The 72089-nt window shown below is 45.8% G+C and overlaps 1 protein-coding gene and 1 non-coding gene across 2 annotated transcripts; both read right to left on the bottom strand.

Moving 5' to 3' along the window:
• Positions 1-39540: 39540 nt before the first annotated feature.
• Positions 39541-44547, bottom strand: Klf4 (Kruppel like factor 4). Its single transcript, XM_032903884.1, has 5 exons — positions 43943-44547; positions 43705-43825; positions 42090-43071; positions 41816-41980; positions 39541-40699 (listed from the first exon to the last, which is right to left on the bottom strand). The coding sequence occupies exons 1-5, from the start codon at positions 43945-43947 to the stop codon at positions 40524-40526; spliced, it is 1449 nt and encodes a 482-aa protein (XP_032759775.1). The 5' UTR covers positions 43948-44547; the 3' UTR covers positions 39541-40523.
• A 24803-nt stretch (positions 44548-69350) lies between these two features.
• On the bottom strand, positions 69351-69482 carry LOC116890530. Its single transcript, XR_004386711.1, has one exon. It is a non-coding gene; the product is annotated as a small nucleolar RNA SNORA17 (small nucleolar RNA).
• Between the last annotated feature and the right edge of the window lie 2607 nt (positions 69483-72089).

The raw sequence follows: 72089 nt of genomic DNA, 5'->3' as shown, positions 1-72089 counted from the left end.
AGTCAGAAGCACAGGTAGGACCTAAGAACTAAGAATGGGGGCCGCAGAGAGAGCCGTCCAGGAATGAGAGAGGGAGAGTGGCAGAGGGAAGGACATCTACTTGCAGTCAGAAAAGGTAGGGTCAAGAGTTTAATCAGCCACTTGCTGCTGGGTGACTTGGGACAAATGTCCCTTCTTGGGGAGGCAGTTTCCTTAACCAGTAAGATGGGATGGGTCATCCCTAAGTTCTCTTCCAGCCTTGACATCCTACGCTTTTCCTTTTAGAGGTACTCAGGTGCAACGTTCCCAGGGAGTTGTACGAGTTTTCAAAGGGCAAGCATTTGTATGTTTTCGGGCATTTTTGTTGTGCTTCAGCCAGTGTTGTCTACGATCATGTTCAGGGGATTTTCTATGATGTCTGCATTTTCTAATTTCTCCAGATTTCCTTGTTTGTGTAGGTTGACTGTTGCAGAAATGAGGCTCTGTTGTTTTAGGCAAATAAGGAGGCCCATGCCAACAGGAATATCCTGTTGACAGGGGCCTCTTCTCACAAGGTACCAGCTGTTTGAAAACATTTGTCTATTGCCCCATCAGAATGGGTCTTCTGATAAGCAGCTGGTATTTTTTTTTCTTTCCCTTTTAGCGATATTAATTTCTTGTAGGTAATTATATAGGGCTCTTTGGAAAGTAAATATTGAAGGTGATTATCACGTTAGCTTGGTTTTCTTCCCTGTGTTAGTTCTCTGGAGCTGATATGACAAATATTTACAGGGTGCCTTAAACAGAAGGGGTGCATGGGTCTGGAGGCTGGAGGCTTGGTCAAGGTGCCAGGAAAGTTGGTTCCCACTAAAAGCATGAGGAAGCCTGTTGCACGCTCCTCCCCAGGTATAATTTTACTGATGAATTTTGGTTTTCTGTGGCTTAGAGAAAACACCCTAGTCTCTGCCTTCATCTTTGTAGGGCACTCTGTCTATCTGTATCCAAATTTCTTTATTGCACCCACAGCAGCCAAGGGGATAGGGAGATGAATCAGTGAATACGGTACACATGGTGCAGGCATGAGGACCAGGGTTTGGCTCTGCAGTACTCATATAAAAGCTGGTCACAGAGGCATGTGTCTATAACACCGACATTGGGGAATGGGAGAATTTTGAGGGTTTGATGGCCAGCCAGTCTAACTAAACCAGGCTGACTGAGAGACCCTATCTCTATTCTTAATTTATGCATATTTCCTGTCCTGAGATGAACAGCAGCTTCCCCTGTCCCCTGCCTCCAAGATGGGGCAGCTGGGGAAAGGATGACAGAATGCCTGAGCGTGGTAGTCTGAGAGGCCTGGATTGGCCCCCAAAACTGGTACGCTGTGAGCTTGGCTTTAATAGTCAAGCTCAAAGAAGGCTGAGGCCTCCCCAGGTTTTTGAGCAAAGAAGACAGCTAGTTGGTTAGAGCTAGACTGTAGTCAAGAGCCTTCTTGAGCAAGCCTGTGAACATGCTTGCCCCCTGAAGCAGACAGTGGTGCATGATTAGAGGATGGGCCAGGGAGGGGGGGGTGTCACATGTGTGCTTTTAGGGCTATGGGGTTTACCTTTCTCTCCTTGTGTGAAGATATTCAAGGGAAATCTAGAAACCGTGATTTCATTTATTCATTTTATACATTATTGCTGGGTACCTGCAGGACCAAATGTATTTTGCTCACAAAAAGAATGAACCCATGAAACACAGGGGTGGTGCTGTATACCTGTAGTTCCGTCATTTGGGAGATGGAAGGAAGTTCCGGAGTTCAAGGGCAGCCTCAGAGAGAGAGAGAGAGAGAGAGAGAGAGAGAGAGAGAGAGAGAGAGACAGAGACAGAGACAGAGACAGAGACAGAGAGAGACAGAAAGAGAGATGGAGACACAGACACAGACACACAAACAAACAAACACACAGAGAGAGAGAGAGAGAGAGAGAGAGACAGAAAGAGAGATGGAGACACAGACACAGACACAGACACACACACACACACACACACAGAGAGAGAGAGAGAGAGAGAGAGAGAGAGAGAGAGAGAGAGAGAGAGAGAGAGAGAGAGAGAGAGAGAGAGAATATGACTCAGGACTTAGGCCAAGTCATAGACTTCCTTCCAATGATGAAGACAGAGACTGTAATGTACCAGGTGACTGATCTGAAACCTACTCCATGATCTCACAGTTCAGCTTTCCCCCGACTCCCTTCCCATTGGCTGAGGACAGTGAACACCCAGGCAGTTATGTTACCAGGACCCACAACACACACAGTCTCTGAGATTAGCCATATTGGCTTGAGAACCACATTCCCCAAACTGTCTGAAACTTCTTTAGACAGTGTAGCAGACTCAAGAAAAATGCTTCTGCCCAGGCTTCCTTCTTTGTCTTCTTCACTCAGGCCAGACTTGCATATTCCTCAGTCTAGTTCTTTCTTGTTGTTAAATTTTATATTGTTGTTGTCACAGGCATGTGTGTGTGTGCGTGTGTGTGTGTGTGTGTGTGTGTGTGTGTGTGTGTGTATGCATGCTTGTGCTTATGTGCTATGGTATGCATGTAGAAGACAAAGACGACATTAGGAGTTAGTTCTCTCCTACTTCCTTGAAGCAGCGACTCTTATTGTTTCTGCCAAGCTGGGGACTCCAGGGTAGCTGACCTGTAAGCTTCCAGGAGATTCTCCTGTCTCCACCTTGCATCTCACTTTAGGAATACAAGGATTACAGGTCCTTGCCTCTCCATCTGGCTGTTTCCTGTGGGTTTCAGAGATTGAATGCGGATTGAATGTGGGTGGTAAGTGATTTGGGGAGCCACCTTGATGGCCTCTTTGACACTTTATAGATAACTTCAGCTCCTTTCCAATTCCTGGAACTCCCCCTGGTTCTTTCAGCCCTTTCTGGTTTGCTCTCTCTCACACATGTTGTTAGTCATAGCATCCTTTTGTGGTTAGTTCTGTGTTAGCACCGACTTCTCAGGGGAGCTGGACTGTTACAAGAGGTCACGGAGACTTCGTGCTTCCAAACCACAGTAGAAGTTGGATGGAAATGCCTCTCCTCTCAGCTACAGAGGAGCTCAAGGCAGAAAGGGCACTTGAGCCCAACAGTCTGACAACAGTTTGGGCAACACAGTGAAGGTCTGACTAAAAAAATCCCACTACAGAACAAAACCCAAAACAGAAAAACAGCCAAAAACCAAAAAACAAATTAAACAAACAGACACACATATTTTAGCAATAAAGCTCTTTCCTCCTGGAATGTGGTGAAGCTAGAATTGGGGATGTAAAGTTACTATGCAGACATTCTTGGACATGGGGCGGAGTGTAAGAATTGGAGACTCTCCAGGCCAAGGAATGCCTCCTGTGGCAGTCTCATCTATCCCTGCCTACACCCCTCTGGAACAAGGAGCTCCCTCCTGTTCCTCAGCCACCTAATGGAGCTCTCTCATTAGCTCTTTTTGGTACACACCTCAAACTACATCCCTAGTCCTTGGTCTTTTTCTTTGGGTGACACCAAACAGTTAGCCCTGCTCTCCTGGTCCCTCTCTATGTGCATGCTGATATGTACACCCTTGCCTATCCTGTGCTGAAAGAATATCATTTACAAAGTGACCAAGATGCTGCTTGGATCCCACATAGGGAGCTCCTTTAGAACTCTCTTGAGACCAACCTATAAGCATACAGGAGCCACACGCCATTCTTATTAAACAATGCGTGAGGGAAGAGGTGTATGGGCTGTCCATATAAAAATGCCAGAAAGGCTCAGGATGGGAGGTCATGCATTGAAAGATTCAAATAGTCCACATAGTCTTAACCTTCCTAATGTGATTTTAACACAGTTCCTCATGCTGTGGTGACTCCTAACCATTAAATTATTTCGTTGCTCCTTTATAACTGTAATTTTGCTACTGCTATGAATCTGATACTATAATAATATTATAATATAAGTATCTGATGTGCAGGATATCTCATATGTGATTTTTGCGACTCATAGGTTGAGAACTACTGGTCTCAATGTTTCTGTTTGCCATCTGACCAAGTTAAACCTAATCTTTTCACTATCAAGATGCCCTCAACACCACAGGCTAAGGAATTTCACAATCCACCAGAGAGCGGGAGAAGACAGGAATCCGTGCCTGGGCTTGGCTCATTCATATACTGTGTTGTAGGTGATAGAAAGACAGCTCCTGGCAACAAGATTTACATGAAACAAAAGATTTTCACCAAACAAATGCATCTTTTGCCTACACTCTACCACCAAGGCAGTAAGGCTACAGACACCCATTCTTTTCATCCGGGAATTTCTGTTTGTAGAAACAAAATACACACTTAAGCACAAGCCAAATCACTGGTGTCTGGGTCAGGCAGACAATCAACATGGTTGTACTATGTTCACTAGGAGTTCGATCTTGGCAGGACCCAGGGCTTCCCCTTCCACTGGTGCTCTTACTAGGCTATTCATTGCTACCTATGAGGTCAGAGTCCAGGGTCAGTCCATGTATAGTCTTTAGGTAGTGGCTTAGTTCCTGGAAGCTCTGGTTGCTTGGCATTGTTGTTCATATGGGGTCTCGAACCACTTTCTGAGGCTCACATTTTCTTTTTGTCCTCTCATTTTCAAACTTAGTTTAAAACACCACCACCACCACCAACAACAACAAAACAAACAAACAAACAAAACCCAGAGGCTTGAGCTTGTCAGGAACTAGGTTTTGACCAAATGCCTTTGGCAAGGTATATAATTGCTTGCTGTCTCAGTTTCTTTGTCTGTAAATTGATGTTTTAAGGAGTGATATAGTTCACTTGGTAAAGTGCTTGTCACTCAAGGATGAAACTCTGAATTTGATCCCCCAGATCTGGTGTTAAAAACAGCAGGTACATCAAGAAGGATGACCAAAATGCGAATGCTTCACTCCTTCTTTAAAAGGGGGACAAGAATACCCTTGGCAGGGAATAGGGAGGCAAAGTTTAGAACAGAGGCAGAAGGGAACACCCATTCAGAGCCTGCCCCACATGTGGCCCATACATATACAGCCATCCAATTAGATAAGATGGATGAAGCAAAGAAGTGCAGGCTGACAGGAACCGGATATAGATCTCTCCTGAGAGACACACCCAGAATACAGCAAATACATAGGCGAATGCCAGCAGCAAACTACTGAACTGAGAACGGGACATTGAAGGAATCAGAGAAAGGACTGGAAGAGCTTGAAGTGGCTCGAGACCCCATATGAACAACAATGCCAACCAACCAGAGCTTCCAGGGACTAAGCCACAACCCAAAGACTGTACATGGACTGACCCTGGGCTCCAACCTCATAGGTAGCAATGAATAGCCTAGTAAGAGCACCAGTGGAAGGGGAAGCCCTTGGTCCTGCCAAGACTGAACCCCCAGTGAACGTGATTGTTGGGGGGAGGGCGGTAATGGGAGGAGGATGTGGAGGGGAAGCCCATATAGAAGGGGAGGGGAAGGGATTAGGGGGATGTTGGCCCGGAAAGTGGGAAGGGGAATAACAATCGAAATGTAAATAAGAAATATTCAAGTTAATAAAGATAAACAAAACAAAACCAAACAAAAAAACAAAAAAAACAGCAGGTACAGGAAGATGTGTTTAAAGGCTCAATGGTGGCATGGCTGGTACAGGGTAGCTAACCACTTTCTGATTGGATGTGAGGTCTGCTCCAAGGGGGAATTTCATGCCTGGTTACTCTAATCACAGTCAAAAGCTCATGGCTGGGGAGGTTATGGCTCTAGGATAGAAGCTGTTATTTATTATCTTGCCGAATAGCCATTCTATCAAATTGCCTTGTAAATATTTATGCTTTAACGGGACTGCTCTCAACCTTGGCCAGAGAAGCTTTGTTTCATTGTGGACAGCAGTCAGTCCACAAAAAGAAGAGACGATCACTCATCCTTAATGGGACATCTTTATCAATACCTCCCCTCCCTCACCAAGGCTTGGGAAATGTTGTGGAAGAGAAGGCAGAAAGAATGTGAGAACTGGAGGGGGAAGGGTGCTGTAAAATGCTGTTATCTGGATAGTGTGCTCGAGAACTCTGTACAGGATCTATGGTGATCCTCACAGAATCTATGGCAACCTGCACAAAATGAAGCTGAAATTCCGGCCTAGGTGGGGGAAGGTGCTTTCTAGTCCCACCCCTTAGGAGAAGCTATTGGCAATTGAGATGTTGGATGGAGGGAGAATTATTCTCTTTCGAGAATGTTCCCATCGAGGAGTTTCCCATTCTCCAGTGGGTCACCCCGCACACCCAAGCACCCACTTATTAGACTTAATGGATTATCAAAAGAGAGAGAAAAAAAACAAGACATGAAGATGTCAGTGTGATGTTGGGGGAGAAAGATGGGGAGGAGTTGGAGAAGGAAAGTGGGCCATGATATTATTATAGCTCACTGTACACATGTACAAACGTCTCAAGAATAAAAAATAACACTTTTAAATGATTTTTTATATTTTTAGTTTATGTGTACAGGTATTTTACCTGCATATATATCTGTGCACCACGTTCATGCAATGCCCATAGAGGTCAGAAGAAGGAACTGGATCTTCCAAGAGCCACAGTTACTGACAGTTCTCTACCATGTGGGTGCTGAGATTCAAACCCAGGGCCTCTGGAAGAGTAATCAGTACTCTTATCTGCAGAGCCATCTCTCAGGCCCCAGTAATAATTAAAACAAAACAAAACATAAAACCAAATCATGTTCGGTGTCATGTGATTATAATCTCAGCACTGGGGAGGCAGAGGCAGGGTGCTCTCTGAGGTTTGCTTGGCAGCTGCTCCAGCTTAATTGGTGATCCCCAGGTCCCTTTGTGACCTTGTCTTACAAAACAAGATATATGAGTCCTGAAGAATGCTACTCAAGGTTCATCTCTGGCCTCCACCATATGTATATGTGCATAAGCACCTGCATGCACATGAATACACACACATACAGAGGGAGAGGGGGGAGGGAGGGGGAGAGAGGAGAGAGAGAAAGAGAGAGAGAGAGAGAGAGAGAGAGAGAGAGAGAGAGAGAGAGAGAGATTCCTGCTCACAGGTGTGTATCTAATATCTAGAAATCCCTGGGGATCTTCTGTGTACAGCCTGTGTTAAGTCTTGATTATCCATTTCGTCATGTAACCCTCCCTTATGGGATGATGTCATTCCAAAGTTCACCATTCCAATCTTGATATGACATTGCATTTTATTAGTTTCAGAATGTTGTAGAATGACCCAGGAAGTTGGGTCATTTCCACTCAGTGTTAATGCTGGTGATCTAGGATCAGAGAGCTGAAGAACTCTAAAATCACAAAACCAGGGGGTGACAGATCCAGTGCTTATCTGCATGTGTCCTTTGCAAATTCGAAGCCCAAAGGTACAGAAGAACTGGTGATTCCGTAGGGAGGTGAGGCTTTGAGTCTGGCTTTCACAAAGGAGAAGAGAAATAAAAAGCACAACAACTCAGAGACCTGTGGAGGAAACCAAAGCTCTAGACATGGTAGCATGCACAAGGCCAGTTGGCATCTGGAACAGTGCACAGAGAAGTGCCTCGGTGGGAACTGTGGAGCAAGGCTGGGAGCATTCTGAACCATGTATGTCACAGGCAATGATGAATGACAAACCAACAACGTGCCTCACTCACTACCTTAGAAGTCGGCTATGACCATCCTACCGTATACTTACATTAAGCCTGGGGGACACAAGAATACTCAGAGAAGCTCTGCAGTCAATAGCACAACACTGGAAATTAAGTACAATGTCTAGTGACAAGCAAAAACATAACAGCTATGTTCTGTTCACACAATAGTGTCATCTACTGAGGTATATGAATGGATTAATGATACATGCAAAGACGTGGAATTAATGCATAAAAAGTCTATGGGATACATATAATATCTACGAGTCTTACAAAAGAAAGGCCATTTGTGGTGTAATCCTAGCACTCAAGAGGCTGAGTCAGGAGGATTGTGAGGTCAAGGCCAGCCTGGGCTACACAGAGAGTCCCTGATAAGAAAAGAACAAGGAGAGAGAAAAAGAGACACTATCATTAGCAATAATGGGGATAAACCTGGAAGACATTAGGTTTAGTGAACTAAACCAGATACAGAAAAGCAAATCCACTCACTCAGAGCACCTAAAAGAGCCGGATTCATAAAAAGCACAGGATAGAATGGTGGCTGCTGGGGGTGGGGGAGGGAGGATTTGTCACTTGGTATATATCAAGTTTCACTGCATGAGATGAATGATTGTTAAAGAGCTTCTGTGTACCATAAAGCCCATAGGCAGCTGTGCGGGATTGTGTGCCTTGAAGTGTGTTACAGCCAGGGGCTGGTGCAATGCTTCAGGGCTAAAAGTACTTGCTGTTCGTAACTTGAGTTCTCTCCCTTCCTTCCTTCCTTCCTTCCTTCCTTCCTTCCTTCCTTCCTTCCTTCCTTCTCTTTTATTTATATGAGCACACTGTAGCTGTCTTCAGACACACCAGAATAAGGCATCAGATCCCATTACACATGGTTGTGAGCCACCACGTAGTTGCTGGGATTTGAACTCAGGACCCCTGGAAGAGCATTCAGTGCTCTTAACCACTGAGCCATCTCTCTTGCCCTTGAGTTCAATTTCTAAAAAAATATGTTAAGGCTAGGTCTGGTGGAGAGCCTAACTGCAGTTCTAGTTAGTGCCCAGGAGGCTGAGGCAGGAGGATCATAAATTTGAGGCCAACTTAAAATACATTAGTGAAATCTTGGTTAAACACACACACACACACACACACACACACACAAACACACACAGAGACAGAGAGAGAGAGAGAGAGAGAGAGAGAGAGAGAGAGAGAGAGAGAGAGAGAGAGAGAGAGTGTTAAATGTTAAATACGTAAACAAGAAAAATGACACAAGGAAAGACTTGCTAGGTACCAGAACTGTGGTATCAATACCATGGGTCATTTCCCTATGTCCAAACTCATCAATGTGGATACACTAAATATGTGTAGTTTTTAACCATTTTGTAGAGTTCAAAAGTAAGAAGTACTATCATGTAGGAAACCATAAACAATGTTAGAAATACAGATCAGAAGCTTCTGGATGGTGGCCAGGGTAGGGTCCCTGACAGTTGCTACAGGATGAGTTAGGAGGGCTCACAAGGTGGCTTCCACTATACTGCATGTGTTTAAATGTACATAGTTCATATATCCTTTTGCTCTCCTGCTCTGAGCTGAGGCTTGACAGTTCAGCTAGGCTAGCTAGTCGGTGAGCCACAGGGATCTTTCTGTTTCTGCCTCCCAGCATTGGGATTACAAGAGCGTACCACCACACCCAGCTTTTTCACAAGGCTGCTGGGGCCTGAAAGCAGGTCCTGACATTATTGGCAGCTCCCTCTTCCAACTCTTTCTTTGTAGTTTTCTTCAACTTTGACCACCGTGCAAAGCGTGGTGCTCCCCACTAGGAATAAGGCTGAGAAGACTCAGAGCCCCACATGAGAAGGGAGCTCACGATGTAGCCAATCCAATGGCTCCTCCAACTTCTAGGCCTTCTGAAAAAACAAACAAACAAACAAACCCTGGAATAAAGACATCATGTTCTTCATATGGATTATGTATAGGATAATACGCAGTCCCATTTCAACAGTTTGATCTCTAAACAGCCTACATCTCATATGTCTTGTGTGAGCTTGTCTCCCCGGGGTTCAGCGGTTGCCGTAGGCTTTTACATCATCCAGTGTGTCACGGATTGCTGCTCTTCTTGCTTTACATACAATAGTTTATCCACAGTAGGCTGTCCCTGTTCAAACGAATGCCTGCGACATCTCGTGTTGCTAGGGCCTAGCCCAGGGGAGCCACTCATGGAAGCACTGTGCAATGTCTCCAGACAGGAAACACTTCCTGGATTCGGACCCTGTATATCTCTCTTCTCAAGCCTCTTTTAAACCCGAAGAGGCCCAACACCCTCTCTTGGTTGTTTTTGTGTATCATCTCTCAGAGTATCTCGGGTAGGCCCCAAAGACACATTCTCCAGTCAGGGCGTGTGCGCGTGAGCGTGCGCGTGCACGCATGTGTAGAGGCATAACATGCGATCTGGTTATTCTGGTTACACTGCATCGCACTGGAAACCCCAGAGCACCAGGCTGTCCTCATTTAGTTTAAAAACAACAGTCTCTTCCACTCCTTCAGAAGCATTTAACGCCTTCCAAAAAGCTTCCACAGCCACTCACGTGGGTGAAACTCCTGGCTGTCTTGAGAACTTGGCGCCTCTCCCCCTTCTTGCTCTTATACATAGGGAGACTGACAGCAGACAGCCACACTGATCTGACCAAACTCAAACTCAGTTCAGGTCTCCCAGGCCAAAAGACGAGACTTGTTGGCACCGAGAAGTAGGTTGGTGCGCAGGGCTGAGTGGGGCTTGGTGCCTGTCCAGGGGGAGGGGAGAGACGAGGCAGAATGGCTCTCATGTCCTGGCCTGCTGTAGAGTCTTGATGTTGGTCAGAAGCTTATGTCCCAGAATGGGCAGGACTGGAAATTAGACTTGATTGTGAAAAGTTCTGCATTGTCTCTCCTTAAGACAATGACAGCGGCTCAGATCCCTACCCTGGCTATCTTCCTGCTCGGCAGTTTCACTTCAGGGGTTAGTTAGCTCTATGTCCTGCTGTTAGAAACTTACTGAGAGCACATTGGTCTAGCCTGGACTAGAAGTGTGTGTGTGTGTGTGTGTGTGTGTGTGTGTGTGTGTGTGTGTGTGTGTGTGTGTGTGTGTGGGGGGGGGGTGAAGGCAGCTTTGGGAGCAAGGAATGTCTGAGCTGGGCAAAGGGTCCAGGGAATGAGGGGACAGAGGCCAATGGGAGGAACAGCATGTAGCCGACAAAGGAGAGTAAGACAAGACACACTTCACGTGTGTGCACACCACCTCCGCCATTCTATCACATATGACTACCACCCACAGGACATTTACATAACATCTTATTGGACTGTTTTTTTTTCTAAAGGCAAATGCATCCCTCCCAATCCCCCAATTTGGAAAGTAGGTCACTTCATTGTACTTTGATTTCACAGTTGAAGGTACCAAAGTGACAAGGTTGATGGTAACATTGTACGACAGTGTGATCTTCGGCAGGGTACTATGTGTCCCACTTGTCAGGTTCATCGTCTATGGAAGATACTGCACTTAGTGGGCAGGCCCACTGGGGACAAGAGAGGCTACCAGCAATTCAGGCTATTTCTAAAACCACCTTTGATAGTCTGCCAGCCTTATGTCTACCTCAGCGTGATTTTAAAGACCCTTCGACCTTTTACATTATACAAATGCTGTCTCTTTAAGGGATATGATGTACCACAGGTTTGCTGGCTACTTGTTTTCTTTCCTCCTACAATTTAAATAAGGACCTAAGAATTCAAATGAGAAACAGTCCTCTCTTCCCCCTGTGAGCTCATCTGGTGGATCCCGGGGAGCAGGGCACCACAGATGGGAGCCAGTGAACAAAGCTCGACTCTTAGGAGGAGGATGGGGCAGGGAGGGGGTGAACTGCCTGTGTGGATGGAGGGTGGACAGGGCCTGAACTTGAAAGGGCTTGCATGCCGGCTCAGATGGGCTGGGATCATCCTGGTGATGGAAACAGAAAACCACGGAGAGGCTGTGCTACGAGCCACTTGCAAGGCAAGAGAAATTCAGTCTCCGGTGGTTCAGGTCGTCTCTTGGAGAGCTTATTTTAGAGGGGCCCGTGAGGGCAGTGGGGTGGGGCTCAGTGGTGGAGTGTTTGCCTAGCATTCATGAGTGTTCAGTCTCTAGTACTGCAGGAGACAATTAAAAATTAAACTAATTTTCAAATTAAAAAAGTAAGGCTGAGGGTTAGCTCAGTTGGGAGAGTACTTGTCTTCAAAGCCCCGGATCTAAGTCCAGCATCACATGCAATCAGGTAGGTTGTGCCTATAGTCCCAGCACTCGGAGGAAGAAACAGCAGGATCAGAGTATTCGAGTTCGTCCTGGATTATATATTCAAAGTTTGAGGCCAGCCTTGTCTGCATTTTGGGACCCTGTCTCAAAATTTAAAAAAAAAAAAAGGTTTAAAATTAAAAAAAAATTAAAGTAACTGTAAATCTTGATCCTCAGAAAATGTTGGGCAGGCAGATCTCCAGCGAAGAGTAGATCTTAGAAAACCATCCTTTTAACAGTTAAGTATCTTTGGGCAAGTCGAATAAATCACCTGTCGCCTCCAGCCTAAGCTAATGGCTTGCCAAATCACCTGAGGTAGAACTGGAAGGTCACAGCCACGAGCCTCCTTGTCCCCTTCCCTCTAGGTCCCCTGACCTCCACTTCGGCGTTGTTGGTGTTTACCGCTGGCCTGCTCTTGGATGCAGTAAGATGCGCTTCTGTGATGGGCCGTGATGTTATGATGGTCAGCTTGTGGCATGTGTCGCACAGTCTCATGCGTTTAGCACTCGGTCTGCAGGAGGCAACACTGTTTGGAGGAGGTTGTGCAGCCTTTAGAAGGTGGGGCCTGGCTGGATAGAGAAGGTCACTAAGGGACAGACCTTAAGGGCTTGTAGACTTGCCTGCTTCTGCCTGAGCAATCGGGTTCCCAGTACAGGGCAATTGTGAAGAGTCCTAGCCTTATGCGCTCACCTCCATGAACTCTGTCATGATGGTTACAATTGTAACAAGATCCAGAATGATACCGGAGTCAAACCTCTGCGCGAGTCTGTCAGGGAGTGTCAAGGTTTGGTTATAGAGGTGGGTCTTTCCTAACTGTGAATGGTGCCAGGGGCTGGGGTCATGGATGGAGGGGAAAAAAATAAACCCAGGGGGTGGAGAGAGGGCTCAGTAGTTAAGAGTGCACACTGCTGTTCCTCCAATTGGAGCTGGTACCCTTCTTCTGGCTTCCCTGGGCACTGCACTCACATGCACGTACCCCTACACAGACACACATGCATACCTACAATGAAGTGATATCTTCATCAACAGCAGCAGCAGCAACAGCAAGTAAAGTGAGCAGAGTTCCAGCATTTCCCTACCTGCTTCCAGACTGTAGACCCACGTGACCAGCCACCCCTTACTCCTGTCGCCTGAGGGTCTGCACCCTCAAACTGGGAGCCAAAGCAACCCCTCTTTCCTTAAATTGCTTCTGTTGGATAGTTTGTCATTCAACGAGGAAAGTAATGAATACGCCCGCCGCGCCTTCCCCTCCCTGTCATAATGCTGTACCTTCTCAGACCATGAGCCACAGTAGTGTCGCCTCCCTTAAGCTTGTTCTGTTGATAGTCTGTCACAGTGAAGTGGAGAGTCACAGACCCTAGGAACACCTCTCAGTCGTGACAAACACAAGTATCTCAGGCATTGCCAAATAAATGTCCCCAGGAGGAAGAGGGGATGACCCAGACCTGTCTTTGGAAGGTGAGAAGGTTCTGGTGGCCTCAGCAGTTTAGGAATCGAGAACTGCATGCAAAGAACCCCATGCCTCCCCCATTTCAGAGTGTGGAAGGGAAGGAGCAGTGGATGGAGGAGTTTTTGTCGTTGTCTCTGTTGTTGTAAGGGTCCCTCATTGGTTCTCCGATACTCATTGACTATTGATTCTTAACTGTATACAGGGACAAATACCCCACAGAAGGTCACATGCTCCCAGCACTCATAGGCATGACTTAATGCTTCCTTGCTTGGACCTGTCTTCCCCAAGGACGCAGCCAAGAGGAGGAGAAAAAGACCATTGTTTTAGTCATGGAACAACTATGGGAATATTCAGCATGACTGCCCAGCATGGCGGTAGACTCACACACAGTTTCCATGTACTAGAACCTGGCCAACCTGTTCCTTGACTCATAAAAATAATTATAGCAAAGCACTACTAAGCACCTACTGTGTACCATTGCACACACTTACCTAATCCTTACAACAATCCATTATCCCTTTTATTACACAAGGAAATTAAAGCACTGTGAGATTGGAACGGCTTTCAAAACACCGTACAGCCATTAAGTAGAAGGTAGCTTGTCAAGACCGTAGACGGCAGACATGAGTTCAGGTCTACTGGACTCCATGTCCTTTGTTGGTTTCCTCGTGTCAGATTCTCCTTCCTGGTGGTGCTGTGAGAAAGGAAGGCTGTCACAGCGCTAGCTTCCAGTGGAGCCAGAGTCAAGTGGCTCCTTTAACCGTGTGAGCAGTCAGCCTCGTACACATAAAACTGGAGAGTGCTACCGTTGATGGTCTTCACCTTGTGAAACAAAGCCCTGGATACAGAAATCCTCCACACAAATAGCTTACTTGATCACTGTGAGAATATCTTCATTAAGAGCTGTCAGACACTCTGAGGCCTCACCCTAGTCACTCAGTGAAAAGCTAACCACCGTACTCGTGCCCACTCACTCTTCATTCATCTTTTGTTGACAGGGTCTTCAGCTCAGGTTGGTCTGGAAGTGTCTGTGTTACAAAGGCTGACCTTGAACTTCTGATCCTCCTCCCATGCCTCCCCCATGCCATTATAGGTGTGTGCCATCATACTGGGTTTAGACCCAACATCTCCTACATAACAAGCTACACCTCCATCTCTCTCCTCTCTCTCGTCCATTTTGCCATTCCATCTCCAGTGCTGAGATCAGCAGTATGTGTGGCCATGCTTGGTTTACCCAGGGCCGGTTATCAAACTCAGGGCCGTGTGCACTCTAAGCAAGCACTCTTCCTTTTCGGCTTTAGCCCCAGCCCAGAGTCTCTATTCCTTGCATTGAGCACCCAAGTAGGTTTATCTAAACCCAGTAAATTTTATTTGTAGATTGATGTTTACACGCAGGTAGGGCAGGCACAAGATAAGGCAAGGCCTGTGATTGGGCAGTGAAAAAGAAAGACGGGGAGAGAGTTTTTGAAAGGCAGGGAAGGAGGAAGAGAAGATGAAGGAAAAGCAAGACCCACCCCTGTGTGGCTTTAATTAGCCACAGGTAGCTATGAATATCTTATAAGGGATGGATTGCTATAGGTCAATTTGTCTTATTTAGATGGGCAGTTTATATCAATATCAATTGGCTCTGAGTGTATCGTGTGGATGTTCTGTGGAGTGAGAATCTACTGATATAAATCTGATTGATAAACTACAAGACTCTAGAGTTTTGATTTTACCAGGATCCTGGGAATTGTGACAATAACTACAAGGGGCAGACGCTGGGTTTGTGAACGGAGTTCAGAGGAGGGAGTTGCAAGAGAGCGAGTGCTGCTGGGGCCAGAGAGAAGCTGAGGCCAGAGAGAAGCTGGAGCTGATGTGGGGCTAGCCCTACGGAGAGGAGGAGAGACTGCAAGGGACAGAGAGTAGCAGGAAATGGCGTGGCACAGTACCTGGTGCCCCGCATCTTTTTCTAATATTTACCACTACATTTATTTTAGAAACTTGATAAACCCCCTAAGTCTGTCTTACCTATAGGTCTTCCCTTCATACTTGTCCAAATATTTCTTACTAATTTTCATTTTAGTTGAATATGTCCAAGGCAATCACATGGTGTTTTAATATGCATCTACACAGGGAAATGATTTTATTATCAGGCAGAATAGTCCAAGGTCATCTTCCCTAGTCTCCCTATTTTAAATGTGATAAGAGGAGTTACTATGGATTCTCTTGGAAGAATTCCAGTGTTTCCTACAAATGCCATTAACTCTGACTTCATATTGTACTAGACTTCTTTTTAACTTCAAAATGGTGAAATTTAATCTCCCCTAATTTCTTTCGCCTTTCTCACAAGTACTGTTTTACTTGTGTTTCTATGTATTTGACTTTTCCAGAGAAGAGTCCCTGTGAGATCGTTGTCTTTGTCCTTTTGTACTTGGCTTATTGACTTGGTTGGCCTCAAGGTTCAACCATGCAGCATTTCCCCTGCAGGCACGTGCCCAAAGAACACAAATTCAGCTCCTCATGGAGGTGTCTCAGGGCCTGCATCATTGAACATCCCAGAGCCGAGATCTGGAAACAACCTACATGTGTGGTAGAAGATGAATGGATAAGAAAATTACATACAGTTGGGAGTGGTGGTATAAACCTTTACTCCCAGCACTCAGAAGGCAGAGGCAAGTGGATCTCTGTGTATTTGAGAACAACTAGGTTTGCACAGGGAGTTCTAGGCCAGTCTCAAAAAAAAGAAAAAGAAAGAAAGAAATTAAGAAATTACAATAGTTCTGACCTTCACACGCATACTTGGCATGTACCCCTGCCATTAAATAAGTAAACTTAATTAAATATATATAAACAAATTACTTCCAGGGTTAGGAAGATAGCTCAGTTGGGCAGGTGCTTGCCATGCAGATACAAGGTTCAGAGAGAGAGGGGGGTGGAGGAAGTGGAAAGGAGGGATGGGAAGAGAGAGGGGAAGGGGGAGAGGGAGAAGAAGGAATTATTTAGGAATTATTATCCTAAATAATTCAGGATATCAATCTATTTAAAGGTCCTGCCATTTGCAGCAGTGTGGATGTATCTGGAAGCCTCATCCAGACACTTACATGTTTTTAACGCCTGCAGAATGACCTTGGAAAAATCTTGCAAGGAGACCTGTCCTCATTTGTAGATTGATTGCCCCGCTGTGCCGTGCTGTCCCACATCTGGATTTGGAAGGGGAAACAGAAGCTGTTCAATACAAGAGATTAATTTCTGAGTCAATGCCTTCGGATTTCCTAGCTTGCCTCACCCCCAGTGCTTCCACTGTGCTTTTGACATCAACTCTGTCCGTTAGACAGACGGCCTCATCCTCTCCTCAGCACAGTCTCTCACATCGCCCGTCTCTCCTCTTCCGATAGTGCAGCTATGGATAGACTGCATCCTATGTCCTTTTCAGAGTCTGCTTTGGGAAAGCAGTTTTGACACTGACTCAAACACTCCGTCTCTTCTCCCTTGGCTCCTGGGCAGCGGCTTAGCCTCTGGAGGACCAGCTCCAGAACGGTAGTCTCAGCATCTATCTTGCATGCACTGGGTCCCGGAGACCCCCTCACCAGCAGCGGGGTTGAGGTACCACATGGCTTTCTCACACAGGCTCCCACACCCCGCCCTGCTGCTGTGTTTGTGTAAAGTGCATGTGTGCGTGGCATTTGTGCCTCTGGATTCAGCCCCCAGTTTGCTATATAACGCTTCTTCCCTTCTTTCAGCAACATCTTTATTTAAATGTTTAAAAATTTGCTCGGTGGTGATGGCACATGTCTTCCCCTTACCTCCACTTTGGCTTTTACAGACAGTGTTTCTCTGTGTAGCCCTGGCTGTCCTGGAACTCTGTGGACCAGGCTGACCTTGAACTCAGAGTTCTTCCTGCTCTCCCATCTTCCCCCCCCTGCTGGGATTAAAGGTATGTGGCACCACCACCCACGGTCCTTAAATATAATTCTTTAAATAAAATGGTTAAGAGCCAAAACCAAAATAAAACTGTATAAGCTATATGTTAATATAAGTATATTGAGCTTTATTGGTATTTTAAAAGTTGATTTATTCCAAGTAAATTTTATAGTAACAGAAAGCTAACTGTCTCCAAGAAGGCCTTTTATATGAAACATTCTTGTTTCTATAGACTTTATGGCTTGAAGTTTGAGAAGTGTCCCCCTTGATAATAGCCTCTGACAGCTTTCCTTTGAGAATGGTTACTGTCACCCTCACAGAACATTCAGAGGCTCAGAGAATGCATGCGTGCCCTTCAGGCATAAATCCTTGAAAATTTGCTCGAACTCTCTTTTTTACAAAAGATTTGCCAAACATGGGGTATATGTGCCTTTTATCCCAGTATTTGGGAGGCAGATGCAAGTGGATCTTTGTGAGTTCAAGGTCACCCTAGTCTATATAACAAGGTCCAGCCAGCCAGAGGTTCATAGTGAAACCTGGCCTCAAAACAAACAGTAACAACAAAATAAAAAAAACAAGAAAAAAATAATTTATACATTCTGGTTTCCATATGTGGCTCTGTCATTTGGGCCATATATTTACTTAATATCTGTCATTAAATAAATTAATGTAATTAAATATATGTATACACACATATTTAAATTATTTCCGGATTAGAAAGATGACTCACTTATTCAAGTGCTTGTCATACAAGTATAAGGACTTGAGTTCAATCCCCGGTTGGGTGTGTGGTGGGATGCACTTATAGCTCTGGGGAACTAATTAACTAAAGAGAAAAAGAAAAGAAAAGAAGGAGCCTGCTGCTCACTGTGAGGTTAGAAGACAGCATTTGAACTTCACTCTCTCCTTGTTATCATAGCACGCAATTGTAATCCGTGCGGGATCCGGGTGTAATAGTTCATGTATCTAATTAATGAACGCCGCTGTGTGCCTACAGTGCCTGCCTCGCGTACACATACCTCGCTGTTTACAAGTGCACGTGCAGCACACAGTATGAATACAAATCCGGGCATTTAAGGATGAGATGCTAACATCTTTCCCTGACTGGGGAGCCATGGGCAAACGAAGATGGCTGCTGTGAGCTGCAGTCTCTTAGTGTGGGCCCTGTCGTCAGGTTATTTTCTGTCCAGCCTGCTTCCTTGACGGGGTCCGAGGCGGTGCGGGAGTCTGTAGAGGAATTCTGCCTATAAACAAATGACAAGAGACACTTGCTACACAAGCCGATGAGCTGAGTTTGATTCCCAGAAGCTACGTAAAAAGCCAGGTGGGGCGGCGCACGTCTGTGGTCCCAGCACGGCATAGGTATTGGCCCTCTTCCTCCATCTTCGTTGAGGTAAGGTTTCTACTGTGTGTGCCCAACTAACTAGACCCCTTTCCAGGTCCCAGGCTTTCTTCTGTCCCCATCTTCTGAGCTGCTGTCAATCGTAGGGATCTCAGCCTCTCGTTACCATGTGTGTCTTTGATGTGGGTTGTGGGGATCCAAACACAGGTCCACACGTTTACATGGCAAGCACTTCACCTGTCAAGTCTTCTCTCTAACCCAAGAAATGGTCTTTCCTTGGCCTTCTGGAGGGCCTAGGAGACAGAATCTTATGGGTTGTAGCAATGGAATCCCGAGTGCAGAGATGTGCTAGAAAGAGGTACAGTTAACGAACACCAGCACTGTCCTTGCCTTCTGCTTCCGTGATTTCTGGAAATCACACACTGCTAATAAAAGATCTGGGCATTTCCTTTTAATTGCGGAGACATTCTCTGCAGTCACGGAGGCCAAAGCTCACAAAGCCAGTTCTGTGGCTGAAACGGACTCCATCTTAATCCTTCTGCAGTGATGTTATTATTTTTACAGCCGTTTCTACAACCCCAAACATGATTTATATACAAGGTCTGATCTCTCTGTCTCTCTGTCTTCTCTGTCTCTCTGTCTCTGTCTGTCTGTCTGTCTGTCTGTCTGTCTCTCTCTCTCTCTCTCTCTGTGTGCGTGTGTGTGCACACGCACGAGCGTATGTATGTATGTATGTATGTATGTATGTATGTATGTATGTATGTATGTATTACTGTGCCCTGGGAGCTGTGAATTCACACAGGGTAGGCACCCATCTTGGAGTGTTGGTGGTGGGAGGTGTGGGAGACAGATTCCTGAACACTGTCTGGGTAGGTTGAGGAAGCCATTTAATGGGTCATCTTAGAACTTTTCACGGCCCAGAGTGAAGACATTGTGTAAAGCCTGCTGAGTGACTGCCTGCGGTCAGGTCTACATACTCCTTAGCCTTGGTATTTTATACTGGAAACCTTTCCTCCAGAGCCTCATCTGTTCAGTTCATAGGGTTCATGTCAGCTAAGGAAAAGTTATAAAGGAAGTTTCAGGCTCCTTGTTTTTTTTTCAATCATTATTTGGAAATAACTTTAAACTTTCAAAAAGTTGAAAAAGTTGGGGTTGTGATCCCAACACTTGGGTTGTGCAGGCAGAAGGACCTCAGCTTCCCCAAAATGGCCAGGGAATGTGAGGCAGTTAGTAATGATAACAATAAAATGATACTTATAAAATTCTTGCCAAGAGGCAGACACTGTTGAAATACCCTATACACAACCCATTTCATTCTTAATGGTAACCTCACTTTTTAACAAGATCTGTTGTGTTCCCATTTTACAGATGATAAAACAGAGGCTTAGCAGAATTAAGGAACCTGCCTAAAGTTCCAAAATAGAAAGTAGATTTATGGGCACATGAGCTTTATAACCACAGCACTATGTGCTTCTGGGACAAGTGCCTGGAGAAGCTGAACAGAGTTCAGTGTGGCTTCTCAAACATGCCGTAAGACTCATATTCACAATAGCCAGATATGAACTGTAGCTAGAGCTCAGGGGTATAGCATTTGTTTAGTATGTTCAAGGCCTTTAGTTTGAGCCCCATTAACATGCACACACACACACACACACACACACACACACACACACACACAGGAACACTGACATACACAAACATGAACAGAACAAAATAGTCAGATGTACAGGGACACTTCCCACCAAATTTTTGTTTTGTCTCTCCAAATTCTGTCACATCCAGTTTTCAAGCAAATGAACATACAGTTCACAGTGGGTAAGTGAATTCTGAAAGGTCCTATGGCTGTCACATGATTGATAGGAGAGTCGGCCTAATTCTTCTATCTTCTTACCACCCACCTAAACAAAAATATGGTACATGTTCAATTATGGAATGTTATATTTAATGTCAATGCTCCAGGTTTTCAAAAAATTAAAAATAGGAATACTTCAAACTATTTTAAAATTTATTTTTGCACATTATTTTATGTAGTCCAGGCTGCCCTAAACTTATAGCTGAGGATGGGCTTAAACTCCTGATTATCCAGCTTTTAGCTCCCATGTGTTAGAGCTATGAGGCCCGTGTCACTGTGTTTGGTTAAACTCATCTCATGGGGCTAGCATTGCTGTGTAACAAATACCAAAGATATTTCAAAACAGAAAATTATAGACCAATATCTTTAATGAACATTTGCAAAAATCAGGGGGCTGGAGAGATGGCTTGGTGGCTAAGAATGCTTGCTAGCTAAGAATGCTTGCTATGCAAACAAGAAAGCCAGCATTTGGATCCCAGTGCCAACATAGCAGGCATGCTACTGGGGATGAGGAGCAGAGACAGGTAGGTCCCTGGAACTTGCTGACTACCAGCCTCCATGAACGTGGGTGTGTGTGGGATCCTCAACAAAGTATTAGTGAACCATGTGGCCATGGTAACTTGTGATCCCAGTACCCTGAAGGCAAAGCAGGAAGATGATTGTCCTTGCTCAAAAAGCCAAACTCAAATAAATAGCAAACCAAATTCAACAGGATTTTCAAAGGACCATACATTACGACTGAATGGAATTTATCTGAGGATACAGTGATGGTTTTACATATGAAAAATAGACTCTGTGGTACACTGTGATGGTTAATTATCAATTTGACTGGGTTTAGAGTCACCATAGAGTTGAAATTTGGGGGCAGAATACTGGGGCCCGATGGAAACAGGACGTATAAAAGGCAAATATGTCTGGAAGGCCGTGGTGAAAGGAGGCCGTTTTTGCCAGCTATCAAATTTGAAGTCTTCAAAACCAAAGAGAACGCAAAATTTTTCTTAAAAATGAAGATATGTATGCCCGTGATGAAACTGAATTTTACTAGGGCAAGAGATGTGCTTACGTGTATGAAGAAAACAAAAACAAAAACAAACCAACCAAAGAGACCAACACAGAAACTCCTGGTGACAAACCAAACCAACCCAACTTAGACTAGACCAGACCAGACCAGACCAGACCAGACCAGACCAGACCAGACCAGACCAGACTAAACCAATTTAAGCCAAATCAAACCAAACCATAGTGATCTGGGGCAAGGTAACCTGGGCCCATGGAAACAGCACCATGGTTTCACATTCAGAATTCAGAAGCAACCTTCCTGCAAATGCTGTTAGACACAAAAACCCACGTGATGCTGTACCTTTCTCAGGTTTAAAGTAATAAAAACACTAAATAAAAGTGGATTTGGTTTTCTTTTAAAGGAAATCTTGTTAGCTGCACCTGTGAAGTTTAACTGAGAAAGACAGAAACATTTTAATCATGGGAGGCCTGGGTTTCTGGACTGAAGAGGAACGAGGAAGCAAGCTGAGCGTCAACACTCGCATGTTTCTTGACTGGGCATGCTACTCGATTAGGTAACTTCAGCCCCTGCAGTCCCACCCTTCCTGTGACTATAGACGGCATGTCCTGACTAAAATAAACCTTTCTCCCTTAAGTTGCGTCTTGTCAGGTATTTGGTCACACACTCATAAAACAAAGGTTAGAAGAATGTGATACCTTAACCCAAAGAGAAAACGGATTGGACAACATCGAACGCACCTTTAAGACAGGCACCATAAACACACGGAACAAAATACAGGCCAGATAGGACAAGCCCATGACATACGCAATGGGGAAAATTAAAGTATTTCCTTTTCTGACAGAAACAAGAGAAGAATGGAGATTCTAACCAACACTGCTGGTGGTACTAGTCAGAGCGATTAGGCAAGAAAAGGAAATTAAAAACACCTGGACCTGAAAGGAAGAAGTGAAATTATCCCTGCTTGCAGATAGTAGAATTTTCTATTTTGAGACAGCATCTTTTGAGGCCCAGCCTGGTTTCAAACTAGCTATGTAGCCCCACCTCCTGAGTCCTGGGGTTATGGGTATGTGCCAGCATGCCAGTTCACATGGAGCTAAAGATTCACCACGGGATCGTTCCCCATTGAGTATGTCATGGGCTTGTCGTATATGGCCTGTATTTTGTTCCGTGTGTTTATGGTGCCTGTCTTAAAGGGGCATTCGATGTTGTCCAATCTGCTTTCTCTTTGGGTTAAGGCTATCACATATCTTTTACCAACTGACCTATAGCTTCAGTGTCAGAGGATGTGACGTTAGGAATGGTAAACACTAGAGATGCTACCAAAAAATTTCCTACTAAATCTGATAAGTGAATTTTCAGTAAACTTAATAGAAGATAAGCACACACCTAATCAGTTGTTTTCCTAGACAGTGACAGCCAACTGTCTTAAAAAGAACCTAAAGAAACAATCAATAAAAACACTTGAGAATTAACCATGAGGTGAGGTACTTATACAGTGAGAGGGGTGGAACGAAGAAGAAATTTAGGAGTACACACACACACACACACACACACACACACACACACACACTGGAAATGTATGTGATGTTCACTGATTGCAAGACTTTATTACTGTCAAAATACTCACATGAGCCTAAGTTTTCCAGCAATGCAGTGCTATCTCTACCAAACCAGAAAGCAACTTCTCACTATGTACCCTAGATAAAAGTCTGCTCGTGGGGGCTGCAGACGTGGCTCAGTGATGAAGAGCATTGGCTGCTCTTTCAAAGGACCGAGGTTCTATTCTCAACATCCAGAGGGTGGCTCACGGCCGTTATAACCCTAGTTCTAAAGGATCTATGCGATCTTCTGGCATCTGCTGGCACCACACGGAGGTGGTGCACAAACATACTCCCAAGCAAAACACTCGTACACATAAAATACAAATAAATCTTAAAAAAAAAAAAAAACCTAAAACACCTCTGCTCCCACACACCAGGAAGTGTACACAAGAATTTTCAAAAGTGCTGCTGTAAATTACCAAACAAAGCCAGAAACAAGCATAATATTCGTTAATAAGGAAATCGATGATTAAGGCCTATTTATTCCGTGGGACACTATTTCAAAGAGAATGGGAATGGATTCCGGTTGAGTGCGGTGGTTCAGTCTGTAACTCCAGCCGTTCGAGAGGCTGAGGTGGGAGGAGGTGAGCTCCGGAAGCTGAGGTCAGATGGATAACACAACGAGACTCCAGAAGCCGAAGTGGAAACTGAAAGCTAGGGACGTGTATCCATGATAGAACGTCATTGACAGGGCCCTAATATGCAGAGGGCCCTGAGTTTGAGGATCGCCACCAATAGATAACTGAATAAAATTTACAGAGGAAGTCCTGCCATTTCCAACAACATGGAGGATTATGCGAAGCAAATAAATCCTGAATGATTCTGGTTCTATTAAATAATCTAAGATAAGCACATAAAAGCAGAGAGTGTATGATGGTTGCCAGAGGCCCGGTGAGGCAAATGGGCAGTGGCTGTGTGTGTGTGTGTGTGTGTGTGTGTGTGTGTGTGTGTGTGTGTGTGTGTGTGTTCAGTTACAAGGCCTAAAGATTTGATATAATACAGGGAGTATACTCGACAGTACAAAAATGTGCACTTTAAAGCTTACTAGGCAGATAGGCATGGTGCACACATCTTTAATTGTAGCACTTAGGAGGCAGAGGCAGACAGATCTCTGCAAGTTCAGGCTAGCCTGGTCTACATGATGAGTTCCAAGACAGCCAAGGGCTATGTAGAGACTTTGTTCAGACACACACACACACACACACACACACACACACACACACACACACTCACTCTCAGAAAGTGTGGGGGGTAGGGAGGGCTGGACAGAGGGAGAGAAAGAAAGAAGGGGAAAAAAACCACTTAATTTTCTACTACTTGGTAGTTTCTAGTTTGAGGAGTAGAGCCAAATTGCCTTCCGCCCAAGGATGACAAGCCTTCTCTTTTTTAGTTTGGCTTCTAAGTGCGGCCATCACCTGATAGTAACTTATTTTTGCTTCCTGTGAGTCAGAGAGGAAAAAGCCCTGTCTCCAAGCCACCAGGACAACTTTCAGACAAATGGCCCATAATGAGTAGTTTTGGTAAAGTAACAGCTGCTGCTTACCTTGTTATAATATGTGAAAGCTCTCTAATTTGTTCAGTGCTCCATATTAATAAAGCACATGTCCTGTCATTTCTAAAGAGTCATGAAGAATGCTTGCTCACAAGGGCAGCGAACCACCCCACACCAGGGCTTGGGAGAGCATCGTGGAGATGAAGCAGAAAGGAAGTGATGACTCTGGGTTGTGAACATCGGCATTGTGTCCAAAACTTCATGTCCTGGCTGGGGTTCATCCAGAGAATGACTAAGTGGATAAGATACTCATGGAAATACTTTGTTGACTACTAAGGACAGGGGAAATAGTGGGCATTTTTATGACATTCTTTGTGCCTTTTTGTTTCTTTGCTAATGAAGGATGTTAGAGAGAGAGAGAGACAGAGGGAGAGAGAGAGGGAGAGAGAAAGGGGGAGAGAGAGAGAGAGAGAGAGAGAGAGAACCATTCAGAAAACAAGCACTATCAAACAAACAAACAAACAAACAAACAAGAAAAAACTCATAACAGATTTCCACGCTGACTCCTTTCGGTTCATGCTGGCTTTCGAATTAGATGTCCCAGAACAGGATCGAAAGAGAGCATGTCCAGGAAGAGCCGTCGCCCTCTCTCTAGGCAAAGTGCCAACCTTTAGCAAGAGCTCCCAAGTGGCAGGTCCCAGGAGGTATTATCCTTTGATAATGCCCGGGAAAGGGTGGGAAGGGAATCCCGCGCCCCCAACCACCAGATCGTCACACTGCTCTGTCCCAGCAGGAACTACTAACTCATCCTGAAAGAGGTGGCTGCTGTACTGGGACCAGGGAAGTTACAGGATAAAGACCTCAAGGAACTGAAAAACTGAAAGTCTGTGTGCACTAACACTTTCTAATACTATCACTTGAGAAAGGATGTGAGATGTGTGTGGGAGAGGTGTTAAGGAGAGATGAGAACACATGGCCCCAGTAGTCAAAGCTTCCTACCTAGGCTGAGCTGTGGTTTAGTGGATAACGACGCTTTCTGCTCGCGTAAGCATCTGAGAACACAGTGGCACACGTCAGAGAATTACACACGCACGCACGTGCATGTGCGCGCACACGCGCCCCCCCACACAAATAAATGGGGAAAATGAAGTTGTACTCTGACCTCAATACATGAGCCCCCCCCAACCCAGTTTGCTACAGTGCAAGCTGCCTGAGCCGACACGAAGAGGTCTATAGACCGCTGAGCATCTGCTATGTGTTGTAAAAAAAAAAAAAAGGCCCTGGATCTGCTGGCTGACTGTGTGAGGGGCAAAGTCTGTCCTTGCACCTGTCGTGTGTGTGTGTGTGTGTGTGTGTGTGTGTGTGTGTGTGTGTGTGTGTGTGTTCATTCTAGGTAGTAATGTTGCTCTTGGGCCCTGCCAGCTGACATCACAGCTAGGGGCTTTGCATTTCTTACTTGCGACACAGATAAGATCATTCCTATTTTGTAATGAGGATATGAGGTTCAGAGAGAAGACAGTTGGGTTCACAGGCACAGGTGACAGTATCCCACCTGGGCAGGCTGGATTCCTTCTCCGTGGGAAGGTAAATGAGAGGGTGTTGTAGCTCTGCTGTCCAAGACCTAACTTAGCATGCACCAGATCCTGGCTTTAATCCTTGGTACTAAAACGATGGAAAAACAAACCCGGAACCCTGTCCTCATCTGCAACCCACCCACTCCTACTCTGAAATGTCCCTGTGACTTTCCAGTATGCATCTACCAAGAAGAGGCCTGGGAATCCAGTTTCAGGAGCCCCAAACCACATCTGAGTGAGAGTCTAAATGAGAGAGTCCAGGGCCTGGGTCTCCGGCTCTCTCGCCCGCGGCCGCGTTGCTACGGAAGGACCGGCGGGGGGCGCTGCAGACCGCGCCGCACCCGCCTCCAGCTCTAGCCCTCAGGCCTCCGGGGCACCGGGGCTGCCTGAGAGTCGGACTCTGGGCGATCGGCTCTTCCGCCAGCCACACCCTGCGATCTTCCTTTCCACTTCTACTTGGAGAGGAATAGGGCGGGACGGAGTTCTGCCGGGCGTGGCAGGAGACCTGGAATATGTCGGTGCGTCTGTCAGAGCGAGAACTGGCCCCAGCGCGGACTCCAGGTAGAGCCCTATGCACACGGGAACGCGCGTGCGCTACTTTCCAGCCCAGTCCAGACCAGCTGCATCCGAGCAGCACCGCATCCCACCCCACAAGGAACCCTATTTCTGACTTTGAATCCCAAAGCAGATACGTTGGTTCTGGGCCTGCATTGCAGCTGGCAGAAACCCAGGCAACAGACACCCCAGTCCCCGGAGCAGGAACCCAGGTCATCTCTGCTGATTGCCCAAATACTAACTGATCCTAATTGCCTCAGTAGAAGCATATTGATCATCCAGGTGCTGGACAAAGAAGAGGATGTTTTTGAGATTTGCAATCTGAAGGCACTGGCTTAACACTTTCAGAGTTAGCTTGTAATACATCAGAATGCCTGTTGAATTTCCATATTCACTTTTTCATAGCTCTCCAATTCTTAAGGACTCTGTAGAAATTCAGGTGTGTGCATGCGTGCGTGCATGCGTGTGTGTAATGTGTGCGTGCGTGCGTGCGTGTGGGTGCGTGTGCGTGTGTGTGTGTGTGTGTGTGTACGCGCGCGCGTGTGTGCGCGTGTGAGATGTGCGTGCCGCAGATAGCTATGGAAGAGCTGCCCAGAACATGTTGACATTCATTAAAATATAAGTTAACATCCTCCCACGTTTTAAAATTACACTATTAGGAACAACACATCATGGCAAAAATTACTCGCCCAACATCTGTTCCTTCCGATGGAAGGTTTCTTTCCTGCCAAGAATTTTATGAATTTTATATAGGAGCTTGGTCCTGTTTGGCGAAGGTAGAGAAGGCCTGCCAAAGCGGCCTGGAAGAAGTAAGGGATGATTCGCTTGGGACTTTAAAAGGCTCTTGACGCTGGGAAAGTCGGCCTTCTGAAGAACACAGAAAAACAAAATCCCAAACAAATGGCGCGTGAGCATAAACAGCAGAGCAACGTCAAGGCCCAGAGTCTGGTTGACCCGCGCCGCTCTGTTCTAGCTTTGTTCAGAGAGGGTCTAATCCTTTGTGGAGAGGAGGAGGGTATTATTGGGTTGAAACCCAAACAACTCCTATCAGGGGACACTGATTGCTCCTTTCATTTCACACAGACCAGATAGGACTAATCTTTCATCACCCAAACTTCTCTCAGTCTCTTCATCTCCAGTCAATTGTCTTCTCAATTGGAGTCTGCTGACTGGAGCGTTTATCTTCTGAAACCCATCATCAGGGGTGCTTGGAAAAGTCATCAGAGGGAATAGGTCACGGAGTGAGTTAGCCCTTGAAACATTAATGATTACCTCTGGACTCAATGCGGGTTTATTTATCTAAGCAGGTTTCCAATAGGCTTCTCCTTAGCCCATTGAAAGAACTATCTACTGCAGAGCAGACCTGACGTGAGCAAGGGGAAGGCTGCCCTTCCCATCTCAGGCCACTGCAGAGTCTTCACACTAAGCGGAATGGGCTGTGTTGTCATTCTGGGATTTCAGATAAAATATGTCAGGCATTGCCGCCACTGTGTTGTGTTGTGGAAGAGAAACAGAAGAAACAATCCCGATGTGTTTTAAATGAGCATCAAGAGGAAAACCAAGCAGGCTAAAGGGCTAAAGACAAAACAGCAATGCTCTTTTGGTAAATCTGGAAAGGGTAACTCCTAGACAACATTCCTTCTAGAATTTTCTTAGTGTAAACAATCACCTCAGCTATGGAGTTTTGAACATTCTCCATATATATGCAGAGAGACGACAGAGACAGTCAGACAGACAGACAGAGAAACCGAGTGACAGAGAGTCATCTTTGCGTCGGCAGGACATGGTGATCCATACCTGTAATCTCAGCCTCCAGGAGACAGAAGCAGGGATCACAAGTTCAAGGGCAGCTTGAGCTACACAGGGAGACAGGGAGCTCCAGACCAGCCTGAACGTTGTGTGTAAAGAAAGCCCAACTCAATGGGTCAGTGAGTAAAAGAACTTGTCATGCAAGCCCGAGAACGCAAGTTTAGTTCCTAGAACCCATGGTAAAAAGAGAGATCCAACTGGAGCACATGCACGCACGCATGTACACACACACACACACACACACACACACACACACACACACACATACACACACACACGGGAGATGTTGAAACCGCAGCTTCATCGTTCACTTGCTTTTCTTCTGTTTTCGGTTATCCAGGCTCATCTGGGTTCTCATGTCCCCTGTCCTCAGAAGGAGAAGAACTGTAACCTCACAGGGTTATCGTGGGGAATGAATGAGAAAAACGCATACAATGTTGCGTGTAGGAATGCTAGGAAGTAAACCTTGACACATGCTGGTCCACCTTCACTGCCGATCACTTCAATGGTGCGTGGCGGCTGGTTCTGAGGTTACATTGGGACTTTCGTAGCCCATGCCCTGTTGTTGGACAGAAAGAGGATATAAACCCATGAGCTGAGGGAGAAAGGCAAACAGTTGTTCAGCCCAACAAACAAGACTCAGCGCAGCTGAACAGAAGCTCAGTGGAGCTAATAACCCACATCAACCAGGTTCTGAAGGAGGCTATTACCCTTCTAGGTTCCCGATGACGAATACTCCTGCTTTCAAAGACCTGTCCGTTGGCTCAAACCCCCACACCCAGTCTCTGTTAGGACACCACAGTTAGGACTACTTGCTTTAGACACTTACCCTAAGACCTTTTATTGCAAGCTGAATCCAAGGGTTGGGAGTCTGAGCCTAAAATGGAGTTCTACAGGCACGTAACATTGAGGGGGATAAGAGGGCCCTGCTTCTCCGTTTGTGAGAAGGACACTTTAAGCAAGCCAGTCTTTGGATCGCCTCCTAGCCAGTCATTCACAGGCTCCCAGACTTGGATCCTGTGTTCAGCGATGCCTTCCAGGCCGCTGAGATCCGAAATGGCTTCTGAGTCATTGGTTCATGCCTGGCGGCACATGCCCAGTGCTATTTTCGGTTGAGATCCTGGTTAGGGGAATAGGGATTATCTTTAGATATTGGGAGCATTAGAAGAATGTTGGCAAAGGGTTTTGGAAGATGGGCAAGAAATAGGAGCGTTTCCCATGGCCATGGCTGAGAAGCGGGCCCAGCATGTAGTTCAGAGTGGCCAGCCTTCCCGAAGGATTGTGCATTGAAGAGGCTTTGAGAAGTGCTCTCTCTCTCTCTCTCTCTCTCTCTCTCTCTCTCACACACACACACACACACACACACACACACACACACACACACACACACACACACACACACACACACAGGAGTCTAGCCATGTGGCAGAGGTCAGCATCTAACCACTCCTCCTTCCACCTCCAGAGTGCTAGGATTAATAATGCATTTTCCAGCATACCCAGCCTCCTAAAATGCTTCCTTAAACTCATCTAGAATGGGCCCAACTATAAATAGAGATGGTGGTCCTTGTTCTCAGCAATCCAAGACGTGCATAAAATGTTTTGAAGTCATGCGGGAATTATCCTGGAAGAAAAGGTTTGACTTATTTGTGGTGCTTTAGTCGGGGCTGTGGGTTGCTACAATGTAGAAGGTGGTCATTCTTTCCAAGGTCATTGTTCAAGTTGGAAACTAGAGGAATGTGGGGTATTTGTATAGAACGACAGGTAAGATCACTTGTCTCTATTAGAGAAAGGGATGGTTAGGCCAGCCCTGCCCATATATTTTTGCATGCAGAAAACATCACTCTGTTTAGATTCAAAATGGCAGGGGGTGAGGAGCTTCAGTTTATCTGAGAAAGAGTATTATTTCTAGTAAGAGAGTGGACTTCCAAGGCAGACAGCCATAGATTCTTTTTGTACCTGTGCAGCCTTAGATAAGTCACACTCCTGTAACCTTCTGACTTTAATCTAAAGCTGTGGTTCTCAACTTTTCTAATGCAACTATGGTCCTTCAGTACAATTTCTCATGTTGTGGTGACCTAAATAAAATTACTATGACTACATAAAACTACTATCATTGTTATTTCCTAATGGTAATTATGCTACTGTTATAAATCATAATATATATATACATACATATATACATATATACATATATACATATATACATATATACATATATATATATACATATATACATATATATACATATATACATACATACATATACACACACACACACACACACACACACACACACACACACACACATATATATATATATATATATATATATATATATATATATATATGGGGATGGTTATTTTGGGGGGTGCGGCGCACGGGTTGAGAACTTCTGACTTACAGGGCTATAACGAAATGGCCTGATGGCATGCCTCTGCAACTTCAGAACTTGGTGGGGGTTTGGGGCATTCAGGAGTTTAAGACCAACCTCCACACACAGAGTTCGAAGCTAGCTAGGGCTACATGAGACTTTGTCTTTTTTTTTTTCCGGAGCTGGGGACCGAACCCAGGGCCTTGCGCTTGCTAGGCAAGCGCTCTACCACTGAGCTAAATCCCCAACCCCCGAGACTTTGTCTTAAAATAGCAAAAAAACAAAAATAAAATCAGTGTAGCAAAATCTTCCTTTTGCAAAGTTCTGAGCATACCGGCGATACTTAATGACTGTAAATTCTGCCCTTTCCTCTCCACCCACCTCTCCCCTACTCAGCCAGCATCTCCAAGTCCACATTCCCCAGTGCATTCCTGCTGCCATGGAGGAAACCCTTCCAAGCTGGGGTTAGAGACAAAGCACTAAAGGACAGGGAAGCAGAGTTCAAAAGAAAATAGACAAACAAATAAATCATTCCTTCTAAACCCACAACCCGTAACATGGTCCCTCCTTGAGACAGGTTTCTATTCCAGGTTGTAGGTTGCCACACCTGGGAGCAGCGTCAAAGCAAATGTTCGGTAAACACTGTTTGCCAAAGGGTAGACTGTTGCTCTTCGGGTTGCGATGAGAGTATTGTTATGGCAACTCTAAAATCAGTTTTCTCAAACCTGTGTAGAGAAGAAGACCTGAGCAGAGGTGTCCAAATACATCCTGAAGCAGTGAAAGGCTCTCCTCCTTCAGGTTACAGACTGCACCTCTGAAGAGTTCTGTTAACGGTGTGCCCTGTGTTCTAGTTCAGAGAGCTGGTGACACCTGTACACCTATCACTATGAATTCTTTGTCACTTTCTATTCGATCCGTAGCTTGGTATTTTTGAAGCCCAGGTAGATTCACCCTAAAACCGACCTACAAGAGGTCTGGAATCACAGTAAACAGTTTTACCAACTTTTACAGACAAGTGCTGCCGACCAGGCTGAGAGGCTGAGAATAAAAGAGAGTCAAACCTGGAAGAGGCCTTGTGTTTCCATATGCAAATTGAGACCTGAACATTAAACAGTAGGGATCATCTAATCCTTTGACAAAGGCACAAATTGCAAATCAGACTTCTAAGCCATAATGGCTTTGCCTAACAAAGTTCTTAATGCAAAGAATCCCCCAGGCGAAGCCTGCTCTGTCTCTTCAGACCTTGGCACCAGCCTCTTCTTATGAAGTCAGTTACTCTCCTGCCGTAAACTGTGTTTAAAAGAAAATAATTTTCTTCTGATGGCTAAGATACAAGGTCCCTTGTACCATAGAAATTCAAGTTGTTTCTTGGGTTAACCTCCCCCTCCTCGAAAAGGGTTCTATTTTGCTTGAATCACAAAGCCCGAGAGAAGTTTAAACTATTTTGTTGAATAACACCTAAATCTTTGTGCTCAACCTGAGTAGCACATGTTTTAACATGCACCCGAATAACAGGTCGAATGTATATAAAATAATAAGCAATCAAAAAAAAAAAAAAACCCTGTACAAGGCACATGGCATGTGGGGTGCAGTGGCTGAGTCAAAGAAAATTTTAATCACTTTCCCAAGGAAAGTTAAAAATAAAACCAACCACCAACCAATCGCCAAACAGCCAACCAACCAATCACCAACCAACCAACCAACCACCAACCAATCACCAACCACCAACCAACCAACCAACCAGCCAACCAATCACCAACCAACCAAAGAGTTGATGAAGCCTGGAATGCTGATATTCTTTACTGAGACAAAGTGTCATGTATCCCAGACTGACTCTAAACTCAGTAGATACTGACAGGATGATCTCAAAACTAGGGAGGCAGAGGCAGGAGGATTGGTAGTTCTAGATCAGGCCCACCTTCATATACAGGGAATTTGGAATGAATGTGGACTACACAAGACCTTGTCTCAAAACAACAACAAAACAACAACAACACAACAACAACAACAAACAAAAACCCTTCAAACTAGTGGCAGCAAGATGGGCCAGCAAGTAAAAGCTCTTGAAGCCAAGCCTACGACTTGAATTTGAGCCCTAGGAAGGAAAGAACTGGCTCTCAGATGTTGTCCCTCTGACCCTTACACATGTCAATTTATCTAGGCATATTATAAAGTCAGGAAATGCCTAGAAACCCTAAGGAGGGCAACAGAGAGATGAAAAGTTGTTCCCTTTCCTTTTGTTTCATTCACCCACTCAGAAGCCCAAAGGTGTCCCATCCCATTATTGCTGTATGGCCTCGGTATTCCCTTTCCCGTGAAAGGAAGGAAGCCCAGCAGGCCATGTGAGGAAAGGGGTAAAACAACTCCTTTTTCCTAAGCTTTGCTTCATAGCAAACCTGCTCCTGGTCGTCTGACCACCTGCCCCATAGCCTCTGCTTCCTCCAACACATCCCGGAGATATGTCAAACTCCATAGTCAACACACGCTCACTCAGCAGAGTCCACTGAAAGGAGATTCCGAGTTTGGGGGCTAAATGTTCATTAATCATTGATCTCATTTTGATGAGGATGACGATGAGGGAGCTCCAGCAGCGAACAAGAAGCGCTCCCTAAGGATTCCAGCAGCCCCTGTCTGCCAGGGGGAAGCCATGCCATCAAACCTTGCAGTATAGAAGACTCAGTGTTGAGAGAGGAGCACAAAGGAGCCTTTTCAAGAACTCAGCTTTGAAGCACATACTTGTAATCCCATCACTTGAGAGGTTGACTCAAGAGGACTGCTGTGAGTTTGGGGCCAGCCTGAGCTATAGAGCAAGACCCTTTCTCATAAAAACTGAGGAAAAAGGAAAAAGAAAGGAAGGGTGGAAAGAAAGAGAGAGGAGAGAGGAGAGGGGAGAGAGGAGAGGAGGAGGGGGAGGAGGAAGAAGAGAGGGGGGAGGAGCTGGAACCTCCCCAGTTTACTGAAGAGAAGAGCACACTGGGAGACAGAAAGTCTCCGGCTTTCGGTTCTGAGCAGCATTACTGGAAGAACCTGGGTGTTAGCAAATCCTCCTGAACTGGATGAATCTGTTTTGCCTGCCGTCCTACCTGTCCAGCAGACAGAAGACAAAAGTATTAGAAATGCTTCGAGCGTGGCCGGGCGTGGTGGCTCCTGCCTGTAATCTCAGCACTTAGGAGTTGGAGGTAGGAAGGCGGGAGTTAAGGCTACCCTGTGCAGTATGAAACGCCAGCTAAAGGAACCCACCCCCCACCCAAAAAAAAAAAAAAAAAAAAAAAAAGAAAAGAAAAAAAAAGAAAAAAGTACTCAATGTATAGCAGAAGAATGAGAAGTGAAAACAAAACTGGTAACTTTATAAAAAGCAAATCTTGGCATCGTCATCATGTAATGGGGCTGGGAGGGTGCAATGCTTCTGTCGTCAAGTAAAGCTTAAAGAGTTGAGCAGAACTAAGGGACCCAGATCAGAATGCCCTGTGTCTGCCCCTGTGGAGAGAGTCCCTTTAGATTGTGCTAACTGCATTCTTCTTTTGTGACTTACACTGCCTCACTTTATGTCTCAGGCTTTCAGCAAATCGTCCAAGCTTCCTTCCATGTCTCCGTCACGGCAGTTACCTACCTTAAAGGCTGCAGAGTGAGTTTGCTGATGGAGCACCTGAGCGCATTGGGTTGGTGCCATGGCGATTTGGCCGTGTTAGCAAACCATTTGATCCCCGTGTCAGTGCAGATGCTATAAGAACTGCCTAGGGAATTCGCTCAGTTGGGAAAGTGCCCGCCCAGCAGTACTAAACCCTGGGTTTGATCCCCAGCACTGTGTGAACTGGGTATCATGACGTACACTGCAATGCCAGCACTCAGGATGTGGAGGCAGAAAGATCAGAAGTTCAAGCCCCAACTGGGAGGTTTGAGACCCTGTCTCAAACATACTAAATAAAAACAGAAAGGGATAGGAACTTCTGGCATCAGAAATAGTGACCTGGAAATATCTATTTGTCGTGGTTGATTTAACTAGGTAATTGTCCAACCTCTAGCAGGAGTTCTCTGTCTGTCTGTACACCATGAGTCTTTGATCTATATTTTCCTAACCCACTTGTTTGCTGCCTGGCTTAAACGACAGTGTGTAACATAAACAGGAGAACAAACCTAAAAACATTGCAAACGGCCCTAACATTCTGGGGCCGTTGTTTTATAACCATTGTGTTGTCTCCACGAAGCCCGTGGCTCCGTCAGGTGACTGTGGAGGAGGTGGTGGGTGCGGATTGTCTCCTTTTGCTCTTCTTAGGTCTCTATTTCCCTTCTTTTCCTTTAAGAACAATTGGGAGATCTTTGGGCGGACCTGTTTGCAACAGGTTGACTCATTGAGGTGTGAGAGAACCGAAGTAATTCAAGTGAGACTCTGTCAAGAGCATGGTCGAAACAATTAAAAAGAAGGGCTCTGAGTATATAATGTTACAGCAATATGACACCTCCGGTGCATCTCCTTCCCCAGCCAATTTAATTGGCTACCAGAGGCTTCACAGCAGCCTGGGAACTTGTGTTTTAGCACACGTTTTTGAAGTCGTTTTCCCTCTGTGTTGGCTGTGATCTGGCCATTGACGCACTGCACAATTTAAAGCGATTGGAGAATTAACCGTTTTTCAGGACATGGTGAGAAATTTCCTTTAAGATTTTCTTTTGTGTTTAAGACAAAGCCTTCCAAAAGCTTGATCATTTCCAGCCCTTTTTTTGTTTCATTTAATGCAAAATTTAAAAAAAAAGACTAATTTCACACAGTGTTCAGAGTTTGATAGGCCCCCTTTCCCGCTGAATTTCACAGTCGGCACATTCCACAGCCTTCCTTATGAAGACAGCAGATCACGTTGGTTTTATAGGAAATAGCTTTGAATGACTGTACAAGTGAACAATGGAAGACAGTTTCATGAATGACCTTTAGGAGGCAGACATGGCTTCGGTTTAGCACAATAAAAACTCGACAGTGTACAATAGCCTGTAGAAGGTGCTATGAAAATACAAAGAGCTAAAATAAATATAAAAAGCATAATACATAATAAAATAATAAAATGATAAAAGCAATAAATATATAAAAGTGTTTTTGTAGGACTGGGTGTTACCTTTGTCTACATGAGAGAGGGAAAGAGAGGGAGAGAGAGGGGAGAAAGGGGTGTGTATGGAGATGATCGGGTCTGTAGAGTGCGAAATACAACATCAGAGGCCAGAGCTTTAATGGGGCAGGTGGCTGCCACTCATTGCTAAATCCAGAGACTCCCTGTATTGTCAAAGCCCAACAGGTATAGGTTCTTATGCTAACATTTTTCCTATGGAACGGCGTCTACACATTGCAGTGCCTGCTTTCCCTTATAAAGACTCGTGTAGCAGGGCATAGTGGCACATACTCATAATCCCAGCACTCTGGAGGTGGAGGCTAGAGAATCAGGAGTTCAAAGCCAGCCTCTGCTACATAGCTCTGTCTCTCACTTTCTTTGTTTCTTTGTGTGTGTGTGTCGTGTCTGTGTGTGTGTATGTGTATTTATGTATCTATGCATCTATGTATATATACACACATATATATATTATGTGTGTGTATGTGTATTTATGCATCTATGTATATATATATATATATATATATTGTATAGAAATTGGGGGAGATAACTACATAGTGAGTTTGAGCTCCAACTGGGCTACATATTAAGAGTGCCCCCCCACCAATCCCCAAAGTCTGAGAATGCAGCTCAAATAGTAGAGTGCTTATTCAGAATGTATGAAGCCCTATGTGTCCAGCACGGTACAAACCAGGGGTGGTGGCATACACTTGTAAACCTAGTCCTTGAGAGGTGAAGGCAGAAAGATTAGAAGTTCAAGGCAAAACAGTGATTTCCAGGCCAGACGCTAACACATGAGACACTGTCTCAACACAAAACTAGGAACAAACCAAACCAAAACAAAATTCAAACAAACAAAAACAAAACAAAACAAAACAAAAAAACCAAAAACTAGAATCGCAAATCTCTTCCAGTAGAAAGTGTATTTTGACAGAATAAAAAGTCAGCCTACATGTCTGTTGACAGGCAGGAAACACCACATTTAATCCCCTTGTGTAAGCATGCCAGTTAAAATCTAGGACATATAAAATTAAATGTCATAAGGAAAATATAATAAGCAGGCACGTCAATTATTAGGTACTCTCTTGTACGTGAGTGGTTCTGTACCTCTACAATGACCGTGCACCTGGCAGCCCAGAGCTACTAGGTGTGAGAGGAAATGGTTCAGGGCTGTGTTGAGTAATGTTTTGTCCTGTTAGAGAACTCTTCTTCCTCATTCATTCACGATATTGGACTCACTTCGGCAGATTAGAAAAAGCTAATGTGTGCTGATGTTTCCTTGTCACCTCAGACATCTTTGAGTCCAAAATGTCTTGATAGTTTATGCCTAAGACGGTAACATTCATTCAGGGAAATGTTTCCTCCCTTCCCCTCTACCTTTTCGTTTGCTTGAGACAGAGCCTCACACATCCCAGGCTGGCCTTGAACTGTACATATGGACAAATGAGGATGACCTTGGATTTGACCCTCCTGCCTCTGCCTTGCAAGTATTGGGATTAAGGTAAGTACCGCCAGGCCTCGCTTTGTGTAGCACTGGGGATCAAACCCAGGCAGGGTCTCCTGCATGCCAGGCAAGCTCTCTGCCCTCTGAGCTACCTCCTAGGTGGAGTAAACTATAAGACAGGTGGGTTATAAAAGCAACCAGCCACTATTTATTACAAAGAAAAAGTCATCAAGCACACAGCAGTTATATTTTATATAGCTTTAGTTCTTTAAAAAAATAAAACCCAAGTGTCTTTTACTTAGAGTCTTCGAAAAGCAGTTTCCCTGTACTTATTCTTACTTGAATGTTTGCAAATTGGCGGGGAGGGGTAGTAATTGGTTCTCAAATCTGTTTAGACTGAAATTTTAAGCCAAGAAAACTACTGCTCACTTTTTCGTGTTTCTTTCCAATCTTTTTATTTCCTATTGTTCTTTCTGCTCAAAACATACCCAAGCCACAGGTGATTGTGAGCATCTCTACCAGCACTGGGGAGGCTGAGGCAAGAGGGTCCCTGTGTTAAAGGACAATTGAATTACAACAAGCTCCAGGAGTCCTTTGAGCTACAATATGAAAATCCATTTAGACAAAAACCCAGTAAACAAAAAGCAAGGAAGGACAAAACAAATCAGGAAACAAAACAGAGCCAGGTTTGATGGAGTATGCCCATCATCCAAGAAGTTGGGAGAGGCAGGATGACGAGTTCAAGGCTGCCCTCAGCAACAGAGCAAGGTCTGAGCCAGCCTGGGTTACAGGAGACAAACACAAACTCATGCACAAATCCATGCACAAACAATTGGAGTCTCGCTGTTCATTGTGCTATATCCTGCCTTTCCCACTTAACATACCGTGAGCGTTTTTCCATGTCATTAGCTTTGCTTTGAATATGTTCTTGACCACATAAAATCCCGTCCTCCTGATGCACCTGCTTCTTTTTAAGCAAAGACACATGCTGTGGTTTCAATCGCACTGGCCTTTTAAAAGTCAAAGAAAATACTTTGCACTGATCTCCCATGAGCTCCTTGTGAATCTAAGTTTTTAAAAGTCCATTTATAAAGCATATTATGGGTGTAAATACAACTCCGGGCACTAGATACAATGGATGGTTAATAAGCACTCAAAAGAATAAGCCAGTCAGCTTCTGCTCCCTTGATCTTCTGAGTCACCCATAACACCATTAAAATGTCTACAAGTATCACAGGTACTTTTCCATTTTGTGACAGCTAAAAATAGTTTGACTTCGACCTCCTGAGATAGTAATTAGTGCAGTTTTAAGCTTAAATAAGCTCAGAAGTAGAAATGCTTACAAATTTACAAGGGCACCACTTAAAAGTTTTAATTTATGAGTTACACGATCCAGTGTGGGCAGAGGTGGCTACCTCCAGGGTTTTGCTCAGGCACACCCCACCACTGAGCTACACGGTCCTATCCCCCAGGGTTTGAGTAATTTTTAAATTGCTTCCATGTCTTCAGAGAGATTGAGGAAGCTTTCAAATACTCTGTAGACAGTATGCTTTGGATCTCTTTAGAGATAATATATGCAGCATAAATGGAGCCTTTAATCCTCAGGAGGGCACTGTGGAACTACATTCCCATTCCGTTCTTAGGGCTGTTTGCCTGGGGAAGGTTCTTTTGTAACTCAGATTCTGTGGGGACTACGAGGCCGGGCCTCCAGAGAAAAACGATTCCTAATTTCACTAACTCTAAAGACAAAGTGTAATTTGTCATATGTGCGTGTGTGTATACGTGTACGAAACTAGAGTGTCCTGGTTTACTGTTGAGTGCCCCTCTAAAACTGAGCAGATCGAAGAATACCCGAGCCACGTGTACCTGGAAAGGTTCGGTTGGGTAAGGAGATGCACTTTTGTATTTGTACTAAGCAAACCTGAACCAGATGTTCTATAATACCCCATCCGTACAGCTCTCAACTCCAACACTGCTCAATGTAAAACCGAATAACCTAAAAAAACACGTCGCCTATGTCCTCTTGTCAAGGTAAGGTTGGCTTTACAGTGTGGCTGTCACCAGCCCTCCCTCCACCACACCGTGTTAAGGAGTAAGTCCTTTTCCAACCCAAACAAAACAAAACAAAACAAAACAAAACAAAACAAAGAGATTTCCATTCAGATAAAATATTATAGGTTTATTTAAAACTTATTTCTCACCTTGAGTATGCAAAATACAAACTCCACAAAATGTTCATTTTTTTTTACTTTGTAGTTTACAAATATACAAAATAGAAGTTTGCTTAAATTTATATTACATATTTATTAAGGCAAGGAACTATATAGAAAAACACATTTGTTCTGCTTAAAGGCATACTTGGGAATAAACCATTGTACAAATTATTGCACACTCTGAAACCACAGTGCATGACATACTGTCTGCATAAAAAATGTTACAGAAATAAACCAGGCTTATTTACCTGACTTAGGTCATAAATGTAGATCGGAAGACAAAAATAGATTTTCCTTGTCAAAGTATGCAGCAGTTGGAGAACTTTGGCTCCCCCGTTTGGTACCTTTAGAACCACGACTCACCAAGCACCATCGTTTAGGCTATTAGAACACGTTCTGTACCTGAATTGCTTCCTCTTCCTCTGACGTCATAATGGCTTTTTAGAAGGCAAAGAGCATACAAGGTGGTCTTTCCATGTATATTGCATCATCGAAACACAATTCAAGGGAACTCTGGTCTTCCCTCCCCCCAGCTCACTGATTTAATGTATACCCTGATATCCACAAACTTCCAGTCACCCCTTGGCATTTTGTAAGTCCAGTCTTGTTCAAGTCGGATTTGGTATTGGAATGATAGAAGATCCAGTCTCAGACCCCATCTGTTCTGTGATTTTTTTCTTTTGTTTTTTTTTTTTGTTTGTTTGTTTTTTAGTATTTTTTTTCTTTTCTTTTCTTTTGTCTCTTGGACTCTTCCTTTCTCCTGATTATCCATTCACAAGCTGACTTGCTGGGAACTTGACCATGATTGTAGCGCTTGCCAGCTGGGCTCCTCCCCTCGTGGGAAGACAGTGTGAAAGGTTAAAAAAAAAAAAAAATACTGAACTCTCTCCTGGCAGTGTGGGTCATGTCCACGATGTGGAATTTAAAAGTGCCTCTTCATGTGTAAGGCAAGGTGGTCCGACCTGGAAAAGGCCCTGTCGCACTTCTGGCACTGAAAGGGCCGGTGCCCGGTGTGTTTGCGGTAGTGCCTGGTCAGTTCATCTGAGCGGGCGAATTTCCACCCACAGCCGTCCCAGTCACAGTGGTAAGGTTTCTCGCCTGTAAAGGGAAAGGGAGAACGGGCTGCTGAAGCCATTGCTAGAATGAAGAATCGGCCCCTTTAAAAAAAACGAGAGGCCAGAGAGCAAATTCCGGTGCGCGCCCCACCCTCGCTCTTTCAAAAAAGTGAAAAAAAAAACATTAACAAAATATCCAGGAATGTCTTTATGACAACTGAAGGGCTATACTGAATTTCAGATGAGTAGGAATGACATGTGTTGTGAGTTTAAACTCGGGGAGAAACAGTAGTTAGCAACCAAAAAAAAAAAAAAAATGCAGATACCCTCCTCGATCTGTCCACTCCCACAGAACTGAGTTTTCATTTTTTTGAGCCTAACCAGTGCTGGAATTGGATTGGACTAGGAGTTATCTCTCTATCGGAACCCAGAGTCTCCCAGGCCATCACACTGGGTCCACAATGCGCCCATGGCTGATTTCTTCAGCAATGCTCTTCTAGCTGTTGTAATAAACATGATCTAGAAGGCTTTACCCAGTTAATGACTACCTTTAAATTTTTTGTTATTTTGAGCCTGGGGTTCTTGACCAGGCTGGTCTTAAATCAACAGGATTCTTTCAACTCCCTCTCTTTGGTATTTGCAACTCCAAAATTGAGTGTCACCGTACCCAGCTCGCAGGGACAGTTTTAAAACCAGAATCCTCGGCAACGGGAACCATTAAATTCTTGGACCGTAAATCGAATCTAATTATTCTAAAGACCAGAGGAGAGTTAAGGGTAGGTAGATCTAAGAGGAGGAGGGGACAATTATGAAAATAATCTAGAAAATTTAAAACTTTTCTTTTAAAGATACCGCATTTTTGCATTGCAAAGTCTAACTTCTTCATTACCGGGCTAGGAGGTACAGGCACACCCAGGAAACTCCCTGTCCTTTAAAGGCCCAGTGAGAAACTGCACATTCAGGCAGCAGATAGCATCCACCAAGCAAAAGGCTTCTGGGCAAAACCATAGGCGCCTGTTTGCTGCCCTCCTCTGTGATCCAGGAGATGGAAAAGAGATACACCCCAGCACAGCACCCGAGAAAGCCCTAAGGAGTCTACAGGCAGCCTACAGAGCAGACAGGCACCAACAGCCCTCCTCCACAGCGCTGCTCCCCTTACCTGTGTGAGTTCGCAGGTGTGCCTTGAGATGAGAACTCTTCGTATAGGTTTTGCCACAGCCTGCATAGTCACAAGTGTGGGTGGCTGTCCTTTTCCGGGGCCAAGACCTTCTTCCCCTCTTTGGCTTGGGCTCCTCTGGCAGGCAGGATCCCGGTGGCATGAGCTCTAAGGGGTAAAGAAAGTGAGGTCAACTTCCTTCTCCACAGCCTCCAGAACCCCCAGAAGCAAAGCTCCCCCCCCGGCCTCAGCGCTACCAATCCCTTCCTCTACTGACCTTGATAATGGAGAGAGGGGACTTGCGACTGCATCTGGTCTGGCAGGAAAGGAGGGTAGCTGGGCCCCGGGTGGGGATGGAATCCTGGGGGAAGAGGCAGGCCAGGGTGACAGTCCCTGCTGTTCAGCAGTTCCTCGGGACTCAGTGTAGGGGTAGTCCTGGTGGGGAGCTGCCGCCCCAGGGGGAAGTCGTGTGTGTTGGGCCTGTGGCCGTTGCTGAGCTGGGGTCCAGCGCTCAAGTGGGCCTCTAGGGACCGGCTGACCGTGCAGGATGGGACGGCCTCTTGCTTAATCTTGGGGCACATACGCGGCGGGCCACCGCTGTAGGGCGCCACTACCACAGGGTGGCTGCCGTCTGGGCTTCCTTTGCTAACACTGATGACCGAAGGGCTGGTGTACTCGCTGCCAGGGGTGCTCAGAGACGCCTTCAGCACAAACTTGCCCATCAGCCCGCCACCTGGCGGCTGAGGCTGCTGTGGCGGAATGTATACTGGGTCCAACTCCGGCCGCAGGAGCTCAGCCACGAAGCCGCCCGAGGGGCTCACGTCATTGATGTCCGCCAGGTTGAAGGGGGCCGTGGGAGGTGGCGCAGATTCTCGGCTGTAGAGGAGCCCTCCACCTGTGTTGCCCGCAGCCACGCCCGGGTCACCCCCGGCCCGGATCGGGTAGCTGAAGCTGCAGGTGGAGGGCGCGCTGGCAGGGCCGCTGCTAGCTGGGGAAGACGAGGATGAAGCTGACGCCGAGGTCGTCACGGTGGCGGCCACCGATTCCTGGTGGGATAGCGAGTTGGAAAGGATAAAGTCTAGGTCCAGGAGATCGTTGAACTCCTCGGTCTCCCTCCGGGGTAGGGCCGGGTTGTTACTGCTGCAAGCTGCACCAGCTCCACCACTTTCCAGGTCTGTGGCCACCGTCGCCGCCAGGTCGTAGGGGCGGCCGGGAAGTGGGGGAAGTCGCTTCATGTGAGTGAGTTCCTCTCGCCAACGCTGCAAGAACAGGGAGAGAGAGAGAAACTGTTAAGTTGTAGCCCCCTTTTACCACCCCCAATATTGACTTGCTGGGTGAAGCACACCAACAGCTCTGGACAGGAAGGCAGCCTCGGGGACTCCAGGGGCCAGCACTGCAATCTCAGCTAACACCAAGGTAAGAGGTGGCGCGTCCGTTCTACTGCAAGCTAGTGCTGTAGCACCGCCAGCCCAGTTCTCTTCCCCGCCAGCTCCGCGGGACGCTCCAGCCGCCCACGGAATTGGGACACTGGGACACTGTGGCTTTCTCCCCATACACCATAGCCACCCCGTCGCCTACGCGCTAAGATCACTCCGGTCCAAAGGGTCTCGAGACTTGGCTACCTACAATACAGTGGCCTGAGTGCGCCCACCCCACAGTCGGGACGCCCGCAGACCTGTGAGGAACCGCTGTGCGCCCCTGGCGGTACCGCAGTGCTGGGACCACACGCACTTAAGGCCTACTCAAGGGCCGAGGAGCCACCTTGGGAAGGCTGGAGAGTCCCAATGGAGGGCAATCCTTGTCCTAACGAGGGGCTCTTGGTGAACCCCAGATTCCGCCCATCCACCCCACCCCATCTGCAGAAATCTAAAGGGCGCTAGCGCGACACTCACGTTAGTCGGGGCACCTGCTGGACGCAGTGTCTTCTCCCTTCCCGCCGGGCCGGACGCGAACGTGGAGAAGGACGGGAGCAGAGCGTCGCTGACAGCCATGTCAGACTCGCCAGGTGGCTGCCTGCGGGCCGGGCGGGGCGCACAGAGACCAAGAGTCAGGGGACACCCTGGCCACTGCTCCGAAGTTTCCCACCAGTCCTCACCCATTTCTGTTCCCCAAGCCCAGCATCTCACCTACCTCATTAATGTGGGGGCCCAGAAGGTCCTCCGGAGTCCGAAGAAGAGAGAGGGGTACCCAAACCCCGAAGTCAACGAAGATTAAAAACTTTAGAAACAAAACCCCCAAACCAAAACCCCCAAATTGCCCGAGATCCTTCTTCTTTGGATTCAATATAAACCGGAGATGTCTTTAAAAAAGTTCCTTTGTATACAAAAATTCTTAGAAAAGTTGTAAACTCTTATAAAAATAGACAATCAGCAAGGCAGATAAGTAGGTCCGATGGCCAGGCTGCACGCTCTTGGACTCAGCAGTGTCCCCCACCGTTGTCGCGGCCACTGTGGCTGTCGGCGGCGCGGGGGCTGTGGTCCGGGCGGTGGGCGGGCGGCGCCGCCAGGTGAGAATGGCCGCGGTGGCGCGGAACTGCGAGCTGGGCGGTGGCGCGGGGTGCGGAGTCCTGGGGACTGCGCCGGGTGCACGCGGCCATGGGCGCGGGTCACGGGCGGGTGGCTGGGTGGGGGGCTGGAGGGGCGGGGAGGGGCACTCGGCGGCTCCGGGTGCCGCCGCCGCCCGCCACCGCCTCTGCTCCCCGCGCGCCCGGAGCCGCGCTCGCTCTTTCGGCCGGGGAACTGCCGGCGGCCGCCGCGCGCTTCTTACTTATAACTTCTCGCTCGTTCGCTCCCCGCCTCCTCCCTGTGGCGCGCGGGGCTCCGCCGCCAGGCCCCGCCCCCTGCCTTTCTTCTCCCCGCCTTCCCGCAGCCCCCCCGCGCGTTGCCATGGCAGCTAAATAAACAAACTCGGCGCACGTGGGGGCGGGGGCGAGGGAGGGGCACGGGCGGGGCGGGGCCGGGCCGTGACGCCAGCCCGGCAGCTGGCGGGCTGGAGCCGTGCTGACGCCGGCGGCGGTGGCGGCGACGGCGGCTTCGGCGCTGGGAGACCGGCGTGGCTTCTGTGGCCGCGCTATTCGGGGTTCTCTGCGCGGCCACGGTCGGTTCCCTGGGCTTGAAAGTCCTGCCATGGGAACCCTGGCGAGGACAGGAGGCTGGGGGGAGAGGCGGCTTGCCCCTACCCCTGCTCGCGTACGCGCTTGTCCAGTCGTCTGCGCACTCAGGAGCGCGATTATCCGCGTGACTCATCCAGCCCGCCCTCGCATACGCACGCAGAGGCCTGGCCGTGTCGGCGCAGGGCCTGGCCTGGCGCGGGTGCCGGTGGGGCCTCCTGTAGGGTTGGGGGAGGCGGGTGATGGGGACCGGTAAGAATCTCAGAAGCTGGGAGAATGGATTCTGCGCCTGCTATGGTGGAAAACGGCCGGGATTGGGCACGTAGTCATCGTTTTGATAATGAAAGGAACAAGGAAGGGAGTGAAAACGTCCCAGATTTACATGGGGGTGGTGGTGGTGGGAGCGCGGAGAGAAACCGAGGTGCAGAGATACCTTTCACCGGGGATCTCAAAGCTTTTTACGAGCCACGCACTCGCACTCTCCAGTTTGAAGATGAGAAGTGAGTCATAAAGAGGTGAAGCGGCGAGGTAAAGGTCATAGGACTACTCGCTCCCCCCAACTTGGGTTCTGAGCTAGCCAACCCACTCAAAGGGACTTCACTGGGAGGCGATCCTGTGCTGGGAAGATGAGCGCTGCAGTGGGACCCTAGTTCTCAGGCCTTTGCCCACCGGGAGGGGAAAAGGCAGTCATTATTGCAGTCTCCTTTCCCTGTTCCCCACTACCCCTTAGTATGAGGTCAGTAATTTTCCAGCCGGGAAAAGTTTTCGCCCTCATCTCTACAAAATACTTAAAACAAAAACCGTGAGTGTGGTGTTGAGTATAACTCGCTAAACTAGGTTTACTTTTTTTTAGACTAGATGTTTACTTTGGATTGGGGAGCAAAGTTGGGCTCCGCCGCCCTCACGGTTGAACCCCCTGGCGGAGACAGCTGAGGGTGGGGGACTGGTTGATGCTCCAGCCCAGGCAGCGTGTGCACTCGTTCCTCTCCTGGCGTCGGTGCCACGTCCTCTGTCGTTTCACCTGTTTGAGTCCCGGAATCCTGAGACCTATATTAGTTTTCTTCGGAATATTTGTCATCCTGAATTTTCCACTTCTCGCCGACCACAGAAGCGTTCTTGGAATGCATTTCGTCCCAATGAAATGGGGCTGCCCAGTCTGTCAAAGGCAGGTCTAGAGCTGGGCGCCTTTTTTCATCTTTAACCTTGGGTTTGGCAGAGGACTAGGCAGGCTTTCGGAATAAGGGGTGGGGGAGAGCACGACTTCACCTGGAAGTGGAGCTCCTCCTCCTCGTGACCTCGAGGGGGTTCAACCCCATTTCCTTGGAACTAGGACAGTTTAACTCTAAAATTATTACTCATTCAAACAAAGGAACAACTAAAAGAACACCTGTTCCGACCCCCCATTGCGGTGGCAAGAAAGAAACAAAAAAAAAAATCCGGACTTGGAATGCTAGGATTGAGCATTACTTGGAAAGTGAGCCACTTTAAGGCCAAGGTCTCAAACCCTTGATGAACTTGGATGAGCCCATGCTTGACAGCCACCACCCTTAGGATGTAAATACACAAGTCAGGGCTTGGAATTTACAACTTCGGTAGTCAAAGTCAGCCAGGGCCTTAGACTCTTTCAGCTCGGTTTTTATTTACCTAGAACAGTAGCCCCACTCTGACCATTTAACCAGTAACCACTACAGTGAAAAAAAAAAAAGAACCAAGATTTCACAGATGAATTGGAAAGCCAATTCATAGCGATTCTTACTATGTCGTATAATCAAGGCAAGACTTTGAAACTCAACTGAAAAGGATGAAGTTTCCCAACACCCTTCTGGAGGACAGCAGCAGGCAAGCAGCTCTCGGGTTATTCTTGCGATTGCATCATAAGAGGAAATCTGTATATACATCCCAGATTTCTAAGAGAGCTATGAAGTTCCAGCTCACAGCTCATCCCTTTCAAGACAGGTGCCGGGTGTGACAACAGGGTTATGACCCTCCCTCTCAGAACAGGTAGGGCCAGAAGAGCTAAATCCCTGCCCCGTATAATTTATAAACATGAGGCTGTGTAAACCTTTGATGACTAAATTGCACTCTAAAATAATAATAATAGAAGACACCCTTTAAAGAAGAATTAAACACTGGTGACTTTATTTCAGCAAACTCATATTACAAGTTTTGTGGTATGGAAGTTAATTATTGATGTCCTTGGAGTCTTAAAATATTTTTTTTTCCAGCACAAACTGCAGTAGTTGGCAGATGACGTCATGGCAGTAGCCAGTGCTAGAAGGATGCATGTCCAGCTGAGGGGGTAACTGTGTGAGTGTGTCCAGTGTATCCAGTGTGTGCTATAGCAGGGCACATGGAGGATCTGGGCACCTGTACCTTTTTCCTGGGTTTTCTGTATATAGCTGCCAAAAGGACTCAAGAAAAGGTGTTCTTTTAATTTTAAAAATTGGCAGAGGGTCTCACTGTTGCCCAGCCTGGTCTGGAACTTATAGCACAATCAGGTCCTGAACCCACTACAGTTCTGCCACAGCTCACGAGTGCTGGGACTATATATAGGTGTCAGTCACCAAGCCCAGCCAAAAAAAAAAAAAAAAAATGCCTTTAAAAAAAATTGAGTCCAGGAAGTTGAATCGGATACAGGGGCCTAACATGAGTAAGGTGGAGTAAGGCGAGCACTTTGTCATTGAGCTATACTCCTGGGCTAAAGGCTGTTTGTTCTTAAAGGCAAAGGAAAGGGAGGCTTTCAGGGCTTGCGTGACTCCTATAAAATCCCAACTGTGAGGACTTGAACCCCCCACCCTCAAATGGACCTCGATCTTTTTTGAGTTCCTGCTGCCATCTTGTAAAGGCCACCCTCATTTTAGTGTCACTGTTTTATCTTCCCTTTGTGAGACTTCATCTTGTTGTATTTCCCAGGCTGGTCTTGAACTTCTGGGATCAAGCATTCCTCCCACTTTAAGCTTTTGAGTGCCTGGAATTACATGCACGCACAGCCATGCTGATCGTGCTCGGCATTGACTTCTGACTTCTGTAGGTTCAAAACGTGGGTTTTCAAAAGTTGAGCATGCTGGTACACGCCTGTAACCCAGGGTTCGCAGGCTGAAGCAGGAGTATCTAAAATTCAAGGCCAGGCTGGGCTACAGACTGAAACCTTGTCTTGGGAGGGAGAAGAAAAAAAAGAAAGGTGACTTTACCACTAAACCCTCAAATTTAACTTTGCCGGTTTGTAGCTTGGCAAGTGACCTCACTTTGCCCATTTCCTCTTCCATAAAGTGGGGGACATTAATAGCAGCCACTTCTTAGAATAATGAGGATCTAATTAGATCATATAAAGAAGTGAGTCTTGACACTCAGGACTTAATAGGTTTTAATATCACCAGTTTTCTCCCAGGCACAAAAACCTGGGGATAGATGGGGACCGTCGATTTACCCACCACTGTGTCTCCAGCTGCTCATTTAGGACCTGCCTGTCACAGGCTGTGCTCTGCGTGTTGTGAATGAACGGGTAGTGCACCTTCCCAGTGTAAACAGTCGTAACAGGAAGCTGCTCCTTCAGCTCTCAACTGTAGGCTCGTTAGCTGCCCCCCTTCAAAATGAGTCGCCTCAGACTCTCACAACCTCATCTCTCTTCCCCAGCTTCCTACACCAAAACCTGGGTCTCCTTCGAGTTCTTCCTTACCTTGTCCTAAGCGTACAGAAGTCGGCACATTTGATTCCTAAATAGCCCCGTTGTCTTTGTCCTGTTCTGGCTACCTTGATTTAGCTTTTTATAGTCATGGCTGTCATCGATAGACTGGCCTCCTTTTCTTTCTGAGGCAGGGGTTTTATATACCCTAGGTTGGCCTCCTGGGAGTGACCTTGAACTTGAGACCCCTCCTGCTCACACTCTAGTGCTTGGATTATAGGGGTACACCAATGGAACGCTTTATGCTCAACTGGATAACTGAACCCAGGCTTCATGCATACAAGGCAAGCGCTCTACCCACCAAGCTACTTCCCAAGCCCTGTCGGCAGATCTCTTCGTCCAGAGATGCAAGACCTCATTCCTTACCCCTGGCTAGACCAAACGTTTCCTATTCTGGCCCTAGATAAACTTTCCAGAGTCCTCTTTAGAGACCAGTCCAAGATCCTTAAACTCTTAACTCTCAAACCTGTGAATCTGTGATGTCTGTTTTCATTGGCTGCTTTTCCTGTCTGGAGTATCCTCTGTGCTGGGGTGTAATCACAGTCAAAGCCTAAAATTTTTCTTTTTAAATAAAATCTCATTTCTTTTTAAAACCTATCTTATCTAATCTACCTGTCTGCCTGTCTATCTTTATATCTATCTATCTATCTATCTATCTATCTATCTATCTATCTATCTATCTATCTATCTATGTATGTATCTATCTATCAGGCAGGGGACCACTTTCTAGTGTTGCCTCTTTCCTTCTACCATCTAGGGCTCAGGGATTGAACCCAGGGTGCCTGTCTTGGTGGCAAACTCCTTCCCCTCTGAGCCATCACTGGTCTCCTTTTATTCACATTTTTTTCTCTAGTCCAGTGTTGGCAGGATGGGACTTAGTTTTTCATCTCTTTTATTCTTCTACCCATTCTTTTTTGCCTTTGTAAAGCTCTCTGATCAGGACAAACAAAAACAAAAACAAAAAAACAAGCCAAAATCGCTTGACTCTGTCTTCTCAAAGCTCTGGGCAAAGTGAGTGAAGAGCCCATGCCCAGCCATTGTACTAAAGCAAACTTGAAAACACAAACAAAAATAACCAAAACCCAAACCAAAACCAAATGGAGAGACACTCTCTTCTGCAGCCAAATTCATTGCCTTTCAAAACCCAGAACTTTGAGTATTGAAGTTTTTAGAGCAGAAAATGAATCACAGACATTTAAGAATCAATTCTCAGAAATTTAATTAAAATCTTTTTCGTGAACTCTTAGGTTTGATCAGTTTAGTTGCATTCTTAGCACTCGAGGCACATGCGCATTTGTGTGCTCTCTCTCTCTCTCTCTCTCTCTCTCTCTCTCTCTCTCTCTCTCTCTCTCTCTCTCACACACACACACACACACACACACCCAAACAAAAAGACTACACCCTTTAAGCTATTTACAGAGAAAATGAAAAATTAATGAGATTACCAATTATTTGTAAAACTTTTGACATTTGTTGTGCTGTTTTGTGCTTGATACAAATTCACCCTGGAGCCCAGGCTGCCCTCAAAGTCATGGCAATCCTCCTGCCTTAGCCTGGATATCAGTGCTGAGATCACAGGCTGAGCTACTATGTCCTATTTAGGTTTCTTTTTCTTTTTTTCTTAACTTTTTTAAAAAATTTATTTATTCTCTATAAGTACAGTATAGCTGTCTTCAGACACACCAGAAGAGGGCATCAGATCTCATTACAGATGGTTGTGAGCCACCATGTGGTTGCCGGGACTTGAACTTGGGACCTCTGGAAGAGCAGTCAGTGATCTTAACCACTGAGCCATTGCTCCAGCCCTCTTTTATTTATTTATTTTCTCTTCTTATTCTGGTCTTTGAGATAGAGTTGCACTATGAAACCAGCCTCAAACTTACCACAGTCCTGCCTCTCCACCAGGGCTGATACTGTGTTTCTGCCACACCATACTTTTTTTTTTTTTATTCTTAGTGTCAGCATAGAAGCGAATAACTTTTAAGAGTGATATATTGCAATAATAATTCTCTTAGAAATTAAGGACTATTATAAAACCTCATTAATGGTATGTTTTCTTTTTAAGCACAAGAGGAGAATCCCACTGGATACAACGGTCATTTGAAACATTTAAAAGTTAATGAGCTGAAGAGGTGTAATGGTAAAAGCCTGTAATCCCAACACTTGGGAGATGGAGGTAGGGAAGATCAGGAGTTCAAAGCTACCCTAAGTGACAGGAGGCTGCTTTAAAAAAATAGACTAAGGGATAAGTGAGTTGGACCCCCTCTCTCCCCCCATGTGAGTGTTTGAGGGCCTAAGAAGATTAAAAATAAAGTTGTAATTTTCTTCTTGCCCTCTTCCACCAAGTTTTGCTGCTTCTGGGAATAGGGAAAACTCTACTCCAAAAGAGAACTGACCTACTGTCCAGGATTCCACCTTTAGATGTGAGAGCTTTGGTACCAGGAGTATTTGCTGGGTTCCCTCATCCTTCAGAGGAAAACAGATTCCTGGTGTCCATCATGCTGGAGTTTGTTTTTTTTTTCTTTTGCATTAGGCCAAGTGTAGGATTTAGGAACGAGTTGAAAACAAGTGCTTCACACCCTGAGAAATGCAAACAAGAACCAAACCATTCTGTGTTTAGTTTCCTTCTCAGTTTGTGGGCCAGAGGATCGGTTATTTTTGCCAATATGACTTTATGTCCTTTGAGCCAGGGATCCTTAAAAAAAAAAAAACAATGCATTTGATTACTGATTGTTCTTTGCTTTCACATTGTGTTCGTTGATCAATTGTCATGTCCTGGCTGGTGGGAAGAGAGCTGGAAAGATGACTAGAGTGAATGTTCAGGAAGGAAAAGAAAAGCCAAGAGAACTTTCTAGCAGAGCCTTTGTATGGCTCATGGTGTGTTTGACGCCTGTGAGTCAGTAACTCAAATCTAGATGCTTCGGTCTACATACACAGAGAGGCCAGAATCATCCTTGAAGTGAGATCCCCTGGCAGTGTTACCTGATCCTGAGAATTCCCAACATCACGGTAGATATTCAAGGAGAGCGGTCCATTCATCGTGAGCTCAGCCCGAGGAGCCAGTTGCTGATGCATTTTTCTGGTAGCTAAATTTAACCAACAGAGTTCTCAGCGCCAAGCATTGTGGGAAACATTGACATATTGAGTTCAGTGTTCAGATATTTCATTCAACAAACTCAAGACAAAACAGCATCTTTGGTTTTTCCAAGTGCAATTACCGTTATCTGAGTTTGATTCTTTGAGCCATTTTGCTGTAACTCATTTAAGAAGGTGGGGGTAGAGGGGCTTGCCAGAATTCACTAGACTATGGAAGATGGAAATAATGGTAGGAAATGAAAGTGTGCCAAGACTGCTGGGGGAAAATTCATGAATGATGCCACCCAAGTAATTAGCCTGAGGTCCGATGACCTTTAGCACATCATCACATAGCAGCAGTGCATTTGACTGTGAGAAGGGCTTGAATATACCGTGAATGTTAAGTGGAATCGTAGACATGAAAAGGTCAATATTACTTTTGCACCTCAATGAGTTAATTACTACTTTAGTATACAACACTGGGCCATGATGAATTGTCTTGCTTCAAAGATTGGGATATACTGTCTCCCAGTTACGGTCCTGCAGTCAGCATCACTGCATTTGGGTTACTCAGGTGTTTATGGCAGTAGGTCTGGACTTCTCTCCAACTCTGAAATGATGGAAACTGCACCAAGTGAGATTTGAATTGGAGTCCCCCCCATCCTAGCCTGCACCGACAGAATCAGAGGCCTGGAGAGCAGGGTACTGCTCTTTGCTTGCAGAACTGGATTGAGAAAACAAGCATTTGACTCCTGTCCAAGCTCAGGCATTGGACAGCAGTGATGAAGGAAGCCTGTAGTAAGTGCTTCTGCGAGCCCCCTTCTCTCCTGTGTCAGTACACTCCGGGCAAGCGAGCCTTAGGCAAAGGCTTTCCCAGAGTCCGAATCTGCTCAGACACTTGTTACTCATCAGACCCACAACAACCCTGCACAGTGGATTTTATCCAAGTTTGCTGAAGAAGTAAGGAAACTGGAAATGAAATGAAATCAAGTCATTTCCAGCCCATTCTGAGACAGATCTAGCACTGGGAGGCTCACACACCCGTCACAGCGCACAGATGAGAATCCCGGGCAGGCAGAGCCTCGATCTAACTAGTCTTCCCTCCACAGCTAAGGGAGATATTTCTGAGAGCACTGAAGACATTCTGATGACACTTTCTCCCCTCACAGGTCTAGTTCAGTCATATGAATGAGCATAAGCAACATGTCAAGACCGTGTCCCATAGACTCGGGTCTTGGCTGCTCAGGAGAGGCTGTGCGGCTGATCACAGTCCTTGCTGGCTGAGCCCCTGTTCGGGTATGCCTGAGCTGTCCAGCATGGCCAGTGTGTAAATGTCAAGTAAACATCAAATTCAAGTGCAATCTAACCATTGTCCTGGAACTGTTTGCTTTAGATATAATAGTTAGCAGGAAGAGGAGGTGAGGCAATGAGAGAATGTATGTCATTCCGTAAAGCAAAACACGAACATGGTGGGCCCTCCCTCTGCCAACGTGTTGAAAAGACCAACGTCAAATAAATAAAAAGCCTGCACTTCATGCTGCAAAACTAAGTGTGTTCTTTAGCTTGTTAAAAAAAAAAATGAGATGAGGGAACATTTTCCAGTCAATCACACTGCAGCAAGTCATCCTGTTGAATTTGTGACTCACAGGCGCTCTGTGTCAATAGACAGACGAGCGAGCCCAGCGTCATGACTTCACTGGGGGATGAAGCAGAAGTTGGGGGATGAGGCAGGGCCAGCTTTAAATGGGCTCTGAGCTCTGACAATAAATAGCCAAGGAAACATTGAACACTGGGTAATCATATCTATTGTTCTTGTTTATTTCTTGCTCGTCTCCTAGGAAATAACTAAATTTGACTTCATCCTTTTCTGCCGTAAGTTCAAAGGCTGTGGTCCTAACCTGGGCTACAACTGATGGAGAGTTTCTTTTTTCCTATCATCACAGCACTCCTAGGAAGTAGAGATAATTTGTGTTATTTTGTTTAACTTTGTTGTTATTATATTATTAATCTTTTGAGACAGGGTCTCATGTAGCCTAGACTGGCCTTAAACTCAATATATAGCTTAGGGTGACCTTAAACTTCTGATCCTCCTGTTTCTACTACCTGAGTGCTGGGACCGTACAGGTGTGCAGCACTCCTCATGAGGTGTGCTCATTCTGTGGTGCTGGGAATAGAACATGCTGGGCAAGTATTCTACCAACAGATACAAATCAAAACCTTCATTTTATCTTTTACTTTTTTTTTTTTTTTCGGGGCTGGGGACCGAACCCAGGACCTTGCGCTTCCTAGGCAAGCGCTCTACCACTGAGCCAAATCCCCAACCCCTCATTTTATCTTTTAATTAATAGTGCTAAGATATGATCCTAGGGCCTTATATCTGCTAGGCTAGTGGGTGCCATAGTACTGAAGGACACCCTCAGCCCTTTGTGTCATTTGAGGTAATATTGAGACTCATAGAGGCTAGGTAACTTTGAAAGCATCTACTTAATGATTATCTACTTCTCTGCTATATCTTTGTTTTTCCTTTTGTATTTTAATATAGATTTTATACATTTTATGTATTTTCATAAAGCCCAGATTGGTCTTGAACTCTTAATTCCACTTCGAATGTGTTGGGATCATAGGTGTGTGCCACCAAGCCTAGCTTTCTGTGTGTGTCTCATTTTGCTGACCTACTGTGTGCAAGTCACTGGCTTTGGTACTGGCATGTACCAAATAAGTAAGACATATCCTGTCTTTAAGGAGCTTCAGGGCCAGCTAAAAAGCTCTTGGAATTTAAGATAGTTGTGCCGTGATTGCATTAGATTGCAGGAAAGTCAGTGCAGATGAAAGAAAAAAAAATAGCACCAAGAGACCAGCCACTTACTTGCAGATGTCTCAGGAATGCCTGTGGGGATAGAAAAACCACCAAGGGATAATAGACTGTGGAGCAGCCTACAGGGGGCAGAAACCACTGACTTGAAGACAAAGCTTCAGCCGGTCAGCTGTTGGGTGTCCTGGGCAGCAGGGAGAAGCTTAATGTTTGCTTCTGTCTCACCACAGAGCTGATGTGTGCAGGGTAGGGGCCTGGCTGCTAAGGGGGAAGGACTGGGCTCTAGTCTGGACTTGGCTGTTACCCATGTAAGCTTGGGTTAGTCCTCCGATCAGTTGGCATGATGAGTCCTCTGTATGCACAATGGGAGAAGGATATGGAGCAAGGCTAAGACTCAAGGTAGGTGTGCATGGACAGATTAGTTCTCGACCAGTGGTCTGGCTGACCCGAGCCGAGGTATTACCAAGGTAAGAAATCCTTGGACTTCAAGCATGTGCCATGCTCTAGGTTTTTTTTTTTTTGGTTCTTTTTTGGAGCTGGGGACCGAACCCAGGGCCTTGCACTTCCTAGGCAAGCGCTCTCTACCACTGAGCTAAATCCCCAACCCCGCTCTAGGTTTTTTGAGACAGGCAGGTCTCAAACTAATTTAAGGATGACCTTGATCTTTGATTCTTTTTTCCCCCACCCTTTGAATGCTGTGATTACAGACATTTAGAACCGTGCCTGGTTATGGGATGCCAGTGATAGAACCCAGGGCTTTGTGCATGTGTGTCAGCTGAGCTAGACCCCTGGTCTGTCCTAACCCTCTTTGCAACTGTGCTGAAGACCAAGTCAGGAAGCATCCTTGAGATAGACATGGTAGCTTGACCTGTAGTCCCAGCACAAGGGAGGCGGACTACCATGAGTTCGAGGCTAGCCTGCAGTAGAGTGAGACCTTATCATAGAAACAAGACAGTAAAACAAGTCCCAACACAATCTATGTGTGATCCTCTTAAAAACACAGTGGTCTGCCCAGACAAACACAGTGCGGGGTGGCACTTCATTTCCTTTTAGTATTGCAGTGCTCATTTCTTCTTCCTTCCCGTGGGTGTCTGCGTTCCCCACGTTCTGAGAAGTTGTCAGCATATGTAACAGGTTTTCTTGCCATCCCGGCTTGCTCTCAATTTTTTCCCTCTGGCTGGAGGAGTTTCTTCGAAAAGACATGGCCAACTCTTTACTGGAGTGTAGTTTTAAAATCTTTGTTTTGGCTATGTGTTGCCTGCCAAACTTTTACCAGGTCCCGAAAGCGAGGGTGCTGCATTTACCGTTCTGATTTCCCTCCTGACTGTTGGCAAACCTTGCATTTCTATTATAGTCTGCCTGAAAAAACAAACAGGAGAGTTACCAGCAGTCTCTGTGCCAAGCATCCACCCCCTCATGAACTATACAGCAGTCTAGGAGCTAAGAGACGGACTGCACATGTGGTATAGAACAAATCTACTCCTTCATTTGTGAAGTTGGTTTAGGGAACACAATCCATGTGTGTGGCCCAGAGCTAGACACTGAGAAGGAATATCAGCAGAAATGAAGATGCATCCTAGCCCACAGGGAGCTGGAATTATTGAATCAAATAATCACAAACATGCAAACAAAACGAATAAAATAACTGCTAGGACCAAAGATGCAGTGTCCGACATCATTCTGTTAGTATAACAAAATACAAGAACTAAGAAGACAAAAGCTGTGTTTCAGCTTGTGGATTTAGAGGTCTGAGTCTGTGCTAATTTGGCCAATTTGCTCTTGGGCCTGTTGAGGCAGCATGCCCTGCAAGAAACGCACAGTAGTAGAAGTTACACACCTCATGGAAGCAAAGAGAAAGGGAAAGAGGAAATGCTAGGCACCACTGTCCCTCAAAGGTTATTCTCATGCTCTCAGTGACCTTAGATATCTTTTACCACTGTCCCTCAAAGGTCATTCTCATGCTTGCAGTGACCTTAGATACCTTTTTTTTTTTTTTTTTTTTTTTGAGATAAGGTCTTGTTCTATAGTCCAGGCTGGCTTCAAAATCACTCTGTAGGTTAGGTTGCCCTCAAGTATACTACGATATTCCTATCTTAGCTTCCATGTACTGGATTAAAGTTTGAGCCACCACATCCGAGGAATTAGCCAAGGCACAGTGCTGTATTTCCAGCTCTGAATCTGTGGTCGTCTAATTTGTCTGATCTCAAAGTCTTGATCAGCCACTATGGAAATCAGCATGGAGGAGCCTCAACAAACTGAAAATAGAATGATCACATGTTTACGTGGTTTATATATTAAAAACTCTTAAGCCAACATGGTATTTTGAGGTAGGGTCTCAATGTGTGGCCCAGACTGATCTGAATGTTCATACTGTAGCCCAGCCTGGCCTTGAACTCATGGCCATGGTACTTGCATGTGCATGTTTGCTGGTGCTGTTCTCACCAGGTGGTGGAACCAGCCTAGATGCCTATCAACAGATGAGTGAATACTGGAGTGTCATGTCCCTGTAAAGGAAAGTTAAAATCATGACAACAGGAAAATGGATGGAATTGGAAATTATGTTATGTGAAATAAGCCCATCTCAGAAAGACAAATGTGTTTTCTCTCATATATCAAACCTAAATTTAAAATTATATAGCTCTCTCTCTCTCTCTCTCTCTCTCTCTCTCTCTCTCTCTCTCTCTCTCTCTCTCTCTCTCTCTCTCTCTCTCTCTCCTCTCTCTCTGTGTATTAACACATGAGGTAAGTCATGAAACTAGAAAGAGGATCATGAATGGGGAAGAGAGGAGGGCATAAGAAAGGTGATGAAATATGTGTAATTGAAAAGATGGAGGGACCAACTGCAGGCAGAAAGACTCATGGGATGAGAGGAGGGTCTGTGGGGTGGAGAGTGGAATAGGGGATCATTGGTTATATGTGAAGATGCCATGAGGAAACCAAGTGCTTTTAATTCTAATTTATGTATGTACACACACACACACACACACACACACACACACACACACACACACACACACAGACACAGACACATACACACACACCAGTAGGTAAGGGACCTTGCCATCAAGCCTGATGACCTGACCACTGAATCCACTGGGCAGAGGTAGACAACAGACTCCTGCTGTCCTCTGATTTCTATGCTTAGAGTTCGGGGGCACAGTGGTTCATGTCTGTAAATCTTAGGAGTTTAAGGAAGAAGGAGTTTAAGGCCAGGCTGGGCTACAGTGTGAAAGTTCAGATCAGACTGGGCCACACATTGAGACCCTATCTCAAAATTCTAAACCAAACTAACCCACCACCACCATACCACCCAGCACACACACACACACACACACACACACACACACACACACACACACACACACACACACACACACACACCTTATCACTACTAGACCTGATCTCCAGGAGCAGTGAAGGGCAGCATACTCTTTTAGGCAGACAATCTGTTAGTTCCTCAAATGACTCATAAAGTGATTGTATTTTCTTTTCCTGTATAAATGTAACAGTGTAGTCCTTTAAACTGGGGGATGGGGTGGGGATAAATCATAAAAAATAAAAAGTAGAAAAGAAATGGAGCTAGCTAGCATGGGACAGGGCTGTCATGATTGTCAAATCTTTCCCCCGGTTTCCTGGCAGCCAGGACAGAAAAGGAACAAATCCTGCCCACAGCTCTCATCAGAGGGGAACAAACCCATGGTTATTTTGGTCCTTTAAACCCTACGCTCAGTTCTCACCTGGAAGCCCACATAAGGACATTGATAGACACAATAATTAATGTTTTTGGCAAGAGCTTTACCGCAAATGCCAATTTTTGTCTGCCATTTCTTGCACAGGCCTTTAATTACGGTCAAGGGCTTAACACTGAAGCAGACATCGGTGAGGGCTTGGCTAACCTGGTTCAACAACTGACTGCAGCACAAAGCAGGCTCAGAATAAAGGGCTAGTTAGCACTACAAGTGAGGTCGAGCGGGAGCTCAGCATCACACAGTTATCTGTGAGTTGGGGCTCGAAGAAGGCTCTAAGAAAGGGGGCAGCCTTGGGACTCGATGACTGGAGACAGCATCCAGGAAGTGGGGTGAGAGGCAACCTAGGCTTGGTCCACAAGCGCAAGGGCCTTGTGAAATGGAAATGCCTGGCCCGTTTGGAGAATGTCAAGCTGTCTAGAGTTGAGAGAAGGGATTCTAATAGGACTTCCATTAAAGAAGTTGGGTTTGCCACTTGGATATTTTCTGGTTCTTCCAAGACAACTTTTTTGTCGAGTTAAGCGAAAATGAATGAGAATCAGATGGAGCACATTTCTCTTGAATACACACGGGCTTAACAATGAAGAGGGAGAAAGAACTTGACAGAATGTGTCCCGGCTTCTGCCAAACCTAAAGTATTTGAGGAATCACACAGGATGCAGCTCGGACCCAAACACATGCCTGGATTCGCCGACTCCTAATTGCAGCTGCAGCTAGTTAACACAGTGAAGTGCCCGTGAAAATGGGGTCTGAATGGAGGGGCCGCATTAAAGACAATGACTGCTGGAGGCTGCGTAGCTGGCTTCACCCTCCAGGAACCAGTTCATTGCCTCGCAGGGAACGAGAGTGGGCAACGTGCAGTTTCTTAAGCTATTGAGTCCAGCTCTCTCGTAGAGAACAATTAAAATCCGTTATTTAACTTCATTGTGTCGTGTGTGGAAAGAATTCAGCTTCTCTTGTTTCCTACATTCAGGGCTATACAAAGGAGAAGAAATATGCTTTGCCTCAGGGTCTGTTCTCTCAAATGGGTACCCAATGGGAGATGAGCAGGGAAAGAGAGCAAGACTCTAGTGTCTGTGTATTTGGATTCTCAGCTCTTAGCCAGAAGATAACAGACGTTTGAGAACTAGAAGGAACCTGAGACGGGGAGAAGTTACCTGATTTGTCACTGGATCGCAACGGGTCAGTTGTAGAGTAGGAGCTCAAATGGAGCTCTTTTCTTTTTCAGAGGAAGTGTCTCACGTAGCTCAGGCTGGCTGCAAACTTGCCCTGTTGATCTTCTAATGAGTCTGCCTCTACCTCCTGAGTGCTGGGGCCTCAGGCATCCATCCCCTTGCTTGGCTTATGTGAGTTTTCTTCATAGGAAGCACATCAAAAATAAAATTGGAAATATATTTTTAAAGAAATGGTCTCATGGTGCCCAGGCTGGTGTTCAACTTGATATGACCTATTCATTCTCTTGGCCTCCATGTCCCCAATGCTGGGATTCTAGATGTACACCATGCATGAGTGTGTGTGTGTGTGTGTGTGTGTGTGTGTGTGTGTGTGTGTGTGTAATGTAGCCACGGTGACATGCTCATTGAACCACAAGTCTCAGAATCATGTTCATTTCTGTATGTCTGTTCTCCCTCAGTAACCAGGAGACTCTGCCCGATGTGGAGAGTCTTCAGCAGCAGCTCTGGAACCAGGAGGCCTCAATAAAGACCACATCAACATCATGAGGAGGATACATAGACCTGGGACCCAAAGCAAGCATGGAGAAAAGGGAGATGGTGGGCAGAGAACATGCCTATCAGTCACCCCTGCCTGAGGTACCCAGACCCTGTCTGCTCAGCACGACCCATGTCTTCCTCTCAGATTTCTTAGTTTCTGCCTCCTTTCCCCACCCTGCCTTTTATCTTTGTCTTTTCGAGTGTTTGGAGCAGGTGCTCTCTTCTGTATCCCAGGCTGATGTAGAACCTGCTCTGTCTTCTTTCTTTCTTTTTTTTTTTTTTTTTTTTGGTTCTTTTTTTTTGAGCTGGGGACTGAACCCAGGGCCTTGTGCTCTACCACTGAGCTAAATCCCCAACCCCCCGTATTCTTAACCACTGTTGGGATTATCAGGTCTGATCTTGACCACAGTGTCAGTCCTCTGGGCTGTGAACCTTACTCCAAGGCTTTCCTTTTTGACAGGCTCTCAAGTAGCCTGATCTGGCCTGAATATTCTGTGTAGCCAAGGATGGCCTTGAACTCTTGATACTTCTGCTTCTAATGTGTCAGGTTCTGGTTCAGCCTTTTTATTTTATTATTTCTTCTTTTATTGAAAATAGATTTTTCATTATATATTATATGTATACACACACACACACACACACACACACACACACACACACACACACACACAATTATGGTTTGCCCTCCATCTGTTCCTCCTAGTTCCTCCCACCTTCCCTTCCATAGGGATCCACCCCTTTTCTATCTCGTTATACAAAACAAACAGGCTTCTGAGGGATAATAATAAAATAAAGTAAGATAAAACATAAACAAACAGAAGGGAAAGAGCTTAAAAAAGGGTTCAAAAATCAGAAATAGACAAAAAGACCCACTTGTTTACACTCTCAGGAATCTCATAAAAACACAAAACTGGAAGCTATAATATATATGCGAAGGATTGTAGGGTAAAAAGGGAGAAGAAAAAGCAAATAAAAATAAAGATAAAATTAAAAAAGGAAAAAGAAAAAATAATCCCCGATAAAGCATTATGAGTCAAGGATCCTCCGCGGATGCTCTGAGTTTGTTTTCTGTTGGCCGTCCACTGCCAGGCATGCTTAGAAGTTTCCCTGATGAGACTCCCTTGAAGAAAACGATTTTTTATTGCAAGTAGCTACCAATTGGAGACAGCTTCTGGGTTAAGGATGTGGACAGGTGTCTACTTCTCTTTTCAGCTCTATGCCCTCATCTGGTGCAGACCAGTGCAGACACGTGCATGCTGCAGTCTCTAAGTTCCTATGTGCATCAGTCTCCTGCTGTGTTTAGAGGCCTTGATTCCTTGGTGCCCTCCATCCCCTCTGACTCTCACAGTCTTTCTGCCTTCTCTTCCGGGGTGTTGTCTGAGCCCTGGGGCGGGGGGTATTTAATAGAGACCTGCTGTTTAGGGCTGAGTGTCCTGAGCTCTCTAGCTCTCCGCATGATATCTGGGTGCGGGTCTCTGTCTTTATTTCCATCTGCTGCAGGAGGAAGCTTCTATGATGATGGTTGAGCTAGACACTGACCTATGAATGTAGCAGCACTAGGAGTCATTCTGTTGCAGCCTCCCTTTAGTAGATCAGTAATGGTTTTCTCCTAGGTCCATGCACTACCAAATCTCAGGTTCTCAGTCACCCAAGCATTTAAGTATGAGTTCTATTTCATGGAAAGGGGCTTAAGTCAAATCAGATATTAATTCATTACTCCTATAAACTTGCCGGCAGGACACTGTTATTGATCAGAGGGCTTGTAGTTGGGTAACGTGCAGGGTGCCTTCCAGTACCAAGAACAGCAACCCATGGGGGAAAAACCCCATGTAGGCGCCAGCTTTACCTCTCTGTGTTCAGTGAGTTGTGTGCATGTTGTTGCCAGCAACAGGGCCTTAGTGTCAGTCTGTGGAGAGCAACCTATAGCTTTGGCAATGGCATGGGTTGTTTGGATTTCCCATGGGATTCCTGTGGCCAACAACTCAATTAGATGTAACTCATTCCCGGTATTGGAAGCTTTATTTGGTGACAAGAAATGTCCAGTTGGGGCTCTGTCTCCCTTGTGATTTGGCGATTTCATTTAGATTGCCTTCATATATGTATATATTTTAGGAAGGTTCTGCTGTATTTGGTGTCTATACTAATACTTAAATGGCTTAGTTTTAGCTGAGTCTCTCTTTATTCCCTCTCTCATCACCCTCTCTCCCCTCTTCACCCCCCTATTTCAGCCTCCATTCCATTCATTAGCCATTTTTCTTCCCCTGTGGAGATCTTTCTGTCCCTCTCTGGTCTCCTACTTAGCCTCTGTGGTTATATAGACTGACCTTGCTCATCATTGACCCAACAGTGAATATCTACAGATAAGCAAATACATCCCATATCTATCTCTCTGGGTCTGGGTTACCTCACAAAGGATGATTTTTTTTTTTACCTCATTCTATCCTTTTACCTGTAAACTTCATGACTTCATGTTTTTAACAGCTGAGTGATATTCCATTTACTCTCCTCTTTTAAGAGTGTCGGACCCCCTGCACTTTTTATGAATATATCCCTCTTCTAACAACCTAGGAGCCTCACAGAGAGCCACAATGTGACAAGTCTCTCTGCCCCCATCGAGAACTCTTTCATAGACATTTTCTATTCAGAAGTTTTCCTATGCAAAGTAAGGCATGCCATGTCCTCTGAGTGAACATTTAGGGAGAATCCCCTATTTTCCATCGTTTGTCTGTGCACAATTGGGCATCCGCATGATTAAAATTAGATGCATTCTGGAAAGGGCCAATGTAGAAACAAGGTTATGTCCTTCACACCTGCCAGTCAAAACGGAAGCAGTTGTGCTGTTCCTCTCAGCAACCAAACTCCTGTTTCTCTTGAACCCCATAACCCAAAATAAAACCTTGGGACCCTCGGCGTACTCCTACATCGGTGGCCATCGTCATTTCTTTTCTTATTGAGAAAGGGTCTTAAGAAGCCCATTTGATCTTGACTTTGTGGTATAACCCGGGATGACCATGGCCATTCGCTTCTCTGACCCCCACCCCCCAGTGGGGGGATTATAGGCCACCACACCACACTCTCCACGCCATACCACACTCGCTGCTCCTGCCAGCCCTCTTGAGAGCATGTTTCCGACTTGTATTAGCTCTTTCATTTTGAACTAGGTTTCCTCTCTCCTTTCTAGTCTTTGCCCACATTTATCGTAAGAGGCCAGGACCCTGGAAGCACCAGGTGAAGACACCGACGAGCAGTGACACAGGAATTACAAGTGAACGCCATTATGTTCATGGACGTTGGGGATCATAACCATGCATGCGTCACGAATGCTAGGCAAGCACTCTATTGACTTAGCTACGTCCCCCGTCCGACCCTGAGCTCTCCCTTTTCTTGCTTCCACATCTCAAATGCAGCAATGACAGCTATGCACCGCCACACTCGACTCTAGTTCTTAAACGTTATTTTCCCTGCAGCTTCCTGTTTACGGCCCCCATTTTGTCCTCACGCATCTCTCTGATTTATGTTTCATTATGATAGACCTAGATTATTGCCATGGTCTTTAGGGCAGCCTCCTGCATCCACTGTGGCCCTGAAAACTGCCCTGGATCTTGCTTTACTGTGATTCTTTAAATTTGCCTTGACATAGTCTGTCCCACTTGGCACCCTGTGTGAGCCAGAGAGGCATCTGATTCTAATAAGATGCCCACTTCCTTAAATAAATAGCCACTGTGCCTAGACCACTGGAATTCCTTCCCCAGAATAGTTTCCTACCTGGGAAACCTTGGTTTTCCTTTATTTTTTGTTTTATTTTATTTTATTTTATTTTATTTGAGGGTTTAATTTTTTTAAGTTTATTTGTGATGAGCATGTCAGAGCACACACATGGTGTCAGAGGACAGCGTTGTGGAGCCCATGTACTCTCCTTTCACATGTACATGGGTTCTAGGTTATTGAACCCAAGTCCTTAGGCTTCTAAGAAATTGTTGAGCTCTCTTAACCACCATTTTTGAGACTGGGTGCTCATATATATGTAGCTCAGGCTGGAATTAAACACGCTATGTATCCAACAATGACCTTGAACTTCTGATGCTCCTGTTTTTGCCTTCCACATGATGGAATTTTATGTGTATGCCACCACACTAGGCTTTATTTTATTTTATGCTATGTTATTTTAGATAGGCTCTTGTCTAGCTTAGATGAACCTTGCATTCTTAGCTATCCTCCTGCTTTCCTTTCCTGACTGTTGGGATTATGAGCCTCACAGATTGGGCAGCCATGGTCTTCCTTTATGACCCAGCAGCAAAAGAATTATCTCTCGGCATGGGGGAAGGGGTGGAAAATCTTTTGTCGTTTATTTGTTATGATTGTCCTGCCATATGGAGTATTGTGCTCACTGTCACTAGTGCTTGTGTGTGTGTGTGTGTGTGTGTGTGTGTGTGTGTGTGTCTCATAGGGTCCATTCTATACAAGCATCTTGGATTAAAAAAATTTCCAGAGTCACTCAGCTGGCTCATGGTTTCCCTGCTTGAGAAACCAGAGCTCCTCCCAGTATTTGGTCAGGCCACCACCTGCCTCACCCATTCAGTGCACCGTCAAGCATCTTGGTTGACTAGAACCTGCCCCAGTTTTGACAGATTCCTCTGTGGCCAAGGTAAGATGTAGGGTAGCCAAATGTCAGGGTTTGAGAATGGTGTCCTATATTTACCCAAGCTTAAAATACAACAGCAAGCAATGGGCTCTTTCTTCTTCTCCTGGAAGAGAGAGAGAGAGAGAGAGAGAGAGAGAGAGAGAGAGAGAGAGAGAGAGAGAGAGAGAGAGAGAGAGGGCGAATTTAAATTGCCCATACAAAATCCCATCCACACAGAGGCATAGCAGACCATTGTCCCTGTCCTAAATGTGTGATTACTTTCCTTTGGTTCTAACTGCTCTGCTTCCCTACAAATGGAGTCCTTCTCATCCCCTTGCATCTTGCTGAGGGAGAGTGGTGTAGTGCAGGCAGAGTGTAGAGAATGATATTTAGTGCTGGTTTTGGACACGAGGTCCAAAATGTACTTATAAATAAAAACCTACTTCCAAGGGCCACCACCTCATACTCTAAAGCTCATCATCCCTTCCTGACTCTGCTAAAGCCAGCAGCTCTGATGGACTCCACTTCCACCAATCTGCTCACGGGGCGAGTAGCTGCCTTCTATTCCACTAGGGATGCAGGATATCCTGTGGGCCTAGAGCTATTCCTATACCTACAGCTCCTTCAAAAGGGCCTCATGTCAAACGGCCATTCTGGGAGCTTTGAATACAAGTCTTAGGGCCATTTGGAGATGATAGCTCTCATTTTTGTTTTGTTAACATAGGGTCTCTATACCCCAGGCTGACCTCATACTCACTCTGTGGAAGAGGTTGGTTTTGAACTCCTGATTCTCTTGCCTCTACCTTTTAGGAGCTGGGATTATAGAAATAGATTATGACGCCAGCTTACTCTCCTTTTGATTGGCCTGCGATATGTCACAAACTAGGAAGCCCACGATAGTTTTTGAGTACCTACTGTGTGCCAGATGCTAATCTAGGAGGACGAGATTATCTGTATTTCAAGTTTAGTATGACTTTCCCCGATATCAATTCATTGAGTGTCATTCTTGGTGTCAACAGGGCCTTGCACACTCTGGGTGAATGCTGTGAGACCAAGCTACAGCCTCAGTCCTTTTAACATCTTCAAAGAGAGAGGAGGAGGCTGTGATGAGCCACATAAGAAGTTCTAGTACTCAGAAGGCAGGGGCAGGGTCACCAGGAGACCAAGATGAATCTCAGGTACATTGTGAGTTTAGGCTAGCTTGGGCTACACAAGACCTTATCTCAACTGCCTCTATCCTTCGGGAAAAAAAATGCAAACAAAATTAAAGATGAATAAAAACAAAAGGAAAATAGACAACATGGGAGTAGATGTTATAAATAATGACTCTTATCGTTGTAGATGGACAGCGTCTGTCAACGTGTTAATGCCTTGGTCATTTGGTTTCATGTGTAAATACACACATAGAAAGAACACAAGATGGATGATTGATAGCAGATTTTAAGAACTGTTTTTGCTCTGTTTTAGTAGGGGAGAGATGTCCCACTGAGTCATCATGCTGGCCTGGGACTAAGTCCACCTTCCTGTCTCAGCATTCTAAGTAAGTTGGACAAAAGGCTCGTGCTATCACAGCCAGCACAGAGAAATCCTTCATTGAGAAGAAAGTAAAAAATCACAAGACTTAGGAAAGCACGGTGTCATGGTGGCATTGAAGCACTTTTTCTTCTTTAGGTAAAATAATGATGACTCTAAAAACTTACTGGCATGATGTACAGCACAGTGACCACAGTTAATAGCATTGCATTGTGTTCTGAGGTTGTCAAAGGAGTAAATGCTCATGCCACAAAAATGATTAAGTACATGAGGTAATGCATATGTTAATTATCTCATTCGAGCGAGTCCCCACTGTCTATAGATTTCATGTCTGATTTTGTTTTCCAGAAGAGTCATAACTATATAACCAAAGTGGGCCTGGAACTCACTGTGTAACCCAGGTTAGCCTTAGACTTGTAGTAATCCTCCTGACTCAGCATCTTGAGTGCCACCATTACCGGTGTGCACCATTGAACCTGGATGAAAATATATAATTTCTGTCAACAAATTTAAGAAACATCATGATCATGTCAGGGATTATAGTGAGGTCAAGGCCAGCCTGGCTACATATCTCTTCCTCATCCTGGTTTGTTTTGTTTTTTTTAGAGCAAAGTTACTAAATATGTTTTTAAAAATAGAAAAGGCTCAGTTGGATGAGTACTTGCCCAGCATCCAGAAAGTCAGAGCATCAGTCCTCAGTACTGCAGAAGTGTTTAGCCTGAACTCCCAGGCGGGAGGGTCAGGAGTTCAAGGTCATCCTTGGACATAGTGGGTTTGCAGGTACATGAGACCCTGTCTCAAAAAAAGAAAGAAAAGAAAAGGAAAGGAGGAACAAAGAAAACGTTTTAATTACTTTTATAATGTGATAAAATACCATGACTAAGGCAGTGTACGAAGTGTTTAATTTGGGGTTTACGGCTTCAGAAGGTTAGAACCCATGATCATTATCAAGGAGCATGACATCAGGAAGGTAGACATGTTTCTGGCTCTCATCTTGATCCACAAGCACAAGACAGAACTGAGAATGGTGTGGGCTTTTGTAATCATTAATAAAGAGAATATTTTTATTGGTTCTTTGTGAATTTCACATCATCAACCCCACTCCCACGCATCTCTCCCACCTCTCTTATGCCCATCCTCCACCCTTGCATCCTCCCACACAACAGAGAGAGAAAAAAAATCTCGTCGCAGTGTGTCACAGTGTATTCCACAGTGATTCTTCTGTCCACACCTTCTGCTTGCAAATGTTCATTATAGTGACTCATTGGTCTGGTACAAGGCCTCCAGTTTCTGCCTCTCTATTGATACTGCAACTTCAGTGGGACTCCTCTCAGGTATCTTCTTGTTGCCCTGTGTCGTGGAAGTCCTGTAGTTTTGGATCTGTAGGACCAGCCCTTTCATGCACTCCTGCAGCACATAGATGGAATAGATGTTGGGGTGGGCTAATTCAAAACTGTGGATCTGGGTCTGAAAGATATCCGAGCTGGACGGTCTGATGGTTTCTCTGCTTTTATGCCCTCGGTGATGGTTCACCTGTAACCCAGAAATCAGTAGAGTCCTGCTGTGCTGCCCAGGCTCACTGGTGTAGGGCCCACTCTCCCAAGTGCTGCAGCCGGCGAGAGACAGGGGCAGCTCTCCTGTTCTCATGACTCCAGGGCCAGGACTCCTACCTGCTTGGTGAGGGAAGAGGATGCTATCTCTCTCTCTCATCCTCACCACCACACAGGAGACAGTGGTAGGGCCCGCTCTTCCAGGCTTGTATGCTTTCGGGCTGGCTCACCAACAACTCCTGAGCACTTCACCTGACTAGGGATGGAGTCAGCTCTCCTGCCTTCATGCTCCCAGGGCCAGCTCGTTCATGATCAGGTGAGGGATGGGGCCAGTTCTGCATAGCACTTGAAGTGCAAACTCATAGTTTCTTTGGAAAGTTAGTTATGTCAAATAATGGTTCGCCGGGACACACAGGTGAAAGGATGTCTGGCTAAAGCAGACACGTGAAAGAATGTTTTTTTCTGAAGCATACACAGGTGAAAGGACATTTTGATATAGCAAACACGTGAAAGGATCCGTGATGGAGTATAAATGTGACCCCACAGACCGTGGGGGACGAGCACTGAGCATGGGTTTAGTTTGCTCCACCTCGCTATTCTTCGTTAAAGACACTCGTACTGGTTTCAACTCAGGTTGAAGTGAGTTCAACTTGTGGTAATGCTGCCATTGAGAGAAACTTGCCCAAGAATGCTTGTGAGGTTCCTGGGGCAGCTTGCCACTCTGCAGCCTCATTTCAGGCCACTTGGTGAGCCTGGCAGTTCAGGATTAACTGCCTGGTGTCTGCCTGCTGAGAGGACTGGGCTGCAGCTGCTGAATTGTATTTGGCGTTTGCTATGGGACTGAAGTGCTGAGAGAGAGGATGGAGCTTGCCATGAAAGAACTATTACTGGACAGGTCCAGTTCTCCCCATCCTAATAACTTTTCTCATCCACTGCCTCTGCTGGGTGGTGGGTTAGAGGAGAGATTGAACCCTTATTAAAAGTACGTTGCAAAAAATTTATGCCTACAGCTCTCAAATATCAACATGTCCGCGATGGCAGACCAGACTAGGGACATCTGCATGTTACCTTTGGTGGTAACAGACCCTGGCTGCTGCAGGGCCATGGACCCATACATAGTCCCCAGTGGCAGCACAGGCCAGAACTTTACCGTAGTCCCAGGTGGCATCACTAGCTGCTCACATCGGGCTGTTCCTTACCACCCTCAAGTCTCCAGTTCTACCTGTCTTCATTGTGCCCACACCCTTCTGTTTTTCTCTTCCATTTCTCTACCACTTACTTGCTCCTTGTAGAGACTCCTGCAGCCTCTGAGTGTCTGTGTTCATTTTAGGAGTGCTATGTCCCACTCACTCATGCATTATGGCACTGGGCAGGGGTTATCTCAGGCATGGTCTATACCTCCAGGTCTGCATAGCATCTTACTGGAGGTTGTCTCAGGTCACTTCCCTGTCCAGGCCCTATGGCACTGGTCCGGTGGTCATCTAGGGCTTGCTCCTTACCCTGCCTATCCATGTGGCCCCATGTGAGGGCCATCTGCCTCAAGCTCAGTCCCAGATGGGGTTCTAGTGTCTGGCTTGCTCCCAGTTCTGGGAACCACTGGGGCCTGCTTGCACCCATACTGCTGGTCATCTCAGGCTAGCTTCCTTTGTGTGTCCCCTGGCATTAGACTGTTGGTTGTTTCAGGCTAGACTTTTTTAGGGAATGATTCTGCTAATCATTCAGATGTTCATAAGTCAGAACACTGAGCATAGACGTAGCCTCTCTCCTCTCTGCAGCCTACTAATGCATATGTGACACAGCGGTCACACCTGGAATGCCTCTAGGGTCAGGGGTCTTTTGTAATCTTAAAGCCTGTCCTCAGTGACACATCTCCTTCAACAGGTCCACATCTCCTAATCCTTCTTGTAGGCTTAGAGTTTTCAAAACCTACTTTAATAAGAGTTCTTAAACGCTTCAACCTCCCTTCCAGCACACTGACCAAAGGTAGGGGAGAAAATAGTTAATAGGACAAGGGGGATGTGGACCTGTTTAGAAGTAGTTCTTTGGGGCGATTCCAATCTTTGTTGTGAGGATATTAGCAGTCTCAGCCAAAACACCAAGCATGAATCAGTAGCAGTGGCTTGGTCCAGAAGTGACCGTGAGGCTTCACCACATTTGGCAGGAGTCGGAGGAAGTGGTAAGAAGCAGCTGGAGTTCTTTGGCTCTTTTCTCTCTAAGAAGTCACAACATGCGAAGATCAGAGAAGACCAGCAAAGTGCTGCAAGGCAAACCAATGCAAGAGCCTCACTCATTGGCTCTTGGCTTCTACTTATGCTCTTTCCAAACGTCACCCGTCCTCTCATGTGTCTGCTTCAGCAAAACATCCTCTCCTAAGACAGCTTCCAGGAAAACATCACACGACACAGCTGAGCCTCCCAAGAAACCAGAACTTTCCACTTCACCTTCCCATACACTTCCATTGAATGGGGACCAAGTGTTCAAACGTATGACCTATGGGTACCATTCTCATTCAAAACATCACATAAAGTAAAAGCCTTTTGGCTTTCAGCATTTGGTGAGATATGACGTATGAGAATATGGAGCCTGAGAAGGCATAAGAAAGGCAGTATTTGAACCCGGGACATGTGCAGGGCAGGTCTTCTAGCTAGAGATAGATATATACTAGCAAGAATATGCCCGCCTTCGGGAGAAGATGAATCCTTAGTTCCCAGTCCAGTGATAGAGAGTGATATGTTCTGGGATATACACGGAAAAGTCTGGTTCTGTTTGGGGTGAGATGTGCTGTGTGGTAGATTGATGTCAGCCTGTAGTGTGGTAAGGGGTCTGGGGATGAGAGCTGAGAGGCCGCATAAGTAAAGAAGAACACATGGGACTGGGGGTGGAGCACTTGCCAGCGTTCCTGAAGCCTTGGGTTTGAACCTAAGCACAGCCTATGCCGGATGACATGGTGCCTACCCGTAACCCCGGAACTCAGGAGGTGGAGACAGGAGGATCAGAAGCTTAAGTCTACATGTTAGCTCAGAACCTGAGCTCATTCATGCCAGAGACGGAGGGAAAAGCGAAAGAAGGGAAGGGAAGAATTGAAGTCAAAATTTAAAGTCAGTAACCCGAGGGTACTCTTCTGAGAGGGTGAAGGCCAGGCTGGTGATGGGGAGTTGACTGCAGGGAAGCAGAGGGAAGGACTGGGATGCCTGGGATCTCTCCTCTTCTTTTTCTGGTTGTAATTCCATCATTCACATTTTGCAATACCTGAAACTCCCACCCTGTAGCCTACATCTCTCTTCTGGGTACTAGAAGGGTAGTCCCCTATGCTGATTGCTAGGGAGAGTCTCTGGTAGCACTCTCCCCACACCACCCAAGTGCAGAAGGAAAACAGTGGTTCTCACCCTGTGGGACTCAACTCCTTTGGTGGTCAAATGCCCCTTTCACAGGAGTCACATATCAGATATTCTGATATCAGATATTTACATTATGATTCATAACAGTACCTAAATTACTGATAGGAACTAACGAAATAAATTTATGATTGGGGTCACCACACCATAAGTACAATTCATATTAAAGGGTCCAGTATCAGAAAGGTGGAGAACTGCTAGAGCAGATGTTGCCAGCATTCATTACACAGTGCTGTCTCTCCTGGAACTAACAGCTGCATAGGACTTTTCCTTGCTCTAAGCTTTCTCATGTGTTTAAGTATTTGATTCTTTATATAACATGACTACGCTTCTGTCTTAGTTAGCATTTCTATTGCTGAGAAGAGACAATGACCAGGACGATTTTATAAAAGAAAACATTTAACTGGGGTTGGCGTACAGTTTGAGAGGTTTATTCCTTTATCATTGTGGTGGGAAGGATAGCAGTGTGCAGGTAGACAGGGTGTGGGGGAAGCTACAAGGAGTTCTACATCTCAATCTGCAGACAAAACAGGAGGGAGGCTGTGTAGCTCACTGGGTGTAACTTGAGCATAGGAGACATCAAAGCCTACCTCCACAGTGACACACTTCCTCCAACAAGGTTACACTTCCCAATAGTGTCACTCTCTATGGGCCAAGCACTAAAACACATGAGTCTATGGAGGACCAAATCTATTCAAGCATCACACCTTTCTCTTTGGCTTTCCTACTCGGTCTCTTCCCTTCCTCTCCTTTCTTGTTTCTTATAAATCTCCCTTCCTTTTCTTTTCTCCTTTGTATTTTTGACACTGTCTTGCTGTGTATTTCAAGATGGCCTATATTCCATTCAGGAAAACAGCATGTGCCAGAAATAAACTTTATAGTCTGGAGATGGAAAGGTCTTTCTTGAATATTTTGCGAAAATAAAGATGCTTTAATGTTTACTATGAAACATTTAAAGTTGATATATCAAAGGGAAAAAAGAACTACCACAAACCAAAGGGAAGAATCAAACCATGGGGAAATACTTGCAGTATAATGGATG

Source organism: Rattus rattus, chromosome 1 (genome assembly GCF_011064425.1).
Source record: "Rattus rattus isolate New Zealand chromosome 1, Rrattus_CSIRO_v1, whole genome shotgun sequence".
Classification (NCBI taxonomy): domain Eukaryota; kingdom Metazoa; phylum Chordata; class Mammalia; order Rodentia; family Muridae; genus Rattus; species Rattus rattus.
Note: the sequence above shows the minus strand (reverse complement) of the source record. Positions and strands in the feature narration are given on the sequence as shown.

Coding starts and splice junctions, on each gene's coding strand:
- Klf4 (XM_032903884.1), bottom strand. Junction 41,981..42,089: donor CCCCTCTCTCCATTATCAAG/GTCAGTAGAGGA, acceptor TTTACCCCTTAG/AGCTCATGCCACCGGGATCC. Junction 40,700..41,815: donor ACACCTGCGAACTCACACAG/GTAAGGGGAGCA, acceptor TTCCCTTTACAG/GCGAGAAACCTTACCACTGT.